Source organism: Vigna unguiculata, chromosome 10, assembly GCF_004118075.2.
Source record: "Vigna unguiculata cultivar IT97K-499-35 chromosome 10, ASM411807v1, whole genome shotgun sequence".
NCBI lineage: Eukaryota > Viridiplantae > Streptophyta > Magnoliopsida > Fabales > Fabaceae > Vigna > Vigna unguiculata.
In genome coordinates, this window is record NC_040288.1 from 35,113,227 (window position 1) to 35,185,315 (window position 72,089).

A 72,089-nucleotide genomic window follows, 5' to 3' on the forward strand; every position below is an offset into this window, starting at 1 on the left:
AGAGGATTGGGAATATGCGAGGTCTGTTCTACCATTCTTAAAGATGTTTTATGACTCTACCATGCGGATTTCTGGTTCTTCTTATGTCACTAGTCATATGTATATGAAGGAAGTGTTTGGAATTGGTAAAAAGATTCGACAATATTCTGAGAGTACTGATGTGAGCATAAGATTGATGGCAATGAGGATGAAGGGTAAGTATGACAAATATTGGGGAAATCCCAATGGAATTAATATCTTATTATTGATTGCTGTTGTGCTTGACCCAAGGAGTAAGTTGGATTTTGTTAATTACTTCATTGACTATATATTTGAACCTAGCATGGCCAGTGGATTGAAATCAAAATTATTGTCATCTTTAAAAACACTTTATGATCAATATCAAGGGGTTGAGGAGGGTTCTCAAAGTAGCCAACAAGAATCCCAACTAGATGATGAAGATGATGATCCTCATGGCATGAGCTTCTACCTAAGAGCTACAGGACGTAGATTTGATTATATATCAGAGCTTGATAAATATTTGAGAGAGGATCCTGAACCTTATACAAAGTCAGTTGAGCTTGATGTTTTACATTGGTGGAAGGTCAACTCAACTAGATTTCCTATCCTTGCAAACATGGCTCGAGAGGTGTTAGCCATTCCCATCTCTACCGTAGCATCAGAGTGTGCATTCAGTACAGGAGGAAGGGTGGTTAATCCTTATCGTAGTTGCCTAACGCCTAAAATAGTGGAAGTACTTGTTTGCACACAAGATTGGTTAAGAGGAACACCTTTCTCTATACTTTTCAATGAGGATCCTAAAGAGCTTGATGAATTTGAGCAAGGTGAGTTTATATCAAAACTTTATATACTTTTTAGTTGATACTTTATATGAAAGCCTAAAATATATTTTTTTTTTTTTGTAGATATAACTTCTCAAGACGAAGTGGGACCTTCAAGTGCAATTAATTTAGATGATTGAAAATGTATTAAGATGTATTAACATTTTGATGTTGTTTATGGGAGAACCTACTAGAGAACCTATGTATTAAGATGTATAAATATTTTGATTTTGGTGTATTGAAGTATGAGGCTTATTTCAAGTATTATTTCCTAAGCACTTTCAAATTATAAACTTTATATTATTATTGCGTATTACAATCATATATAATTAGTGCAATTCGGTTCAAAATAATGTAATTCAGTTCAAAAATAGTGCAATTCAGTTCAAAAATAATGCAATTCAGTTTAAAATCAATGCAATTCGGTTCAAAAATAGTACAATTCGGTTCAAAAATAGTGAAGTTTATTCAAAATCAGTGCAATTCGATTCAAAAACGGTTCAAAAATAGTGTAGTTAAGTTAAAAATTAGTGCAGTTCAATTCAAGAATAGTGCAGTTCAGTAAAAAATTGTGCAGTTCAGTTAAAAAATAGTGCAGTTCAGTTAAAAAATAGTGCAGTTCAGTTCTGATATAGTGCAGTTCATAAAACAGTTCAGTTTATAACAGTTCAGTACAGTTCATATTATAGTGCAGTGCAGTTCAGTACAGTGCAGTTCAGTCCAGTTTATTTTTCAGAAAAACAGTTCAGTTCAGTTCGTCTGAACTGTTTTTCAGTTCAGTGCAGTTCATACGAACTGTTTTTTAGTTCAGTGCAGTTTGTGGTAGTTCAGTACAGTGCAGTTATTTTTGCCCAGCCCTACCGGATACTACGTTTTTCATGTTCCCTTCTTTACAATAAAAAAATTAATAATTAGTGCAACTATTGTTAAAATTTTAATCTAATTTTTCACATGCGCATTGACACTAGATTTTTACATGGAGGATTAAAGAACTAGCATTGTTCGTTTTAAAAAATTAAATTTATTTTTGATATATTAAAATTAAAATTGAAATTTGTATATAAATAAAGGGCTTTTATTTATTATTTTAATAATAAAGAAAGATACTAGTTTTCTATATATTAAAAAATGATATTTGTTTCGTAAAACCAATAACAAAAACGTCCGTTAAAACTTGTTAAAAATAATTTAGGAGGTATTATTGAGATAACTTTAGTTAACGTTCTAAGTTAGTTAAAATAGCATGATATTAATTATATATAGGTTGTCATAAGAATTAGTAAAAAGATAGTCCTAATTACTCTTATATACTGGTCCATGAGTAAACATACATACTTTTTGAGACATAAAGTTTAATGTTATTTACATCATTTAAGAAAATTTAAATCTTTCATATGAATAAAATTTAGTTTGTGATGGTTTCTTGAATCGAAGAGGGATTTCTTTGAATTTTAGAGAGACCGTGTCGATGTTTATATTTTTGTCACTACCAGAAAAACGTTAATTACCGACGGTCAGAATCCGTCGATAATAGCCATAATTCGTCGATAATGATGTTTTATCGACAGACTTCCGACGGCAAAATATCTGTCGGTAAATTGCTCGTCGGTAATTATTTACCGACGGATTGTTGAAATCCGCCGATAATTACTGACGGAAATATTCGTCGTCTTTTCCGTCAGTTATTTCCGACGAATAATTCCCTCGGTAATTACCGACGGACATATCCGTCGGTAATGACATGGACTCCACGAATGGATTTACCGACGGATCTGTCTGTCGGTAATTCCGTCGGTAAGATAAAAAATTTGGTCTGGGTTAGTTTGTTTTTTAGACATTCCACAATACCTGCATATAGAAAATTCCAATACAGACAAATCTAGCAGTCCAGCATTCCACTATATCAAATATTGTATCATTATCAAACTCCTAGACAATATATATCAAATGACACAGTAAATTGTTCATAAAACAGAGAAAATAATATGTATCACAGGAAAGTTTGTCAAATATTACATAATCACGACCAGTACCAAGAAGGACTAATAGTACATAAGTTTATTAAGTAAATGAAAAGCTAATAATCTTCATAATCAGGAGAAGATTCTTCATTTAGGTTATCGTCTTCTTCATTATTTTGTTACTGAAAATGGGGTGTAGGGATTTCAAAGTTTGGTTGAGTAAGGTTTGGCTGTCGTGGTTGTGGCTGCTGAAGACGAGCTTGAGCATCAAGAGGGAGATATTGTAGGACTGGTGACTGAAAGGATTGAAACTCAGACCTTAATTGCTCATTTTCCTCTAGGCTACGTGACAGTTGCTGCCTAATATTAGTGAGGTCCTCAGTATTAGAAGAGGAAGAAGGTGGTACTTGGTTCAAGCTTTCATTTGGACCTGTATATTTTGAAAAGTTAACCAGCCCCATAAAGTCTTTCTTTCTTTTTCTCTCCTACTGTCTCAATCCAACACCTAGTCCTGATATTCTCGTCCTGTGTAGGATCAACAGAGGACTGCTCTTGTGTTCCATCAGCACATGAGGAAACCTCAGATCTAACTTGAGAAAGCCTAGTCTGAAATTCTTCCTATAAGTAAACAATGAACAATTATTATTCTGTGGTGGGATACATTTAAGAGTAAATAATATTGAACAGTAAAAGAGACTTACATTTGTCTTCCTAGACCTCTGATCCACATACTCGCCAGTACCCTTCCGGATATGTGTCTGTTGAAAGACTTCATCAAGAAACACATGGCGTCCCAACTCACGTGCCTGCAACAAAATGTTATAGAGTTAGATTTGATTTGATTTCAAACATTAAAAATGTAGTTCAAATGTGACAAATACAAATAGTTAATGTGTTTACCATACGAAGGGCATGCTCGTAAGTGGTAATGGATCCACCTGTGTGTAGGGTCCCACCTGTTTCAGAAGCCCTATTCTTTTTTGCTGCAATACATTTGCTCCGATAACTTGGAGAATTTCAATGTTCTAGCAGCCTTGTCCACACATCATTAGGAATCCATTTTGGCCTTTCTCTAGCCGTTCTAGCATCTCTAAACAACTCAGATAGACGATGGGAAGCTCTGCTGTTGAAATTTCTCTTAATGGCAATTTCATGCTCTGGTGCCCACTGAACTCTCCTCTATAACACAATTTAAACATATAAAACATTATAAGTATATTAAACATGGAATAGTAGTTAACAACTTAATTTATCTATATAATAAGTTAGAACACGTTACCTTGAAACGTTGCCAGAAAATTTCCTTGTCTTTTTCAGGTATTGATCCCCATGATGGCCAAGGATTAAGCAATTGTTGCTTGATTGTCTTTGTGATAGCCTGTGAAGCAACTCTAGATGGAACAAACCTACAATTCATGGAAAATTGTCAGAAAATGAAAGAATTACATAATATAAACAATGAGAATAATTGAATTTAAATATTATCCTCGACCGACAGGTTCAATCATCGGGCGGTCCTGCAGAGGATGGTCAGGTTCTGCATCTAAATCATTATCAACCATAGGCTGTGGGGCAACTATATCACCTGCAACTGGGGATGGTGCAGACTGCTGACCAACGGCAAAAGATGGGCCACCAATGGAGGCTGGGGATGGTACATTATGAGGTGATGGGGATGCTCCAATGTCTGTGGAAGGGGTATGTATCCCAGTGTGTGGAGCTGAGGAAGATGAGGATGGTATATGGAAGGGTGGTACAGAAGGGGGCCTGGGAGCAACAATAGGGGTATGCAACCCTGTGGGCGGAGGTTGAGAAGACGAGGATGACATATGAATCGCCGGGATAGATGTTGGGTTATGTAACCCTGTAGGTGGAGGTGGGGAAGATAAGGATGGCATATGTAAGCCCGGGGTAGGGGTGATGGGTCTGACTGGAATCCGAAGCATATAATTATTACGTCTATTTCTTGTTTTTGCAATACCTTTCCCCTTGTCAACTGGGGGTGGTCGAGGTGGATCTCCCGATGACATGGTATATAGGATCTAAGTGTCAAACAAATTAAGATGGTGTATAATAATAAACAAATACCAACTTAATATCTATTCATTAGACATATTACACAACTTGAAATACAACAACAAAAAGTTCTAATGAAATGAAAAAAAACAAACATATTAAAAAGTTAAGTACTAAAACAAAAAAGACAAAGTTAGTCATTATCATCACTTTCACCCTCATCATCGTCCTCCTCTTCCTCCACTTCTTCTTCTTCAGTTTCATCTTCTTCATCTAGATATTCCTCCTCCTCTTCTTCTTCTTCTTCTTCATCTTCTTCTTCTTCATCTTCTTCTTCTTCCTCCTCCTGTTGTTCCAACTCTTCATCATGACCTTCTATGTGATGAAATTCCGATACACGTTTTACTTCAATTACTTCGTTCACATGGGACATTTCATCAACTTGGTAAGGGACATCGTCGTCCACCTCATTTGATTCAATGCGACCTCTCGACTTTGTTTTAATTGCAACACACCAACCACGGTTGTCTTTTCGAGATGGTGGATATTGTACATAATATACTTGTCTAACATTGTATGCTAAAATAAATGGATCAAATGGTTGGTACCTTGAAGTCATGTGAATGTCCACAATGTTATATTTAGGATCTACTCTTGTACCTTTTCTTGAGGGATCAAACCATTCACACAAAAAAAAGTGCAACTTTCTTCGGTTTATTAGAAGTATTATACTCTAGTTCATATATTCTATGAATGATCCCATAAAAATCATCTTCACCTCCTTCGGTAAGGCCCTTCACATGAACACCACTATTTATAGTCTTTTTCCCTTTGCTCCATGCGTTAGTATGGAACTTGTACCCATTCACGAAGTATGTGTGCCATTCTTTGACACATTTCATTGGCCAATTTGACAAATCCCTTAGGTCTTGGTTTCTAACACTTAATGGCTCGTTATAAACCTACAAGTATAGAAAGATAGATGTAAAATTATGATACATTAAAATCCATTTGTTGCATAATTAATGGTACAATACATACTTGATATTGGAACCGTTCAGGAAACTCTGAATGAATACGAGCAGAAGCACTGCTATCAGGTATTTACAAGCCCGTAAGGAATGAGCTGGTGAAAATAGATTGCAATGGTAAATTAATTATAGGCTTACATACAATTGACCACAAATTTGTTAACAAAGGAGGATATAACTTACTCAAGATATGGTTTGACTTTAGTGCAATTAATTAACACATGAACATGAGCAGATTTGAACTCGGCATCAGTTAGCCAATGAATCGATTCTCTCCTTGCATGTCGACCTTGTTGCTGAAAAACAGACAACGTTGACACATCTCTTTGACCTTCAACTTCATTCCTCCAATTGCGTGGTGACAACATGAAGTTGTTGAAGTAATGAAAACAAAAGTATGTTGTCTCACGGTGTAAATAAGATGCATAAATAGAACCTTCAACTCTTGCTTTATTTTTTATTGATCATTTTGAATCACCCATGAATCTATACAAATAAAAAAATACATCATGATGAAAAAAATTGGTGACAAAATTAATTATAAATATGAATAGGGAGGTCCTTTAGTACTTTTCAAAATGATACATCCATCTGTATTGCACTAGTCCACCCAACAATGCTTCATGGGGGAGATGAATAGGGAGATGTTCCATGGAATCAAATAATCCATGAGGGAATATTCTCTCTAATTTGTATAGAATAATTGGAATATTTTTCTCCATTCTTCTTAGGGATTCCTCTTTTAATGTTGTAGAGCACAAATCTTTGAAAAAGTGGCTAATTTCAGTAAAAGGATTTAAAACATGAATGGGCAAAGCACTAAATGCAATAGGAAGTAATGACTCCATGAATACATGGCAATCATGACTTTTCATTCCATGGATTCTTCCCTTTTCAACATCAGCACATCTAGCCAAGTTGGAACTATAATCATCTGGCATCTTAAGTTCCTTTATCCACCGACAAACTGATTTAGCTTCATCTGGAGTTAAAGTGTAATTCGCTTTAGGCTTTAATATTTTCCCATTATCTTGAACCTTGAACTCCAAGTCTTTTCGCTTGCAATGCAATCCTAAATCCCTTCTTGCCTTCTCATTGTCTTTTGTCTTTCCCGTCACATTCATAACAGTATTGAATATGTTCTCAAAGAAATTTTTTTCTATGTGCATTACATCAAGATTATGTCTTAACAAATTATCTTTCCAATATGGAAGATCCCAAAAAATGCTTCTTTTTGTCCAATTATGCCACTCTCCATATCCATCTATCCGTGTTACACCGTTTTTAGTGACTTTTGGAAAATGTTTCACTCTTCTCCAAACTTGTAATGGTGTCAACCTAGGAGGTGGCCCATCTGTTTCAACTTGCCCTTTTCGAAAGGCTTTAATATTTCTCCTAAAAGGATGGTCATTAGGTAAGAACCTACGATGTGAGTTAAACCAACAAATTTTGCGACCATAGTTTAACGTGAATGACTTATTGTGCTCCATGCAATGCGGACAAGCTAATCTACCATGTGTGCCCCAACCAGATAACATCCCATAAGCAGGGAAGTCATTAATAGTCCACATCAAACATGCCCTCATCATAAAATTTTGTTTCCTTGAAACATCATAGGTCAAGATACCAACCCACAACTTCCTCAAATCATCAATTAAAGGCTCCAAGTAAACATCAATAGAGGCCTTTGGATTGGATGGCCTTGGTATAAGACAACTCAAAAACATATAAGGCTTTGACATGCACATTTCAGGAGGAAGATTGTATGGAGTAACAATCACGGGCCAACAAGAATATGGTGAAGATGAAGCCTGAATGTAAGGGTTAAATCCATTTGAACATAGAAAAAGTCGCACATTGCGTGGATCAGACGCAAAGGTAGGATGTTTACGATCAAAGTGCTTCCAGGCTTCACCACCATATGGGTGGCATAACATGCCTTGGCTTTGGTTTTCATGATGCCAAGTCATATGTGGCGCGGTTTGCATAGAAGCAAACATTCTTTGTAATCTTGGGATTATAGGCAAATAGAACATTGACTTAATTGCAATTGGTTTTTTGCGCCTGGATCCCTGATGAAGTAGATGATATCTTGGTTTGTGATAAAATTTACATTCAAGCAATGCTGCATCTCTTTTTCCACTATCATTGTCATAAAAGAGCATACAACCACTCACACAACAATCAATCTTCTTAGCCTCTAATCCCAACTTTGATACTAACCTCTTAGCGTCATAAAAACTCTTTGGCAAGCTCATATTTGGTGGTGTGAGATCTAACAAAAGTTTGGTGAAAGCCTCTAAGCATTGGTTGGGAATATTCCAATTAGACTTATAAGATAGAAGTCTAACACATACTGACAATTTAGAGTCTCATGCCCCTTCAATTTGTGTATATATCTCTTGCATCTGCCTTGCCTTGTCTAGTGGTTCTTGTTTTGCATGAGAAGTAGAACAAAAGCTGGAAATCTTCTATTTGATCCTGAGATAGAACGCATTGCTCGAAGGAATAATAGTAGAAAAAGAAAGCAGAACCATAAATCTAGAGAAGTTACGAAGGCAACTTCTACTTCTACTGAACAGGTTCTCTTTTCCTCATCTGATAAAGAGGATGAAGAAATGGCTGGGAACCATGATGATGGATGTGATCAGGGTCGACGCACTCTGGAAGACTATGCTTCATTTCCAGCATCGCTGAATTTCATTAGCATAGATCGACCAGTTGTGAATGCTGTAAATATGGAAATGAAGCCGGCCTTGATTCACTTAGTTCAAGGTAACCAGTTTCATGGATTGTCAAATGAGAATCCATACACTCATCTAGTTACATTTTTGGAAATCTGTAACACTGTCAAGATCCATTAAGTGCCAGATAAGGCTAGACTCAGTCTCTTCCTTTTTTCTTTGGCTGGCAATGCTAAAGTTTGGTTAAACTCATTTCCTGAAAATAGTTTAACTAATTGGGCGGATGTTGTTGCTAAATTCCTGCACAAATATTTCCCCCAGTCAAAGATTAACAAAGGGAAGCAATAAATTTCTTCTTTTCAACAAGAAGCTGATGAGTCATTGGGTCAAGTTTGGAAGAGATTTAATGGATTGTTCAGAAAAACTCCTACTCATGGTTTTGATGAGCCTGATACATTGACTATCTGAGGAGGATACATTGTCAAGTTATTTTTAGTTTTAATTTGTGAAAAGTAATTTAGGTATGATTTGTGAAAAATTAATGTAATTTAATTATTTCGGTTTAATTTTTTAATATGAATCAATGATTTTTTATCAAAACTAAAATAAATTTAAAAATTTAACGAAAAGAATAAAATTATATTAAGTTTTTAAAAATCAAAACAAAATTACATCAATTTTAAATAAATTAAGACTAAAATAAACCAAAAGACCGTAAACATTTTTTATTAAAAACAGAAATAAAAAACCAAACGAATACGTTAACCATATTTGAGATATAAAATTAAACTGTTCTAAGTCTTGGCTGTACTTGTGGAAGTTATTTTATGATGCTAATTCTTATTTCATTAAATATATATATATATATATATATATATATATATATATATATATATTAGCATAAATACATGTGAGAAGTGTCTGTAATTTAATAAATAATTATATTTTAAAAGATAAAATTGAAATTTTGAGATATGGACATAAAAGAGAATTCTCTTTATAAATTTGTGTGCGTGTGTGCATGTATGTTTGTGCGTGTGTGTGAACCTTCCTCTAGAATAGGTACTGCTAACTCCTTCAACGGTTGTTTTTATCATTTCCATACAACTACTTCGTCATTTTCAATTCTATGTCGAGTGAGTTCATGGGAAAGTGATAAGAAAGAATGATTTGACTCAATTTTCTCTTTCTAGCTTGTAACAAGTTTTAAGAATTAAGTAGAATCCAAAAGAAATTGAATTATAAATCTGCACTTGCTTTTAGAAGTTTTAGAACTTCAAAAAGCATCTTGTGACTTAGTTTTGGTTTAGAATTTTGAATAGAAAAAAAAAAACAGCCTTTCTCTTCCCAGCTTCCTTAATTCCACGGACATACACAGCGCCGACATCATGTTTGTTTGTTCTTAAAAGTACACACTCATAAGCACAATTCTTATAAATGTTGGGAAGTGCTTCAACCCGAAGAACAATTGAGTTGAGGTATAAAAATTTCACTAAAAAACGTACACTTTCCTTTTTTGTTTTATGTTTCAGTTATTATGGCTTCCGAGAAAGAGGTAACAATCCCTTTGAGATACTGTGTGGACGATGAAAAAAGGCGTGTAATTGTGGCGGAAGCAACTGGGGATTTCATAGATGTTCTCTTCAGTTTCCTCACCCTTCCATTGGGAACTATTATTCGTCTTGCCAACAAATTTGAACAACGTGTAGAGCTGGGCTGCGTCAATAAGTTGGATCAGAGTGTTGATAATTTGGACTCTGATGTTTTCTGGAACAACGTCTGCAAGAAAATGTTGCTTTCTCCGCGCAACCCATTAGAGAGCTCTTACCAGAGACTAAAAGTGAGAGTGGATGATACAGAACCGACAAGGTATTTCATGTGTCACACTTGTTCAAAGGAAAAGGATTTGTTGATGAGTACCTTTGATGGAGCAAAGTGCCAGTGTGGGAAATTGATGAAAAAAGAAACGAAGCTGCTGGTAGAATCCAAGGAAGAGCGAGCCAAGGACAATGGTGTTTTTGTTAAACCAGATGCCATGTTATTGATCTTTGATGACCTGAGAGTACTCCGAAGCTCTCCAGGTAACTCTGTTCAAACGTTTCTCAAACATCGACACAAAAACTTCAACAAGATCACATAAAACTCTGAAAATGTTGGCATGAAGGAGGTAACATTATCTTTTAAAGTTGTAGATGCACAAGAGTTTTCCTTTGCAAAAGTACATTGGTGGTGTTACGGAATTTTCTTAATCGAGAAATTTTCAAGGCTTAAAACTTGCTTTGTTTTCCGTTTTATTTTCAGATATTGAGCATACTAAAGCAAGCATAATCTCCAAATCTCCTCTAAGTGATGTATTATTGGAAAATAGAGGATCGAAGAAATACTGTTTCTCTGGAGATACCGGTCCAGTTCATTGGAAAGGTTCTGTTGAGATGAAGGTAATGGTGAGCAAATCAAAGAACAAGATTTTGTTTGCTGAAGCAGAAGGAGATTTTGTTGACTTTCTAGTCAGCTTCCTCACAATACCTATTGGATCTATTATGAAGGTTATGAAAGGCAAATTGTGCTTGGGAAGCATTGGTAACTTGTACACAAGTGTGAAGGATCTGAATCCATCATGGTTTGTGGGATCATCTAACGAGTCCTTACTCAACATAAAGATCGCTCCTCATTTTGGTTGTAAGAGCAATCCATTAGAAGAGGAGGATTCTCCTCAGTATTGGTATGGCCCTGTAGTGCAGAAACATAATGAGGGGCGTACCATGATTTCAAATAGAAAAGATATGTTACGAGATCCAAAAAAAGTGAAGCTTTTTGACCCAAGATCTATTGATGGAGCAAGAGAAGCTGGTGTGGGATTTATGAAAAGACCATGTCTATTTGTTGTGAGTGATGATCTGAAAGTGATACCAATGACAACTGCTTCTAGCATTTTATATCTGAAAGAGCTTGGGAATGGCAAGTTGAATGATTTGGAGGAACATTATGTTAAAGTAAGAAAGTCACATGAGGTAATATTCACAATCCCCTCTTGAATATTTGTTAATTTGATGAATTTATAATTGACATCCATTTTGTCTGCGATAAATTTTTAATATTTATTTATGTGATTGGGCTTTGTTTGCGATAAATTTTTTCCTTTTAAAATGGGGGTTTCTCCCATTGTAAATCCCGATCATGCTGCCGGAAAAATAATGGAAAACTGGCGGATCAATTAGCGGAGCCGTCCAATCGCGGGATGGTTTTCAATTTTCAACCCGTTTACTTCACATTGCCTGGTCTGACCCGATCATATTTTGACGGACCAGTAACAGAGCGGTCAAAACAAATCCGACTCGTTTTGATACTGCTACTCAAATTATGAATTTCATCTTGCTTTTATCTCAAATTTTCTTTATTCTTTATTTTCAAGCGTAAATTGTTAGATAAAGATGAGAACAAAAAGCAAAAGAATATGGATATAAGAGAGTATTAATTTGTTTGTTGAAAAAAAAAAACTCACTATTTTTTTAAGATATAGACTTTGTCGTTAAAGGTTTAACTGCAGAATTATTCTGATAGAAATATGATTAATATTATTTTTCGAGGAATATGTTAAAAATTTTACATTAAATATAAATAAGATAATTTTATAGTACATAAATAAATATAAATTTAAATAATATCATATCATTTAAAAAGTCTATTTTTTAGATATTTTGTTACATCCAATTAGACCGAATGTGTGTGTTCAGTCCGCATCTTATTTTGGATATATTTATTAAAAGTCCTGTTAAATTGTTTTACCAGTCTTAATAGTTTATGTGCTTTGATGGTTTACATTAGTGCCTTCATACTTCAAAAATTTTAAATAAGTTCGTGTACAATTTTCACTAAGTTTTCATTTAGATCGTCATTAATTATAATATTCTATAATTATACTCCTGAAAGGAATTCGAAATAACCTATATAAAAGGGTGTAATACATATTACAGTCATTTGTATAAATGGTTGTATCAAGGATGTAAACAAGTGTCTATAAACTATTAAGGATGTATTGAAATTTTGTATACGTATAATTTCATCACTAAAAAACTTTTTAATTCGACAAAATTTGAAACTGTTATACAACTATAGACACTAACAGCTTAATTTAACGTTGTGGAAAAAACGTTTGAATGGTTCTCATTTCATCTTTGGCGTTTTAAAAATGGGTTCAAAGTACTAAAAACAGGCTGAAGTTTGAAAGGAACCTGACAACCATGGTTTAAGCATCCATTAGTTGTGTAAGAATTTGTCAATGATAAGATTACGCAAAATTATATCACAAACTTTTACAACTTAAAATTTGAATACTGAAAAGAACTTGCTTTCACAAATTTAAGCATTTAAAATTGAAAAGCATATTATGATTCAGTTGTGGTTTAGAATTATTATGAAAGAACCAAACTATATATTTTTCTCTTGTAAGCTTCCTTAATTACAAGGACATAGAAAACGTTATGGCTCATTCCTTGAAAATGAAGGCAGAAGTGATTCCTAGAAATATCGCCTAAGTACCACAATCGACCAACAATTGATTTGAGGTATAGGGACCGAGCGTCTATCTAAAACTTGTTTAACTCTTTCTTTTTTCCGTTGTCGTTCGATTCTTTTTCTTTCCTCATGCTCAGTGTTCTTTCTCTTTCTTGTTTGGTTGTCCAGACGATCGAATTATCTGTCAATTAGGCTTCGATGCTTAAGTCAGTTCAAGTTCGGTCGGATTTAGCAGTTAATGATATAATAAATGCAAAGTAAGAGTTCGTACCAACTTACCTTGGGATCCTATTTATAGTTTTTTATATGGACTCGTGATTAATATTTCTTTAATTGAGGTCCAATTATTTTTTAAACTTGATTACTGATCTGTTTTATTTTAACTACAGATCTTATCTCTTCACTTCGCCACTCGACCAATGCTGTCGAGCGTGCGTGCTCCGACCGATCGTGTCTTTGTGCCTAAATATTTGGTCAGGCACTAAACCTATTGAGGGCTTCTTTGACATCTGACATGTTGGGCTGATGAAAATAACATGTATTGAAAAGTCCCACATCCCTTAGGACAACCAAGGGGGTGAGTGTTAGTGACTATATAATGGACTTTAAGTCTATGATGTTACTTGCCCCGAGTCAAAGACACTTCAAGCTTGTATTTGACTCTTCTTATTTCTTGTACTCTTGTAATAAGAGATTTGTGTTAAATTATTGCTTTGGAGAGTGTGAGTATTCGGGGTCAGAGTGCATGAGAGGGTATCAGAACTATGGTTCGGTAGGATTTTTTCTTAAGTATGTTATGTGGTTGCAGTAGTCTGGCATGTGCGTGGAGGAAGTGCTTTGCGATTTACAGAACTGTTTCGACAAGAATCAATGGAGGTGCTACTCTGGTAGGTGTTGTTTCTCTAGTGAGGAAGTTAGATGACATGGTGGCTGCGAAGTGTAGATGTTTGATATGTGGCTTTTCACAATGTTCTGTGGTTTTGTGTCGTGGGTTACGACATGGTTTCGACAAAGGGTGTATGGTGTTTATACGTGAGCATTAGCTAATATTTATGCAAGGTGTCTGGTGATTATACACGGACATCGGTTAGCATTGATGCAGGGTGCATGGAAATTCTTGGAATTGTTTGATTCCAAGTGGAAATTCTTGGAATGGTTTAATTCCAAGTGGAAATTCTTGGGATGGTTTGAATCCAAGTGAAAATTCTTGAGACGGTTTGATTTCAAGTGGAAATTCTTCGAATTGTTTGATTCCAAGTGAAAATTCTTAGGATGGTTTGATTCCTAGTGGAAATTCTTGGGATAGTTTGATTCCAAGTGCAAATTCTTGGGATGGTTTGATTTCAAGTGGAAGTTCTTCGAATAGTTTGATTCCAAGTGAAAATTCTTGGGATGGTTTGATTCCTAATGGAAATTCTTAGGATAGTTTGATTCCAAGTGCAAATTCTTGGGATGGTTTGATTTCAAGTGGAAATTCTTCGAATGGTTTGATTCAGAGTAAAAATTCTTGGGATTGTTTGATTCCTAGTGGAAATTCTTGGGATAGTTTGATTCCAAGTGCAAATTCTTGGGATGGTTTGATTCCAAGTGGAAATAGTTTGATTCCAACTGAAAATTCTCAGGACGATTTGATTCCAAGTGATACCCCTTATGGTGGAGTATGATTGCTGGTATAAACAATAAAGATGTGTCTATTTTAATCAGGGTGGAGAACGTTTGACCGATGAAAATAACATGCATTGAAAAGTCCCACATCGCCTAGGACAACTAAGGGGGTGAGTGTTAATAACTATATAATGGGCTTTAAGTCCATGATGTTGCTCGCCCCGAGTCAAAGACACTTCAAGCTTGTATTTAACTCTTCTTATTTCTTGTACTCTTGTAATAAGAGTTTTGTGAGGTTTGTGTTAAATTATTGCTTTGGAAAGTGTGAGTACTTGAGATCAAATGGCAAAGTCATGAGAGAGTTGTCTATATGTTTCCTTGTGTTTATGCTATTTCTCTATTAATAAAGTAATTCTCGGAGTTTTTTCCAACACGACAAAGGTGCTTTTACTCGGAGCCTATCCTTCTTATTGCTTATTGTGGAAGTGGAGACTCCAAAGACTCATTCCATTCTTGGGTTTATTGAGAATTAAGAGAAACGAAAAGCGAGAGAAAAGAAAAAGACGAAAAAATGAGAAAGATATTAAGTTAAAGGACAAGAAAGAGAAAAAAAAACAAGAAAAAAGTGTGGTAGAAACTAAGAGGGAGAAGGAAGAGATTAACAATAATTCAGTGCAAAAGACAAAGGAAGAAGTAAAAGCTTAAACTGATAAAGGTGGCGTAGAACAATCTTGCAATATACTTTGATGTATGAAATAGTTGTGTTTAAGTGGATTTGATGACCATTTAACATTTAATTTTTCTTGTTTTATGAAAGTCCTTAGAATGTTGTTCAATAATTGTACACGTATAATATTTGGTAGTGATAGTAGTATAACTAGAAATCTATGAGGTGAATTAAGACTATCTACCACTACTTCACATCAATTTGGTTAAAAGGTGGTATAAACATGCTAAGAATGTGCATTAAAAACAGTCCTAAGGAGCAAAAGCCAGTTTTCTTAGTGTATCAACGCACAACATAAGCCATCATCTAAGTAAAAATTATTGTTAGAAAGCATATCAGAGGAATTTCAAAGGATGCAGAACATTAGTATCATTCATTCATTTCTTAGGTGTGTGGCAAGTGATGTGCACTAAATTGGGCATATTGGTAGCAGATGTTACCAACATTATAATTTATTGAAAAACTTAACTGATAGAGTTCAAAACTTTTCTTTTCAAACTATTTTTAGTATACATTTAATTTCAAGACTCTGCTAACAAGGTTAAATTTGAGTTAGATTAGAATTTCATTTAATTTTCAGTAACGTTGAAAATTGTTTCGACTCTTAGTTTTTGTAAGGCCCCCTTTCTATTTTTGCTCCCTTTTAAGGGCTGCGATACAGTAATGGGTCTAAAGGCTGGCCCATAGGATAAAAGCCTTTCATGTTGTCCTAATCACATACTCACTTTCACTCCTACACAGAAACGTAGCCGTCTCCCTCCTCTGCCAAAAGAGCTCTGCTAGGGTTCGCTTCCTCATCTCGAACAAGTCCGCTCAAGCTTAGTTTTTGGGTCTTCTGCTCCATGTAAGTGATTCCCAATCCCATGCCTGTTCCATGTAAGAGCTCTTTTCTGTATTCCCTCACTTAAGGCCTCGTAATAATGCTATTCTGCTACTGTTCTGCCAGTGTCTAGTCCATCTCTCGAGCTGCAGTGCTTCGCGGCCCAGAGTCAAAGCCTCGCGTAACCCCTTTCCAAGTACGGGAAGCAAGGGTTTCGCGAAATAATTGATGTTCATGTTTTTTTTTAAGTGTATGTGTGATTTGATGATCTGTACGATATCTTGAGTGTAAGAAATGTGTTATTGAACTTTTTGGCTGTATTTTCTGGTCTGTTACGCGCCTGTGCAGTGGGCAAGGTCTGATAATCTCGCCCAGGCGACCAGCTCCATTTAATTGAGCGAGCATCTCGCCCAGGCGAGGAGGATCTCGCCTAAGCGAGATAGTGCAAGGGCCACTGTTCCAGGATTTCGAGCTCTCGCCTAGGCGATGAGGTCTCGCTTGAGCGAGACTTCTTTGCTTGAGCGAGGGACTAAGCGAGGGTGCTGTTTAATTTGGTGTTCCTTTCTGTTTTGGATGGTTGGCATGTTATTAATAAGTTTATTGCATGAAAGTATGATGGGTTGAATGTATATATATATATATATATATATATATATATATATATATATATATATATATATATATATATATATATATATATATATATGATGAGGGGGGCTCATATGTGATGACGGGTGAGAGTGGCATGATCTTACGTGAATATTACATGAGTGGTTAGATATGTATGCGATCACAAATCGGGTATGAACAACGATGAACCTTGGTGGTTGGTAATTTTGTGGCATGAAATTGACATGAGGGGAGATGTTTACTCAAGGTTGGTAATACGAGCTGGTACTGATTGACATGTGATATACGGGGGTTGTCTATGGATGTTGGTATAAATCTTCCCTGCATGGTGTATGTGATTATTTCCTTACTGATTTATGATTGTTAGTCTGTGTCAGCGTGTAATTCCTTGGGGTCTCTAGGTGAGACCTCTGGGGCTACACTTCAGTGGTCGGGACGTAATTCCATGGCCCCTGTTAGTGGGTGTCCATGGTGGTGCCCCATCTGTATAACTAGGTAAGGATTCAAGTTAAGGTTGCATCCTGACACTCTAAGGAGCCAGTTAGTCTCACTTAGAGCGGACTGACTCCTGTGGTGAGAGTAGCAGGAGGCCTGAAATTCATTAAGGGCTAACCTTGTGGTGATGGAAAATTGATCCATCGTAACACTTGTAACACATTGCTCGGGGGTGAACAGCTCAGGGGTGAGCAGAGGTATCCACCACAAGTGCGGGCATCCGCTGAATCCGACCAAGTTATACGTATCCGGATGAGTCGAGTTGAGTCGTAGTGTATTGATTAAGAGTCATAACATGTTTGGATGATGTATGGATATTGAATGGTGAGAACTATATTTTGACTGTATGATATATGCTGTTGGCACTAGCTTACCCGGTTTATTGTATGGTTGTCTTGTATGTGGTTCTTTTTTCTTGTGATGATCATCAATTTAATTGATGAGAGCAGATGGGCGAGGTTCCAGAGGTCAGCCAGGAAGTGGAGATTTCGCTGCATAGTCCGCGTGGACTAGTTTATATTTTTGTATGAGTTTATTTAGGGTTGTGACCTATGTATCTATTCGTCCTTAGAATTATGCACTCTGGTTAACTTTTCCTCTAGTTTCTTTTGGACATCATGGTGTGCCATGGGTTGTATGGGGTTGAGTTTAAAACAACTCCCAGACTGCGCTTTCATGTTATCTTTCTTGTGACATTCTTTTAATTTCACGTACTTAATTAAGGGGTGTTACAGTTTTCATTAAAAAAATATTTTTTTTCTTATGCAATTTAATCATAGCAGATAATTATAAAAATGTCTCTAAATATTTTTGTGAATAAATATTTTATTATGCGATTTTTTATTTGATTCTAAACTTTATAAAACCATAAATTATTATTTCCTAGAAATTTTGAGTCTCTCAAAACTGGTTAAGAGATTATTTTAATTTAAGAACCTAAGTACATAAATCATAATTTATAAACTTGTTTGGAAAATTTAAAATAATTCAAGAACTAGGTAAGTCATTTAACTTGAATGCTACAAAATAGTTTGATTTTGTAATGATGCTAAATTAAAAAGAAATGTAAATTGCATATTCAATTAAACTAATATATGCATTTGTTTTGTGTGTTTTTCTGCCGCAAGCTCTAAACACTGCCACTTTTCCAAGGGTTGAAACTTGAAATTGCATTTGTCAAAAAAAAGAAGAAGAAAAACTATCCACGTTGTGCACGTGAATAAAAACTTGATTTACTCATTTTTAACCTTATTAAGCAAAACCATCGAACTCCATTTTCACCCATTGATAGGCAGTAAGTTTGGTGTAGGCTACCAAGAAAAAAAGAAATCAATATCCATGAAAAAAACAATTTAAAATATAGAACCTTTCATATTGCTATGTTGCTGACTAACAAATTAAATTAAATATGAGCAAAGGGATAAATTTTTAAAAGAAAACAATTTTCTTGAAAACCGAAAACAAAAAGTAAATTGTTGAACTGCCTTATTAGTAAGGTGTAAGAGGAATACGAGAAATGACATATTTCGCATCAGTCAATAAACGAAACTAAATAGCTATTAACACCAGTTTAACATCGGCTTTGCATTTTATGACTGTGTAACATCTAGTCTAATACTTACTAATTTTTAAATTGATTTTTTCATTAAAGTAGTTTAGTGAAGACGTTTTTATTTTAAAATTTTAGCATCAATTTGACTAAAACTAATAGCAATAAATTAAAAAAAAATAAAAAAATCATAATAGATATTTTCAAATTTCTAAAATAAATAGTACAATAATCTCAACTAGTTGGTTCATACCTTAGACGGGTGTGTGAAGAATTTCACCGGATTCCATAGTGGTTGTCAAATATTTTTACCGAAAAATAGCGTATCCGAGATGACGTTGAAAGATTGATCATGCGTTGAATAAGAGAGAGTCACTTGCAAAAAATTATTCAAACGCTTAAGTCGCTAAAAGTATAAAATATATATGAATATATAAAGTGGATATACGAGATAAATTAAGTCCATAATCCTTCTGAGAACGTATTATATTTATAAATAGAGGTGACAAAAAATTGTAAAGATAGTAATTGATTGTAAAATAAAATTAATTGGCGAAATATTCACCGTCTAATTTCTTATTTCCATTTGTGCCTTTAATGGTATTCGTGATAAATATGCTCGTAATTATATTTAGGCTAAAATTCTTATTTCGTCTTACTTTTCATTTCAATTATTCAATTAGATTCATTTATTTATTTTTTAGTTCAATTAAGTTTCAATTATTTTATAAAACCATTCGATTAGATTTTTTCTGTTAGATTGACTTTAATGACATCTTCTACATGTCGGTTTAGAGTATTTTCAATTTATTTTTATTTACTTAATTTTTTTGTCATATGTAAAGTCATTGTTGTATTAGATGGTAGTAACAATATTTCATGACAATTTTGGTATCACATCTTGGTTTTAATGAACATATTGAGCTCCAATTTTTGTTTTTAAATAAAACAATCTTATTGCTTTTATAAATGAAAATAAATCAGTAATTAAGCATAATTACAACTTTTATATATATATATATATATATATATATATATATATATATATATATATATATATATATATGTTAAAATATTTTTTCAGAATTTATACATAAATTATCACAACTAAATATTTAAATTTATTTTATTTTTTAATTTAAATTTAAAAAAGATTTATTTTAAACTTATAATATTTTAAAAATATTAAAAATGTAAATCTAAAGTGAAACTTATACTTTTTATATTTTAATATTTCAAATAATTTTAAAAAAAATGTATTTTTCTTTGTTAGAAAAATTGTATGTGAAATAATTTAAAAAATTGTATTTTCCTTTGTTAAAAAAACTGTATTTTAAATAATTTAAAAATCTGTATTTTCGTTTGCTTAAAAAACTATATTTGAAATACTTTAAAATACTATATTTTCCTTTGTTTAAAAGGTGTATTTCAAATATTAAATTTTAAAAATTACAAGCACATTTACATTCTTAATATTTAGAAAAAAAATATAAGTTTAAAATAGAAATTTTTTTATTGAAATTAAAAATGTAAAAAATAAAATTAATTTCAACATTTAGGTAAATATTTAAGTAGAGTAAGTTGATGTTAATTTTAAAAATTTATTTTCAGATTTATTCATAAGTTATGATTATGTTTAATTAATAATTTTTTTTTTTTCAAATTTGGAATGCGACAACATTATTTTATTTTAAAAAAAGTTAAAATTTAATGAAGTCAATTTTAAATATGAAGACAGAATTAAATATAAAATATTATCATGTGACAATGACTTTGACAACAACAAAGTCATGTAGCATGAAAATAACTTAACACCTAACAAAAAAAATAAAAAATAAAAATAGAAATAAAATAAAAAATTTAAAATATTACAAAGTGGCAAGTATCATCATATACACATAGATATTATAGCAGATTTAATAAAAAGAACTTATTTGAATCGTTTTAACAAAAAATAAAACAATTAAAAAAATAAGAGATCAAATTGAATAATTAAAATGAAAATTAGTTGGATCAAATAAGAATTTGTGATGGGATAGTTATTACAAAAATAATATGCATATATTATAGATATCATAAAAATATTTATATTTATTTAATATTATTCTCTAGGTTGAAGGAGGATACATAAATTCGTTTTTCTCTAAGTTTTCATTTAGATACTCATTATTTATAATATTCTATGATTATGTCCCTGAAAATTATTCAAACTGACCTGTGTAAATGGCTGTAATATAAACAACCGTTAAAAGTGTCTATAAACTATTAAGGACGCATTGAAACCTGTTACAAGTACTTACAACATTTTAAGTTCCACAAAATTTGAAACTATTATACAACTATTGGCAGTATACAGACTAATTTAACGTTTGTGAAAAAAACGTTTGTATGCTTCTTATTTCAGCTTTGGTGTTCTAAAATAAAAACCTTTCTACATTTATTCTTGCACAGCTTCTACTAAAATGTTGCATGCCACATTTTCTCAAAAATTTTCATGCCCTCATCAACTTTCTTTTATAAACAATATGCATGTACATTACCTATGTGACAACAGAGAGGACTCAAAAGTTGAGTACATAGAGAATCATTATGATCACATCAAGATAAAATTAACAACAAATGAATCCAGGCACACATTTTTTTTTTTCACCAGCATAAGCACATATGCTAATAAACCACAGTCAATATTTAGTGATATAGCCTTCAATCAATATTCATGACCGTTCATCACTTTTAATCCCACACATTACATAATACAAGTAATAATGTCTTTCATCTTCAACTAGGTACAACAACACATTTTTTTATATTTTTTTTTAAAACACAATCACACCTGATAAAATAGGGACACTTTCTACTTCAACTAGGTAGAACAATACATTTTTTTTAAAACACAATCTCACTTAATAAAATAGGAACACATTCATCTTCAACTAGGTAGAACAACACATTTTTTTTTTTTCATTTTTTTTAAAACACGTAATAAAATCTGAACACATTCATCTTCATCCATTCTTGATGCCTTCAATCTCCTCTTAATTACTGCAATATTGGAGTCGGCAACAGAGGCTCAACCTAGACGAATATAAAAGCAATTACTATACTTTCATAAAAGCGATTTTAAAAAGTTATAAATTTAGTTATAGAAGAAGTAGCAATGAGTGAATTTCATGCTATTCATTAGTCTCATAAAAAATAATGAGAAAAAAATATCGACTTAAATAGATATCAATAAAACATAAGATGACACTGATATAAAAGTAATTACGTAATCATCATGTTATGCTGTGAAAAACTGCTTCTAATTAATCATCACATGAGCAAATGATAGTATCACTAACCATAAAAAAGTATTTGATGTACCTTGTTCAATATCTGAACTATTGAATAACTGAAATGATGGCGCTAGAAGCATCGGGAGCCTATTTAAAAGGAAAGCATATATACAAATTAATTTTAAGCATGATGCGACTCAAAAACACATTACGCTACAAATAATGGTCTCAATTCAAAGCATATATACACATTAGTTGAATTATAATTTTGCAAGGAAACAAGAAAATGTCTAGTATTTTTAATGAACATGATGAGTCATAGCACTTGATAGAGAGAAATTAAGAAGAATGCTACAAATTAGCAGGGTCCTATACTCCTAATTCTATGGAACAAAGATTAAGACGAAAAAGTATGCATACCTCTTCTTTGGAAGTTCTGTGTAGAGCAGAATTAAGATCGGTTTCCTTCCGGGGTCTCGCATATTCTGAATAATACCACTTTATGGAATTATCTATTTTGTTGGATGCACTGAAAGTTTTCATGGAGCTGCAGTTGATGACTTGGACTTCCTCCAGGGATGGAAAACATAAAGTAAAATTGCCAGCGTAGAAACACCTTAGCTCATCTAATTTTTCAAGATACAAATCTTGCAGCTGCTCAAATTTTATTTTTACATTCTCATCAGATTCCTCCCCCTCCTTTGATACTATCTCTTCAATTGATTTACATTCTTTTATCTTCATACTTTTGAGTTCACTCAAGCTTTTTGCTGTTGAAGATGTGAACAAATATGGCAGGCTATTGCAAGTTTCTAGCTCCAAATACATGAGTTGCGGAAATATTATCTCATCCTCCTTGGATTCCTCTGCAACAATTGCCTTCAATCCCTTACACTCTTCCACGACTAGATCTTTAAGTTTCATAAGATCTTTGGCCACTGATGCTGGAAACACACTTGTAAGGCCTTTACACTCCTTAACACGTACTTCTTTTAGATGATCCATGCTTAGAATCCCATGAGGATCTTCACTCCAAATATTCTCCAGATTCGACAAGTTGGATAAAATCAATATCTTCAGAGGCAGAGTAATTAATGTGTCTTGTGTGGCACGTTTGACATCAAATATGGTTTTTACAGAATCACAGTTTCCAACTACCAATTTCTCCAATTTGGGTAATAAAGGAAGTAAAGAGAAGGGTAACACTGCATCTGATAAAAACTGGCAGTCGTCCACAATCATTGTGACCAATTTACTGAAATACAAGTCTAGGATATGCAGTGGGTCATGCCATATCTCTGGTAGTTTTGGTCTACTTTTGAGATCAAGTTTTTCAAGTTCTGAAATCTGCACGTGCAAACAATAATTAAAAATATGAAACTAATTATTTACAAGAGTCAACGATATCTTTTAAATCAGTACTCTACAAATATGAAATGCTCACTATTTGCAAGTTTCAGACTTGCAAAAACAACTTAAGAATTGAGGTTTATAATTTTATTTAGTTGTCCTAACATCAAAATTGGTTCAACTGTTACGGTAGGTTTAAAAATGTAAATAAATAAATAAAATTTATTGTTACGAATATGAAAATTTATAGTTATCTTAAATTATGTTCTTTTTCTTTCATTTTCATACTTTATAGTGATAAATAATTCATTGCTTGAATTTTGTAACAAAAAGTTAAGCCTGCTGAGGAATGATAATCAGCAAATTCATTTTAATTGTTGACCAAAAATTGATTGTAATTCGACTTTAAATTATAGATATAGTGTGTAATAATCATAGAAAATTTTTGTAATAACCTACACTTGCAAGTAGGTTATTGTTAACAGTTTAATTATGATATTCATGAGTATTTATTTTGAAGAATGTTAAATAAATTATAATGCTTTTTCACCTTTTTTGTCCAAAGGCGTAATGCATGTTCACACACATTCTATAGATATATGTCCATAAATAACGAAATGGGTTCTACAAAGCTGTGTTTATAACAGGAATCAAACAATTTCAATAACAAAATAATACACATACCTTTCTCCCAAATTCCTTTCGCATAGTAGAGTTCAGATCAGGTTCTCCCAACTTGTCTGCGTTTAGCGTACTTGGACATAAAGTTACCATATCATCGCAATCTGTTACTGACAATTTTTCCAAGGATGGGAAACTTAAATTCCCTCTGTAGAACCTTAGCAGATTCGGTAAACTATCAAGTTCTAAACAACTGAGCTGTGGAAATATTATCTCATTCTCATCTGATTCCTCCCCACACAATATTTCTTCAATGGATTTACACTGTTTTATCTTCATTCTTTGGAGTTGACCCAAACTTTTGGCTGTTGAGGATGTGAACAAATATGACAAACCATCACAATTTTCTACTTTTAAACATATCAGATTTGAGAAAGACACTGTGCATGTTACCAAGTTTTCCAAAGTGGAACAACTAATCACTTCAAAAGTTTCTAGATTTCTGACAAAGGGCTCAGTCCATGGGTTCTCTAACCCAATGGAAACTAGCTCTCCAAGGGACTCCAACCGTAATTCTTTGAGCTGTAATAGAAGTTCACTATTATTAGGTCTTTGATGGCAGAAAATGAGCTTGAAGGAACTACTCCACACCATAAGCTTCTTTACATTTGGCAACTGTTGTAGAAATCCATACTCCGGAAATTCATCACACTCATTATCAAAGCACAGACCGAGAACTTTTAAGTTGTGTAAAAGGTTTGTCTGAAATTCTCCGTCCACAATCATCTTTAATTCATTTTTACCCACTGTCAGATCCTCTAAGTTGGATATAATTAGCTACAATGAGAAACCAATAATCATGCAAAAGCAGGTTAGCACTGTCATATATTCAGCCCTCTATATTGATTTAAAATGAATTTTAGATGAAAAATTGATAAATGAGATGAATAGTGGTTGTATGAGAAGAAAATATAATGAAAAATATTTGAGCGGTTGGTAGGAGATTGTTTATGGCGATTTAGGCAGTTTTTGACACATGATAATTTGAATGCATGTAAAAGAATTAACTTATGTAATCGATTTTGGAAAAAAATGGTCGAACCTCAGATGTTGGTGTTGCATCATGAATATTATGGTTGAAGTTGGGCAAATCGCATAGCGTCAATGACGTCAGAGTGGGGAACGTAAGGTTGGGATTGGTTCCTTCTGGATGAGCTGGATTTCCATCTGTTTCTTCATTCCAAAGGGTTTCCAGATTTGGCAGCTTCCATAAAACTAATGTCTTCAGAGGAAAAGTAATTGATATGTCTTGTGTTGTACATTTGACATCAAATATGGTTTTGAGAGAATGACAGTTTCGAACTTGCAACGTTTGCAATTGAGGTAACAAAGGAAGCACAGCGAAGGGGATTACATATGATAAAAGTTGGCACCCGTCCACAATCAAGGTTTCCAAGTAAGTGAAACAAAAGTCATGCATTTTCAGTGAGAGACTCCATATCTCTTGTAGGTCTGCCCTATCTTTGAACTCAAGACTATTTTGCCATCTCTCTTGTGTATTCTTTCGAAATCAGCACATGCAAACAGTAAATAAAAGTATGAAATTAATCTTTTGCAAGGATTAACAAGAAATCAGATTTTTTTACCAGTTTTCCTACACTTCACCAACTTTACTTATAACTAATATCCAGGAAAGAATTTTAATAACTTAATTGAAGAAATTTTTAAAAGTTATTAGAAGTGACATTTTTTATGTTGGTTTTTAACATTATATATTTATATCAATTTACCTCTTATAAAACATTTATTAAGTTTTCTTTTTACTTTCATAAGGTATTTATTATTAATTTTTATATTAGAAAAAAAGACCGTTTTTAATATATTTCTAAATAAGATATTGACAATAATAACAAATTATTATTATACTTTTATATTATTTATAGTCTTTATTTTATCATTTCTAGATTGTACTTAAAATCCAATAATATTGATTATGCTAGATGTATTTTATTGTTATCATTTCTTTTATTTTTATTTTTTTTCATTAAAGACGGTTCGTTTTATCTCTATTTTTACTTTACTTTAAATATTATATATCTGTTTAAAAATGTGTGATTTTTACATTATCTTAAATTTGAATATAAATATTATAAAACATAGTAGAAGATTAATAAGAAATATTCATTATGATAAATATACAGCAACAAAAATAAAATAAATATAATGAAAATAATTTATTAATTAAAAATTGAAATTAAAAATATATTTTATAATTAAATAAATTAAGTTTCTGGTAAAATGGCATATCAAAGTATTTGATTCTGTTCTATCTATTTATATTTATAAGTTATTTTAATTAATAAAATTACCGTTTACATTTAGTTGGTTATTTGAGTTAAATTTAATATAATTTGTCTAGGTTATTGAGACAATGTTTCAAACCATCAGTTTATTAATTTATATTAAATACGATTTTTAAAGAAAATTATTACGAAAATTAATTGAAAATAATTATGTTTAAATAATAGTGACTTTACATTTTTTTTAAATATAAATTATTTATTTTTTCTCTTTATATATATATATATATATATATATATGTTTGTTACATTTTTATAAAACAATTTGAGAAATTTGTAAGATACAATATATATTTTTTATTTTAAAATTAAAGGAAAAAAAAGTTTATTTAACAAGATTTGAGAAAAATAAATGTAACTTTCCCAGAAATAAATTATTTATTTTTTATATTATAAAACTTTAATTTATAATTTTTACTACTCTATCGTTAAATAAAAATAAAGGACAAATTACAGAAATATATAAAGCATATCATTTATTAAAAATATAATATACATTTTGTATATATATTAAAAACATTTTATTTTCTTTGTATATATATTAAAAGCATATTTTATTTTATTTTTGTGTTAATAAGTTTGACGAAGAGGCCATAAAGTGAAAGTCTTAAAATATGAATATTGAGGTATCCTAATTAAAAAGTTGTTTGATAGCGAATACAATACAAAATTTCCATCATATATTAAAGACGTACCTTTCTCACAAATTCCTTCCTCATAGTAGAGTTGAGATCAATTTCCAATTGAATAGCCTCTGAGAAGTTATTCAGTTTAACTTGAGACAACTTGTCTGCTTTCACTGTACCTGGACATAAAGTTATCATCTCGGAACAAGATGATACTGTCAATTCCTCCAAGGATGGAAAACTTAAACTCCCTTTATAGAAGCTTCTGAGCTTAGATAACCATTCAAGATTTAAACTACTGAGCTTCGCAAATATTATCTCATCCTCGTCTGATTCCTCCTTAGACACTATCTCTTCAATCGAATCACAATCTTTTATTTCCATTCTTTTCAGTTGACCCAAACTTTTGGCTGTTGAGGATGTCAACAAATATGATAAGCTACGACAACCTTCTACTTTCAAACACGTCAGATTGGAGAAAGACACTGTGCATGCTACCAAGCTTTTTAAACTCCCACATTTAATGACTTCAAAGCTTTCTAAGTTTCTGACAAATGAATCAGTCCAAGAGTTCTCTAACCCAATGGAAACCAGCTCTCCAAGAGACTCCAAGTGTAATACTTTCAGCTGATGTAACACATTATTACGACTTTCACAACAGAACATCTTCTCGAATGAACCACCACACACCACAAGTTTCTCTATGTTCGGAACCTCTTCTAGAATTTCATATCCAAATATATCTGAACTAAAGCGGAGAGTAAGAGCTTTTAAACTGTCCAAGAGGTTTCTCTCCAATTCTCCTCGCAAAATCATCTTCATTCCATTTTTCCCTAATGACAGGCACTGTAACAGCCAAGAAAAACACAAACAAAAGTTGGTTAGGACTGTTAAAGACACAAATCTTTTAATTTTTCATGCCAAAAGATACCCCTCATACTTGGTCACAAAAATTTATTCTGAGATTAAGATTTTGAGATGGAAATGCTATAAATTTAACAGTTAGTAAGTTGCAGTGCTTGCTATGTAGAAGAAAATGAGTTTACAAAAATTTTTAATCGAAAGGGACTGTTTATGTTGGATAGAGTACCATAGAAGAAATAATTATTAAAATAAAAATAAATAGTGAAAACAAGAAGAAAACGAATAATAAACAATAATATAATTTTATTAAAGAAAAAATAATTATAATACCTTTCTTTTTAACTTTAAAGAAAAAAAAAAGTGACATTTTTTTTTTCAGAATAGAAAAATTAATTATAAAAGAAACTTTAAAAGGGAAAACTATTTCTCTTCTTAATATTTTTGATAAATATTGCTGAGATAATGTATAGTTCTTTAATTACCAAATTAGATTCCGCTAATACCAGACTTCTTCCCATAGTTTACAAAGATTGTGGCAGCATGAACACATGAATCATGATAAAGTAGAATGGCGTGAGTGAGAATCTGTTGAATTGATCTGAGATGTTATTGATGAGTAATCAAATATATTCTTTTAATTATTTATATAAAACATATACAACATATTTATTGATGCTCTGCATTAGTGAATTTACTAATCCAATTATGATGCAAGAAAGGAGAAGAAAGTGCTAAAACAATGATACCTTCTCATGAGGGAGTTGATCTTGGGTAGGAGATTCCAGATGCGTATTGAGTGAGCAGTAATAAAAGTAGCTGAACTTTTGCAAACCATCTAATTTCAATGATTTGACATAGGGACAGGGAAGCGTAAGCTCTAGACTTGAATCTGTATTATCCTCTGCAACAATTGCCACCAATCTCTCACACTCTTCAATTACTAGTTCTTCAAGTTCAAGATCTTTGGCTACAGATGCTGGAAACACGCTTGTAAGCCTTTTACATTTAGTAACATGTACTTCTTTTAGATGTTGCATGCATAAAATTCCATGAGGAGGATCTTCGTTCCAAACAGCTTCCAGCTCTGGCAGGTTCGATAAAACCAAATTCTTCATAGGAGAAGTAATTAAAGTGTCTTGTGTTGAACATTTGACATCATCAAATATGACTTTGACAGAATCACAGTTTCGAACTTCCAATGTTTCCAATTTGGATAATAGGGAAAATAAATGGAAGGGTAGCACTGCATCCGATAAAAACGGACAATCATTCACCTTCAATGTGGCCAACTCTCTGAAACAGAAGTTGGGTATAGGCAGTGAGCCACGCCATATCTCTTGTAGTTCTGGTTTACTTCTGTCGAGATCAAGCCATGATATCTTATACAAAAGAAGAAATAAAATATGAAATTAATTATTTATTTCAAGAATTAATAAAAATTGAAATTTGTTTACACTATAGGTTAAATATGAAATATCCCCTAATTCTTTTAAGAATTATTTTTTATTAAAACAACTCAGTTGACTATATCATATCTAAAAGAATTTTTCTACGGAATCTCACCTTTTCTAATTTACATTACTTGACTTCAAAACCTTTCAAACAAGTTAAGAATTGAGATTTTTAATTTTTTTTTTATAAAATTTGGTTCAACCGCTACCCTGTGTTTAAGACTGCAGTTCAAATGTTTAAAAAATAAAAAATAAAACAAACGTTACTTTTATGAATTCAAAAATTTATAATTTATAATTATTTAAACAAAGTTATTTTTTCCTTTCATCTCCAAAAATAATTTTTCATACATATGTAAAATCGAATTTTTGGTTGAGTGTTATTAACCGAGACCAGTAAAAGACAATAATATTTTGACAAGTCAGATATTAACAAAAAAAAAATCATTTAAAAGATTTAGAAGATTCCAGCACACATTAAAAAAAATTCAAAAAATCAATTTCCATCACATTTAATACCTTATCATTCCACCAATCCCATGTTATACATCCTCATTCATCACAAACACTTTATTATTTTTTTTTTTATTCAACATTATTTGAGTATAATACTTTTAAGAAAATTTCAAAATTTTCATCATAATTATTAATTAAAATTGTTAATAAATTGTATAATTGTGAGTTTAAATTATAATATACAGTCTAAACTTTAATTAGAAATTATAGAGAAAATTGTTATAATTAAAAACCTTCATATATTCTTTTTTCTTTTTTCTGTCACCTAGACTTGCAGTAGGCTACTCTTAGTAGAAAGAAAAGTACGGAGAGTAATACAATCATGACTAATATTATTTTGAAGAATCGTAAAACAAGTGGTAGACTTGAATACGGATTTGTTAATAGTTCAAATATGATTCGTTTATGACTATTATTTAAAAAACAATTAATGTGCAGCATGTTTAAACAAATGCCATAGATGTCTATACATAACAAGATAGCTTGTAAAATTTTTTCAAAGTGGATAAAGTGTGTAGTTTTCACAGTGTATTAAAAAAAATTATTGTGGTTATAACATTTCATAGTTATTAAACATTAGGTATTAATATAATTTTAATAATGAATTTAAATTAAAGATTATTATTTTACATTTCATAGTATGATTCAATATGATAATATTTGAATATGTTTTAACGATAGCATATTTTATTAACGATAATAAATTATTAGAATAGTATTTTTGAATAAAAATATATAGTCACTTTTCCATCACTTATAGTTCAGTTTTAAAAAACTTTATAACAACCTTGTGTATGTACTAAATTATATACAACTAACTATTCTTTCATAGCTTCTTTTACGAAAAAATAAATAAACGAATAAATATAAAAAAATATATTTCTTTTATAGAATAAAATTAATTAACATTTGTTGAAAAAGTATAATAATTTCTTATTTTTCTACTAGTATCAAATATGATTCTTAAGATAATTATTTTATAAAAATAATTATTATAAAAATAATAATTTTACAGAATCATAAGATAATGTTAAATTAAAAGCAAACACATACCTCTCTCAGATATTTCTTCCACATAATTGAGTTGAGATCGGTTTCCAATGGAATAATAACCTCTTCGGATTCAAATTCTACTTGAGACAACTTGCCTGCGTCTAGACTTCCTACACAAAATGTTGTCATCTTTTTACAATATGTTACTGACAGTTCCTCCAAGGATGGGAAACTTAAACTCCCTCTGTAGAACCTTCCCAGCTCCCCTAACCATTCAAGATTTAAACAACTGAGGTTCGGAAATATTATCTCATCATCATCTGATTCCTCCTTACACACTATCTCTTCGATTGAAAAACACTTTTTTATCTCCATTCTTTTCAGTTGAACCAAACTTTTGGCTGTTGAGGACGTGAACAAATATAGTAAGCCACCGCAACTTTCTACTTTCAAACATGTCAGATTGGAGAAAAACACTGTGCATGCTACTAAGTTTTTTAATCTCCAACAACTAATGACTTCAAAGGTTTCTAAGTTTCTGACAAATGAATCAGTCCAAGAGTTCTCTAACCCAATGGAAACCAGCTGTCCAAGGTACTCCAACTGTAATACTTTCAGCTTCTGTAACACATTATTACCACTTTCACAACAGAACATCTCCTTGAAGGAACCATCGCACACCACAAGTTTCTCTATATTCGGAACCTCTTCTAGAATTTCATAGCGAAATACATCCGAACCAAAGCGGAGAGTAAGAACTTTTATGTTGTCTAGGAGGTTTGGCTGAAATTCTCCTTGCAAAATCATATTTACTCCATTTTCCCCCAATGACAAGCACTTTAATAACTGAGAAAAAAATACAAGCAAAAGGAGATTATTTTATGATAACCAGAGATTCACATCTCTTTTGTTTACAATCACATAAAGAACCTTTCATGCCGAAAGATTCCTAATAAAAGTTATAGTTGGTGACAAATTAACACGCCATGGCATTGTACGTGAAAGTTTCATATTTTAATTTTCACACTATTTCGTATTACTTATATATGGAACAATGACAAACAATTAAAGCTACAGATGATTCCATATTTAATTTATAGTCGAAGAGGAAGTCATAAAACAGTAGTACATACCTTTTCACTGCCGACTTTATTCTCGGTATGTGATTCTAGATACAGTGAGCTGTAGTAAAAATACTTGAAGTTGGGCAAACCCTCAAGTTCCAATGATCTCACAAAGGGACATGTAAGCTCTAGCTTTGTTCTTGGATCTATATTATCCTCTGCAAAAATAGTCATCAATCCTTTACAGTCTTTCCCTACTAGATTTTTAAGTTTCAGAAGATACTTGTCTTTTGATGCTGGAAACACACTTGTAAGGCCTTCGCATTCCTCAACACAAACTTCTTGTAAATGGTGCATGCTGAGAATTACTTGAGGATCTTCATTCCAAACATTCTTCAGATTTGACAGCTTTGATACATTCAATTTCTTCAGAGAAAAAGGAAGGGTTTGTCCCATATATGTCACATCTCTGCCTTGTGTTGTACATTTGACATCAAAAATGACTTTGACAGAATCCAAGTTTCGAACTTCTAACGTTTCCAAATTAGTTAAGAAATGAAGCATACTGAACGGTAGCAGTACATCTTCCACTACTTGATTTTCAAGTTCTATAACGTTGTTGGCTACCGATGGTGGAAACACACTTGAAAGGGCTTTACATTCCTCAACATATAATTCTTGTAGGTGGTGTAAGGTTAGAATTCCATAAGGATTATCATTCCATACATTCTCTAGATTTGGCAGCTTGGATACAACCAATTTCTTTAGAGAAAAGGGGAGGGTTTGTCCCACAGATGTCATATCTCTGTCCAGTGTTGCACATTTCACATCAAAAATGGATTTGACAGAATCACAGTTTCGAACTTCCAACGTTTCCAAATTAGTTAAGAAATGAAGCATACTGAACGGTAGCAGTACATCTTCCACTACTTGATTTTCAAGTTCTATAACGTTGTTGGCTACCGATGGTGGAAACACACTTGAAAGGGCTTTACATTCCTCAACATATAATTCTTGTAGGTGGTGTAAGGTTAGAATTCCATAAGGATTATCATTCCATACATTCTCTAGATTTGGCAGCTTGGATACAACCAATTTCTTTAGAGAAATTTGTCCCATAGATGCCACCTCTCTCTCTTGTGTTGTACATTTGACATCAAAGATGATTTTGACATAATCAAAGTTTCGAACTTCCAACGTTTCCAAATTAGTTAAGAAAGTAAGCAAATTGAATGGTAGCAGTACATCGGCTAAAAACTCGCAACCATCAAGAGTTAGAGATTCTAAGAGACAGAAGTAGGTGTTTGGAATGGACCGTGAGCCAAGACATATCTCTTGTATATCTCCCTCACTCAAATTTGTTGTACTCTCCTGCAAAAGAAATAAGATTTAGATATTCATTTTCATGACATCCAAATTATTTGAACTTTTAACTTTTGGGAATACATCTTTCATGAATATAAAAATGATTATAAAAAACATAAAAATAGGAAAAAAACAAGCAAATCATAATAATATATTAAAATAACAATGAGGAGTTACAAACTTAATATTATAGAAAGTAACATACTGTATAGAACAAAGGATATGTTGTTTTTATTGAACATACGGTAACCTTGTTATGAAAATTTTGAAGGGATAATTTCATTTCTAGGTGTGATGATAAGATTTGCAATAAAACTAAAGATGTTTAAAATGCATGATGTAGGAGAATGCTAACACCTAATTTTATTATAGGAATTTTGATAAGTGTCTAGAATATGTAAAATTTTCATACAAATTTCACACTTATCATAATTTAATTGATCATATTTTGTAAGTGACTAAAATATCTAAAATTTTCATACAAATTTGACACTTATCATGCTTTAATTAATCATATTTTGCAAGTGAAAAACTCCTTTTAGTCTATAATTATAGAGTGTGGTACTAAGAAGAAGAAAATAGAAAATTGATGATTCTTTTATGATTTTACAGCAATTTCTTTTATGATTTTACAGCAATTTCTCAAAGAATTAAAAATGATGCAATTGTGCCCAAAATTCATAGCTGAGCTCCAGTAAGGTGGTCAAGGAAGAATCCATAATGTGACTTTTGGTGCATTTATTTATGTGTAGGTGCTATTAGAGTTGTGTTGCAATATTCTATGAGCAGCTGAACTCTCTTGTGTCCAAGTTTGATGTTATCAATTATTATTCTATGTACTTCTACTTCTTGGATATTTATTTATGTTTTCATTCAATAGTTTGTGATTCGATTTATGCTTAATGATGAATTGACAACTCATCTATTTAACTGGTTTGGATGAAGCTAAAAGACTGGTCTCAATGGTCCAATCAAATTATCACACTCTTGCTAGAGGCTTCCACAAAATCTAGAGGGTGTGCTAGAGGAGAGAGTCTTGCACAATAAAGCAAGGATTCATTCAACCAAGAGTGGAGAAATCACATTGGGTTTGAAGTTTTTAGGTTCTAGGCTACAAACATGGGCCTAGACCTACATAGAAAGAGTACTCCTAAAACATTAAATAATTTGCATTTTAAGTAGACAAAATAGTAGTGGTGTAGTAGAAGAAAATGAGATGAAATCTAATCATAGTCTTTACTCCACTCAATCTATATAATTATTATTATCTATATTTACATGTACTCTTTATCAAAATCCAGAAAACCCAAAAAGTAATTATCAATATACTTTCTAAATTCCGATGGATACGATAACTTTCCTTTGACTGTTTGAGTTGGTTCACTTGCCAGTAAGTCACATAGTTGGATAACTCTTTCAAAACTTTTAAAACCCTTTTAAAATATTTTTGTAGATATATTATCTAATAATGAATATTTACATATTATATGATACCTTAAAATTAAGTTATATAATAAACTTTTCAATAATATTAAAATTTTATTTAATTGATATAATTAGTAAAAATATAATTCGGATCTATTAACCCTACATTTTATGAAATATTATAAAATATATAATTTGCCTGAGTTTATATAAAATAAACGGATTCTTTCCATATGTCATATATTTAGTTTTCGTTTATTGATGAGCGAAAGCATAAAATTGGATAATGACCAGAGCATCAATATTTGTTTATGTATTTTCATTCTTATATACTATTTACCGTGTGTGTTCACTTTTACCATATGATTATTAAAAAGAAATTATTAAATTTAGAAAAGATAAATATAAAATTTAAAGGTTAAAATTGGTAATAAAATGTAGATACCCAAAAAACGGTTACCAAAAATAATATCTTTTATATATTGTTATATATGTATATCATATTGACACTGTTATTTAGATAACTTTTTTTTTTGTCTAAATAGTATATTGTTTTTCTAAGGTATTAATATAAAGAAATATAGATTTTATAAAAGAAATGAATAAGAGTAAGAATGGATAGTGTGCATATATAAAGTAATTTTGAATGGTGTGAGAAAGAATGACCTGTTGTTTGGAGCAGTGGATAGAGTATTTGAGGGATGGCAAATTCTCCAGCGTCAATGTGGTGAGAGAAGGAAACGCAGAGTGTTGTGTTGTTCCTTCTCCAACTTTTTCATCCTTCCCAAATATCTCTCTCAATTCCTCACAATCTCTTACCTCAAGCACTTCAAGTCTGGTGAGATCTGTGGTGGCCAAGGATGCTGGAAACAAACTTTTAAGACGCCCACAATCATCAACTTTCATTTCCTCTAGCGCTTGAAGGCCCATAATTCCCTCCGGATCCTTCTCCCATACATGCTCCAGTTTTGGTAGCCAATCTATAGACAGTGTTTTCAGACGGAATATTCCGGAACGTTTTGCCATCACCCTGTTCTCATCATTGATATTAAATATCACCTCTGCATTACTGCAATTCCATACATCTAACTCTTCCAAATTGGGAAAGCAAGAAAGCAAATCAGATGGAATTACATGCTCTATACTACCACATCCCCATAGTCTCAAGCTTTTCAAATATCCAAAGCTGTTTTGCTGCACCCAACCACCGGCTTGCCATAGTTGCTCCATAATAAATTTATCAGTATCATCGTCAAGGAACAGATCCTCAGTATATGCGAAACTGACCTGTAAATCAGACAAATTATTAAATTACTTCTCTACCTTTCAAATACAACCATACTTTTTTTTATTCCCACAAACTTAAACAAAAAACAAAATTACATTTTTCAAGTTAAAAACTTTTATACTATAGCCCTCACTTTAATAATTTATTTTTAAATTATCACTTTAAAATAACTAAAAATATATGTTTTCATTCATAATATATTTTTTAGTACTAATAACAGTAGAAATGGTGTATAAATTAAAATTATCAAATTACTATGTAAATATTTTGTTGATTTTAATTAAATTTAATATACTCATTACTCTAAAATAACTATTAATATGAAATAAAATAAATAGTAATACCATTTTTCTTTTATATTTTTAGACAAGTATAATGTAATACTACAAATTCACTAAAATAGTTATATATCAAAAAATAAGTTTATTTATTTAAAAGTACTCATAGCGATAACAATGAAAATATATATAAGTAAAGTTATTAAAAGTGTTATATTACAATTATTTTTAGAATTTTTTAATTGTTTTAAATTTAAAATTAAAATTACTAACTAATTAATTAGCGTGCCAAGTTGTGTTACTTTTATTTAAAAAACATAAATTTTAATGTATAAAATCTATTAATTTATACTTATAATGAAGATTTTTTTTGTGTCATTTTTTTAACTTTTATCTTTAAAATTATTGTTTTATTTAAATTTAACTATTTTTTTTATTTTTTAAACATTTTTTATTTAATTAATTTTTTAAATTAAATAAATAAAAATTATCTATTAAATAAATAAAAAATATTTGTAACTAAATTATAAAAAGAAATATTTATTTTTATAATTATAACTTTTTTTTATTTTATTACAAGAAGGGAACACACATGATCGTAATGTGTATTTTCACTAGTTATTATAATGGAAATTTTGTAACCGTGTTGTGTGAAAATCTTAAAACAAAAAAACAGATCTAATTTAATAAATAGATAAAAGGACTTAAAAAACATAATTAAAAAAAAAAAAAAAAACTCAACATACTTCCGTTTAAAGCTTTATTGGAAAAAACATGTATTTATAATATCCAATCATATTTTTTTATTTTTTTTTCATATAAGAAAAGTTCATAAAATTAGGAGAAATGATATTAAATAAATGAAAAAGTACCTTATCGTCGAAAATTTCTTGTATGGTGTCATTCAAGTCACCTTCCCACTTCCATTTAGCATTTTTATCTCCCTCCACACCATATACATCTTTCAACTTTGGTGCTATTAATCCTCTTTCACTGAATTTCTCCATTTTCGGACAAGTTCTTACTATCAATATTTCCAGTAATGGGAATTCGAATTCACAGTTCTTGTAACCGCAAAAACTTGTCATGTTCATTAGCCCCACAAGTTCTATAGAAATCAATTTGCTGAATACAATTTTGATCCCTTTGCCTTCTTCACTTCCGTCGTTGCTTACTATTTGCTCTACTTTACGACAGTCTATTACCTTCATGGTCTTAAGTTGAACCATGGTTTTGGCCGTGGAGGATGCCACTAAATTCTTTAATCCATTACATCTCTTCAGTTTCAAACATGTCAAGTAACTTAACGATACAGAGGAAGGACCTAAAGTGGATAAATTGTAGCAGCCTTTTAATCTCAAAAGCTCCAGCCTCTCTAGAACTAGGTCTCGTTCAAATCCCAGATCACTTATATCTGAGAAACAAATAAACAATTGCTTCAACTGTAATACAACTCTCAATCTGTCATGCTGCCCAATGTTTGTACTTTGCATTTTGTAAGAGGAAGTCAATTTTAACTTTTCTAGATTTGGCATTTTGTACAAAAACGGGTACAAAAGATCTGGGCGGTGGACTGAATTCAAGATAATAAGCTCTTTTAATTTCTGCATTTTGTACTTGGATAACCAATTTTGAGCTTCCTGGAAGTCAATTTCCATGTATTCCAACTTGGGGAACACCTAAACAATAAAAGTAAATAGTAAGTAGAATGAATTAAATGTCTCCAGCACACCCCGCTTCAAATTTTTTTGATTTTACCCTTCTTTTTTTTTTTTTGGTTTTTGTAGTTTGCATTGAATTGTAACTCTATGATCAGAATTGTGTATGGTTTGTGTTTTCGTTTGGTTGTTTGTCCTTTAAAAAACTTAAATCATGAATTAAAATAAGAACTTCATTTTCAGTGTAAGGCCCCATTTTGTTTTCCAGCCCTAAAAGTTAGTGGGCTGCCCCTAGGTGGGCCTAAGGGTTGGCCCAATGTATGTAAACCCTGCTATGTTGCCCTAATCCCACCTCACATTCACTCTTTCAGAACCAGCCGTCGCTCCTCCCTCTTCGTGCCGCTAGAGCTCTGCTAGGGTTGCCCTGAGGTCCTCCCCGAGCTAGCTCAAAGCTCCAGTCTTACTTCCCGCACGACGTAAGTGACCCTTAAACCTATCGTCTTCGCTTTCCTTCTTCGTATTCCACCGTTTAATGTTGGTTGATGACTCTGTCCTTCCTTTTTGTGCCGCTGTTCCACCAGTTCCTAACCCGTCTCCCGAACTGCTGTGCTCCACTACCTTTCTTGGGTTGCTACTCTCTTCTGCTAGCATTTAACAAGGTAAGGGAAGCTAGGTTCTTTTCGCGTTTTTGAAATATGTGGTTTGTTTTCGTTTATGTTTTATGCTTAAATGATTGGAAAACGTTAGTTTTGGTATATTTCTGAGTTAGGGGTCCAAATATTCATGAAACTGTGATGTTTGACGTCTTTTTCGTATTTTGATGCGTCGCACAGTCGCTGGGCGAGTTCCTTGGCTCGCTGGGCTAGTTCCTTGGCTCGCTGGGCTAGTTCCTTGGCTCGCTGGGCTAGTTCCTTGGCTCGCTGGGCTAGTTCCTTGGCTCGCTGGGCGACTGTGTACTTTTCTGATATGTGCAGTTTTAGAAAAATTGACTTCCCCGACTCATTAACCGTTTGATTGAGCTCAAATTTTGACATGTGGTTCATAACATGCTATTTTATGTTTTGACCGGTTGGATCGTCGATTAGATATCTGTAGCTTGAGAAATGTGTCACGCATTACTGTAGTGATTTTGGTTTTGTGATAATAAATTTTCTTAGAAATTTTGGTGTAAGAATTATGGTTGTGTGTTGTGCTTGATTGTATGAGATTAAATGAAGTCTTGTTATGTTGAGTATGAAATGGAAAACATGACTTGTTTGGTTGGTTGAGAACTTGCATGAGAATTGGATGTTCAAGATAAAGGTGGTGGATATGGTATGAAGCATAAATTTGGTGCGATAGGCGTAATTCCATGAGTCTCGTGGGGAGACCTCGTGGTGGCGGCGTAATTCCATGAGTCTCGTGGGGAGACCTCGTGGTGGCGTGTAGTGTATATATTAAGATAAGGATTCAAGTAAGGATCGCATCCCGAAACTCTAAAGGGTCAGTGAGTCTCAAGTAGAGCAAACTGACCCAAGTGGTGAGAGTAGCGGGAGGCCCTAGTCTTTGGCAGGATAATGGCCTTAGACGTTTAAAGGCTAACCTTGTGTGTGGTAGGGTGAAACCCATTGGCAATGGCTCTGCAGAGCAGTAGAGGCCACCACAAGTGCAAGCGTCCAGTGAATCCGATCTTAATATATGTATCCGGATAATCGAGTCATAGTGTTTTGCTTGCTTGCCATAACATGAATTATGTGCCTCTGTGTTGTATGTCTGGGAATGTTTACGCACTTATTCCTTTATACCATGATAAGTCTTATGTTGCACTAGCTTACCCTTGCATGTTGTGTTTGTTTTCTGTTATGTTTTCTCTCTTGCGATGATCACCTTACCGGTGGGAGCAGATGAGAGGGAGGTTCGTGATGGATCCGGGAGACGCAGCGGTGCGGCCTAGACTTCCCTGTCTGGATGTCTTAGGAATAGTTTCAGGGCCATGAGGCCTTTTGTATTAGTTGCCTTAGTGGCAACCTTTTTGCAAAACTGTTGCACCCCTTTTTAAAATTTCCTTTTGCTTAGGACTATGTGGTATGCCTAAGTTTCTTTTAAGTGACTCCGGATGACTGTAATAGTTACCCTTCTTACGTTTCATGTTTATTCGATTGGCTCTCGTTATCAAAATTTTATGACGCTTTATTTGGTAGATTAATCTATTAAAATGGGACGTCACACTTTTATGGTATCAGAGCAGTTCGTCCTTAGGATGACCTGAGGTTGTGGGTTTGTCGTTCCTTGCGGGCGTAAGTAGTCATGTTAAGTCGAGTTTGTCAGTGAAACCAAAAGTTTAGGAACAGAAAACGCCTTGATAGAGTAATGAGGGTGCACACTCATGACTAGATTAAAGGTTGTTTTCCTTTCTTAATTCTGATGGTTCGAGGAAATAGGGGCGACAGACAAAAAGGGGTTCGTTGTCTGTAAGTGATAGATTGTTGCTGGGTATGATCTAGTTTGTCTTGCTGCGTCTCTGTGCTTTGTGTCTAGTGTTTACGGAGATAAGGGGATTGAGATTTAACGTCTTGGACTAATAAACTGGAGAATATGCTAGAGTTCCCAAAATAAAGATACTACAAGTTTTCTAAAGGGAGTGGAATCAAAAGGGTAATAACACTAAGGGTATCAGTGCATGCAAGTGCCACATCGTTTGAGGAAATCAAGCTGATTCTACACCCCGACGATAGTGAGGTTCCGAGTTATGAAAATGCATACGGTGTTAGATGGAGTGTCATTGAATATAGTCATATGGTCACATCTAGTGCTTCTTGGAGTGGTGTAAGAGGAACAATTGGCAAATCTGAGGTTGCTAAAAGTGGAGGAATCGCTTAGCGACAAGAAAGGTAAGAGAAGAGGAGACTGGGAAGCGCAAAAGATGACAAACCTCTAGTGAGAGGATGAGATGGATATGGGTTACTGGTCAGTCAGGAAAGATGACGTTCCTAAGTAGGGGAAGGAACAATTGATGGATAGGGAGGAAATGGCATAAGGGATTCATACCAGGATTAATAGTCAGCAGGTAATGAGGGGTATTTCCAAATTTGTGAGTGGGATGCTTCAAGGGGAAAGTAGTTCCCATGAGTAGGACATCTAACTCTGGGTATAAAGTTAAAGGTTTCACGTACTAGAAGAAGGGGCACGCCTTTAAAGGGTTATTCTCGTATGGAAGGACAACCCAACTGATGTCATAACGCAATGATGGGGGAAATGAAGAGGGAAGTTCTGAGTGGTTGGCATGGTGTCTACGATGGTTGATGCTAAAGTGGTTAGCGCGAATAAATCTCATACAGAGATGTGCCTTACGAAGAGATGCTTGGACTAAGGGCCGATTTTCTTGGGATCGTGTACTCCTTGATGTCGTCAGTATGATGGATGAGTGATGGTTGCCTTTAAGAAAGGACTGAAGTTGAGACGATGGTTTCGCCAAAATTGCGACCAAGTGGAGACCCGCTCAAGGGTATGGTGCCTTCGGGGTAATCAAAGTATTTAAATTTAAATCCGATCTGAATTATGCGATGTTGGGACGTAGTCTCACGGGTGAATCAGTTGTTTTCTCAATCCCATCCTGATGAGCTGGACAACCCACGAGGTGGTGTTCTTGGATTAAAAAGAGATGATTCAATGGTGGCGTGTGAGGTATGGACCAAGCTAAATAGTGGGGACAAAGCTTCACATGAATCAAAGACATCTGACGAGGGAAAGTGGATGATGGACGAAGGGGATCTCAGTGAAAAAGGAGTTATAGACGTACTGTGGGACAAGTACCAGAGTTTTGACCTTGGTGTGATAAAATTCCCCTTTGCATTGGTGCCTGAAGAGGAAACTTGAGACAATAGTCCCTACTGGAATGGTTCTACAGCGAGTCTGAAATAAATACGGAGGTGGAGGAGATGTCGGAGAAGTAGTGGCTTATACCGAGTATGACCACAAGGATGATAGCAAATTTGGTGAACATCAGAGGAAAGGTAGTGGTGGAATAGATTGTTCAAGAGAAAACGTTAGATAAGGGAGGATTGACTTTTCGGACCTATGGTTGTATAGAGTGGAGAACATGGTGGAGGTAAGGCAATCTCAAACATGTTAGCTGTGTCGTCAAGGTTTAACGGCAAGTATCCAAGTGCGAACAGAGTCTTTAAAATGTGCAAGAAAGGGTATTGACAAAGGATGAAGTGCCTAACAGGACGCATAGTTAGGAAGGGTGGATGCAATGTTGCGAAAATGAGACGCTAAGACTATAAAGAGGTGAGTCCAAAGAATTTTACAAGTTGCATAGAAGTTTTGAAAGAAGGTTTCTCGGTGATGATTGATTCCTTGTCACGGCAGACATGAAAGGGACATCATTTTGAGTAAACAAATGAGTGGCCTTTTGTGGTGATCAGAGTAGCGCAGCGAGATGATGGCAAGTGATACTTATGAGGGGTAAAAGGTGTGTGGAAAGAACCATCTTACTTGTGAACAACAAATGTGTCGTTCTTACGAGTATCAGTTAAGGATGTTCAGTTACCAGTTAAAGTTGGAATTATGAAGTTGCTCGAAGAAAGTTGTGCAAGAGAAGTAGGGGATGGTTTGAGTCATGATTTCAAGTTAGGGTGCCAACTTGGAAGTGAGGAAGTGAGAGTAGATGTCTAGCCAGAGAAGGGAATTGAAGATCCTTGATTTGATGAAGTAAGAGTGAGAGTTGGTTGAGAACCATAAGTGTTTGGGTTGGGAAGAGAATGTGTAAGGGATTTCATTAGTCTCGTCATCTTATTAGCACTAGTGAACCTCTCAACAAGGTTGAGAAAAACCAAATCGGAATATCTTAGTTTGAGGTGTATCGTGGAGTTGCGTGGTACGGACCAGGCTAGAAATTTGAAGTCAATGGAAGTTATGATTTTGAGGTTTTGTGGAATGTTGCCTATAAGTTAGGGGGGGATTAAAGATGAAGATGGGATGCCGATGCGATATGGTGAAGAAAGCAGTTGAAGGTTTAAATGAGAAGAAGGTGTAGGAGTCTCAATATACATAAAAGTGGTCAAAAGTGTTGATGGTGCGGCGGTAGGTCAACACTCAAGAGTGATCAAGTCAGTGGGGTGATGCATAAAGGAGTGAACAGGGTGATGTGAAGTGATAACGAGCGTGCCTTGGTTGGAGACTTAAGGACATCTGAGAAGTTGATAAAAACCTACAAGAGGTAGCGGAGAAAATATAGAAAGTGAGTAAGTATGTTAGATACAAGTTAGTGGGGCATGCATGGAGGAGCATTCGGATTTTAAGGCCGGAGGATTTGGAGTGCTTCAAGAGTAGTGACTAATTTGATCTACATAGTTGGACACATATCGCTTAGCACAGAGGCAAAGTTTCCAATGACTATAGGTGTGGGAGTCGTTGTATATGTCGTGTTTGAGTAGTGGTTCCCAGAGGAGATAAGGAGAACATAGCTCCTTCCTATCTCATCGATGAATTTTCGAGGACGAAAATTTTCTTGTTGGGGAGAATGTAAGGTCCCATTTTGTTTTCCAGCCCTAAAAGTTAGTGGGCTGCCCCTAGGTGGGCCTAAAGGTTGGCCCAATGTATGTAAACCCTGCTATGTTGCCCTAATCCCACCTCACATTCACTCTTTCAGAACCAGCCGTCGCTCCTCCCTCTTCGTGCCGCTAGAGCTCTGCTAGGGTTGCCCTGAGGTCCTCCCCGAGCTAGCTCAAAGCTCCAGTCTTACTTCCCGCACGACGTAAGTGACCCTTAAACCTATCGTCTTCGCTTTCCTTCTTCGTATTCCACCGTTTAATGTTGGTTGATGACTCTGTCCTTCCTTTTTGTGCCGCTGTTCCACCAGTTCCTAACCCGTCTCCCGAACTGCTGTGCTCCACTACCTTTCTTGGGTTGCTACTCTCTTCTGCTAGCATTTAACAAGGTAAGGGAAGCTAGGTTCTTTTCGCGTTTTTGAAATATGTGGTTTGTTTTCGTTTATGTTTTATGCTTAAATGATTGGAAAACGTTAGTTTTGGTATATTTCTGAGTTAGGGGTCCAAATATTCATGAAACTGTGATGTTTGACGTCTTTTTCGTATTCTGATGCGTCGCACAGTCGCTGGGCGAGTTCCTTGGCTCGCTGGGCTAGTTCCTTGGCTCGCTGGGCTAGTTCCTTGGCTCGCTGGGCGACTGTGTACTTTTCTGATATGTGCAGTTTTAGAAAAATTGACTTCCCCGACTCATTAACCGTTTGATTGAGCTCAAATTTTGACATGTGGTTCATAACATGCTATTTTATGTTTTGACCGGTTGGATCGTCGATTAGATATCTGTAGCTTGAGAAATGTGTCACGCATTACTGTAGTGATTTTGGTTTTGTGATAATAAATTTTCTTAGAAATTTTGGTGTAAGAATTATGGTTGTGTGTTGTGCTTGATTGTATGAGATTAAATGAAGTCTTGTTATGTTGAGTATGAAATGGAAAACATGACTTGTTTGGTTGGTTGAGAACTTGCATGAGAATTGGATGTTCAAGATAAAGGTGGTGGATATGGTATGAAGCATAAATTTGGTGCGATAGGCGTAATTCCATGAGTCTCGTGGGGAGACCTCGTGGTGGCGGCGTAATTCCATGAGTCTCGTGGGGAGACCTCGTGGTGGCGTGTAGTGTATATATTAAGATAAGGATTCAAGTAAGGATCGCATCCCGAAACTCTAAAGGGTCAGTGAGTCTCAAGTAGAGCAAACTGACCCAAGTGGTGAGAGTAGCGGGAGGCCCTAGTCTTTGGCAGGATAATGGCCTTAGACGTTTAAAGGCTAACCTTGTGTGTGGTAGGGTGAAACCCATTGGCAATGGCTCTGCAGAGCAGTAGAGGCCACCACAAGTGCAAGCGTCCAGTGAATCCGATCTTAATATATGTATCCGGATAATCGAGTCATAGTGTTTTGCTTGCTTGCCATAACATGAATTATGTGCCTCTGTGTTGTATGTCTGGGAATGTTTACGCACTTATTCCTTTATACCATGATAAGTCTTATGTTGCACTAGCTTACCCTTGCATGTTGTGTTTGTTTTCTGTTATGTTTTCTCTCTTGCGATGATCACCTTACCGGTGGGAGCAGATGAGAGGGAGGTTCGTGATGGATCCGGGAGACGCAGCGGTGCGGCCTAGACTTCCCTGTCTGGATGTCTTAGGAATAGTTTCAGGGCCATGAGGCCTTTTGTATTAGTTGCCTTAGTGGCAACCTTTTTGCAAAACTGTTGCACCCCTTTTTAAAATTTCCTTTTGCTTAGGACTATGTGGTATGCCTAAGTTTCTTTTAAGTGACTCCGGATGACTGTAATAGTTACCCTTCTTACGTTTCATGTTTATTCGATTGGCTCTCGTTATCAAAATTTTATGACGCTTTATTTGGTAGATTAATCTATTAAAATGGGACGTCACATTCAGAATTTCATTTAATTATATTAATGTCGTGGACGTATTAATGTAAGATTTTAAAAGAAAAAAAAATGTGAGTTTAGAAATCCCAAAGGTTGTTCCTGTGTGTAGAAAATAAAACAGTATTACTTAAACCTCGTTTTTAATTATGTTATAGCTTTCTCTGAAGATATGTTTAAAATATTTTCTTATAAACCAGTCAGAATTTCAACTTATATTAATTAAAAACTAATGTTGGAGAGTAAAATCAATTATGTGTGTGCATATATATGTAATAACTCTTGACTTAAAATGTAGTATGCTTCAATAAAAAAATATTATATAGGAAACACTTGTGTAAATATATAGATTTGACAATAAAGCCTTTACTACAAATCAAATATTTTTAATAACACTAAAAATGAAAACATTAATGAAAATAATAACAATAATAATATGAATAAAATTTAACAAAGTAGCATTCCTTTATTTCTTTTTAAAAATAAACAATCCTAAAAGTCATTTTTTAACTTAATTTATCTTTTATTTTTCTCAACCATACACAATTATTAATTTTATTTTGGTTCTCATATATTTTCTTTTCTTTCCAATTGTTTGCATATTTTCATTATATTTCTTTTATTATCTATCAGACATATCATAAAGGTTAGATTAAACTTTTTGTTTCTGAAACTCTGATAAAATCATGCTTACCTCTTCAGCCGAGAAAACAAACTTTTCATCACTTGTTTCTTGTAGAAATGTTTTAAGCTTCGTACACTTGCCCATACTCAATTCCTTCAACTTTGGGCACTTTATTGGATGTCTCCCCTTGTAGAATTGCTTCATGGTTGGAAGTCCGTACAATCTCACAAATGTTAGTTCAGGAAACTCTAATGGATCATTATCAGCTTCTGATGTATCTTTATTTGAAACAATTTCCATCATCCTCTCGCAATACAATACTGACATGCGTTCAAGCTTTGGTACATCTTTTGCCACAGAAGCTGGAAACAAATTCCTTAGTTCATCACAATAACTTACATCTATAGTCCGAAGTTTTTTAAAGTTGAGAATTCCATCTGGATCTTTGCTCCACAATTCCTTCAACTTTGGGAGTTCTTCTAGAAGAATAACTTGCAAATTTGTGTCTATCCCACCAGATGCATCTATTTCTTGAGAATCATTGATTTCAAAAATCTCTTCCACAGATTTGCACTTAGAAATTTGCAAGTTAATCAAGCTTTCAAACCATCCTTCCATGTGACTCGGAAAAATCTTGTCCAATTGATCACATTCTTCAATCCTTACGGAAATGAGACTAGAGAAGGAATCAATACCCACTTCAGTTTGCCACATATCTGTTAACCTCTTCATTTTGCTAAGGTGGATTTCCTCCAGCTTAGGGAAGACACAAACCTTCATTTTTAATGAAAACAAACAATTATTATATATAAAAGATAAACAAAAAAATATTTATACCAATACATACCTTGTTTGCACTAATTCCTTCAATCTCAAAAATCTTTTCCATTTTCAGACACCCACTTATGACGAGGCTTTTCAACTTCTTCATACTGCTAGCCATAGGTAATGAACATAGATGGGTTAATTTATCACAATCTTTCACAACTAACTTTATCAAGTTTTGAAAGTAGAAACTTGATAAGTGTTGGTCGCTCCATATCTTACGAATGTTGAGTGAGGATAAATTCAAGTTTTCTAAGTTTGGAACTTCAACCTGTAAACACATACACGATTAATATGTTTACAACAAATGAGTTAATAATTTAAATAGTTTGAAAAATATGTAATCTCATACTGGTTCACCAAAAAGAGGAGGCGCATTGTCACTGTGGCCATCTTCTTCAGTAGAAATTTCTGTGTGACACCTATTTGTAGTTTGAGCCTCTGTCGAATATGGCCAGCAATATCTCTCCACTTTGGTATAAAAACAAGTAAATGATGGCAATGATTGGAGTGTCAATGTTCGTAATTTGAGAAACTCAACCTTACCATAATCCTGTGGTATTTGAAGGATCTCCTTTAAAGATTCACATTCACAATCCTTAACACAATCCGGTGGTATTTGAAGGATCTCCTTTAAAGATTCACATTCACAAACCTCAATCATTTCTAAACTAGCTAGAAATTTCTTCATGTTAGAATTACATTTAAAAATCTCACTTGTTCCTGTGCTAGTAGAAATTTTAATTGCGTAGAAGGAGAAGAGATTTTCCAATTGGCAACACATCTCAACCTTGATGGTTTTTAATTTGGCAAATGATTCAAGTGTAATTGGACCACGACATATCATCTTTAACTTCATCATGTTGTAGAGGTACAGAGATTCCAAATTGGAAAAAATGTTCACACAATAAGACAAATCTGTTGAATTGAAATATTCGACATCATTGTTATTTATGATGGATAAGTGTTTCAAATTCTGAAATTCGTCTATGTTCAACTCATTAACAACATTTTGAACACATACATTTCCCAAGAACAAACTTTGTGTTGTTTTAAACAACAATTTTATGCCTTGATGAGAGTGAATATCAGTGTCGTCCTTTAGCTGCAATGCCAATACTTTGAGTTCTTCATATTTATTGGGCATCCTAAATTCTCCAACGGAAAACATTTCAAAGTCCCCAATTTCAATCTTGTAATCTTTTAACCTGTCAAAGAATAAGTGATTGGGCAAAATTGAAACACACGGGATGCTTAAGTCCACCACTTTCAACTGATGCAAATTCTTTAGCTCAGAAAGAAACGAATTATGACCTTCGTTTTCCCATTTTTCCACCAACATTTTGATCAAGCTTTTTCTTATATACAACTCTTCCAAACACGTCAAATTAGAAAAAAGATCAAGTGGAATAATCTCCAGTTTAAAACAATCGCTGATGTCTAGCATTCGCAACTTATCCAAGTATCGTAACTCAACTGGCAAATTTTTAAGTTGAGATCCAGAGAAACTGAGAATTCTTAATTTTTTAAACTTTCTCAATACCGATAAATTGCAATCCAAAGTGCACCGCTCCAAACAAAGCATTCTAAGGTTCAATAGGTCTTCAATTGAATATGGTAAGCTTGATAGGTGAAAACCAGCCAATATTAAAACTAACAAGTTTTTCATGCTGCTAAAAAATCTCTGAGGTATTTCCAAAGACGGATCAATAGTTTCTATTTGCAAAAATTGAAGTTGAGGACAATTTATGACATGAGGAAACCCATCTGTAATGTAACTATTGCATATAGAAATAGAAATGCATTTTTCAAGATCTGGCCAATAATCTAGTTTTCCATCTCTAAAAGCAAAAACATTGTGATCCATGAGTGCATTACTTAAAGCATCATCTCGAACCATATGAGACATATGGAAATGAATATTAGGATTTTCGTACGACACCAAACCCAAGTTTTTCAGCTCTTGGAGCGATTCATTTATTTTTTCACGAGCTGCACTAAGGGAAGAGACCCCTTCAAATATACCTAATCCAAAGCAATATTTGACCAAGTCATTAACCAGGGGTAGGTGACCCATTTGAGCACAAAGCAAGTAAATGAACTTGAGTTCCTTATTTTTTGGAAGGTCATATTTTTTCTTGTTAGGAGTCTCCGAAGACTTTTGCCATTCAACCAGACCTTGCTTTTTAAATTTGTCCAGTGTAGGTTTGCTTTCTGACTCAATCCAGTTTTTAAATGCCACTGCAAGTGTAACTATTCTCATGGGTAACCCTGTACAATAGTTCTGGATTTCTTCTTTAGGCATAGACATTTTATTACCTCCTCCAGTCACCTTCTCAAACAACATCAAGGCATCATTACCATCTAATTCCTTTAAACAAAAATTTGACTCAACATCAACCTCATCACGAAATACATTCTTATCACGTGAAGAAAGCAAAACTTTGCATCCCTTATAATCACCAAGGAAATTTGTTTTTTTTAGGACTTTTGCGCCAGTACCCTGTTTGTCGCCGCTAGTACCCTGTTTGTCGCTTGCAGTTTTCTGGTTACTTATGCTTAACTCGTTCTTCTTTCTTAAGTCATAATCATCATCAACCGGAATCCCTAACCTATTCAAGTCTAATCTCTCATGAAGGTTATCCAAGATTATAAGGATGCTCACATTTTCTATCTTTAACCATCTCCTCAGATAATCAGCTCTTACATTCTCACTTTCCCCCGCTAATGGCAATCCTAACACGTGTGCAATATCTGCCTGAATTGTGAGAGGATTGGGATATTCAGTTACATCTATTTCAGCCACCCTATCAAACAACCCCTCATCTTTAGCTTTATTAGCAATTTTTTTTATTAATGTGCTCTTACCCATCCCTTGTGCTCCATGGAGTCCAATAATTTTCATATTGGGATCTTTAAGTTTTGTCATTATGTCATCCACGATGGATTTTCTACTATCAAATTCAATGTAGCCAGAATAAGACGAAGTGAGATCAAAAGATGTTACTTTCTCTGCATGAGAAACTTCGTCATCCTTGGGGCACTCATCTTTTAGCCTCAAAGCCTCCGGTTCCATCTTCTTTGCTTGTCTGCCAAGTTTGTGTCTATAGTAAGGAAATAAATAATATAAACCCCTTGTCTTCTTGTGACCTGCATTATTCATGTACTTCTCAACCCTACTCTCAAATTCACCCACTTCCTCAAACCATTCTTCAACCCTATCTTCAACAATGTCACCCTTTCTTTTAGCTTCATCACGTTGACGATCTAACCTCTCTTTTTCTTCTCCAAGGCGCTTAACTCTCTTATTTAGTTCCTCAAAATATTTCGTGTAACAAAAAATGTAGGTCAACTGATTAATACCATGATCCCGCACAAACTCAATTACTGGATCAACTATTTTCAGCACAGTATCCATGCTTCGAACTTCTTTTTCTGGTACCCTCCTCGACTACATCTATTTGCCAACGAAACACATAGTAGAAATAGATCAGTCTAGTGACTAATAAAGAAAAGTAAAAGATAGGCTAATTTACCGATTTGGGTTAATTTTCTTTTGAATTTACAGATATGGGTTTCATTTTAAAATAATTAAGGAAAGGGTTAAGTCGTACCACATGTACACAACTTGGGTTGGGGAAATCGTGAAATGCTGCATGACTTCATTAATATATTGATTAGAGTTAATCAAATTGCATTAAGCTGGATTAAGCAAAATTAAACATAACTATGAAGTCGTAGCAAGAGTTGGTGACACCTGCCTAAATGCATTAGAACAGAAGCCGTGTGCACCAGCGACTTCAGAAACTAAAGTCTTGTTTCCAGTTGGCGACTTCTACCTAAATTTATTATAACTGAAGTCATGCACGCATTTTACGATTTCAATCTAAAATCGTGCTCGGCATTGATGATTTCAGCTGGAAAAATATTGAACCGAAGTTGTGGTCCATGTTGGCGACTTCAGTTTGAGGAGTCGTGGTTAAATTTGGCGACTTCAGTACCATTCTTTTTTGGTGTATGGCACACTGTTTTCATTAATTTTAACATAAGTTTTTTTTTATATATATAATTTTGGGGAGTTAAATTTGTTAATTTTGATAATTTTATAAAAATAACGAAAAACAGTTGACATGAAGCTTGATTCCACATGCCAGCTTTATGGCCTTCAAAGAAAAATGCAGAGATTCCTCGCATGTAGTTACACGTGACAGCTTTTTGGTCTTTCCTTGAAAGATATAGCTGAAACACAATCTTTGGAACAGTGACCCATGTCCGTGGAGTCATACATGAGCTGCACATAGGTGGGTTATTAAATGAAGTGTGGAATTGATGCAGCAGCACACTCCTGTATCCTTCACGGCTTCTCAAGCCGCTGCACCTACGTGATTGGCTCAAGCGACGTCAAGGTTCAACAGTTTTATTTTATCTCTATTTCTATGTTTAACTTTGTTATTATTCTAATAAACTTGGTATCCTCGTCAGTTATCTTCCAATATGAAATTGAACTGAAGTCTCCAACGACGTGGTGGAATTGTTTAGAGCTAAAGTCATCGAAATATTACACGACTCTCTTGAGGTCGCCAACCTATTATACGACTACATACTCAAGTCGCAACTTTAGCTTGTAATAGTCAAAGTCGCCAACTCCACGTATGAATTTGTTTTGAACCTTTTTAGCCAAAGTCGCCAAATCCGTCCACGAGTTTAGTTGAACATTTCTTAGAAGTCGTCAAGTAGTTCTCCGACTTTCATTTAAACAGGAGTCGTCCAACTTAAGTGGGCAGAAATCATAAATTCGTATTACAAAATCGTCAATGTATGGTACGATTTAACCCCTTTCTATAATTATTTTAAAATTAAACCCATATTGACCCATATTAGTAAATTAGCCGTAAAAAATATTTTATCAAATAAAATCCACAAGTACATTTGCATATATTCAATTAAGCAACCATGGTTTACAAAAACATAAAGGCATGTGAAATTAAACTTTGAAATACACGACAGCCAAATACAAGCTAAGACAATTGTTAGTATTTTCTTTAAGAAATACATTGGACCCTCTTTTTAATAAAATTGATAGTTTTGATAGTTATCATTGCAACCTTCCAAGAAAATTATAATCTGCAGAGCACATATTGCTATACCATCCATGGCTGCGTTGATCACCATGTCATTGGAGAGTAAATGCTTAAATTCGTCCAAGAAAATGCAAGAAACTAGTAATATATTGGCTTTAATAATATTTAAAAAAATGTTGTCATTTAAACATTTACTCTTCCATGACATTAATAAATTTAATTTAATTTAAAATATCAATTATAATAAAAATATGATTATAACATTTATAAAAAATAAATTTGGTCTGAATTTGAGTTTTTTTTTTTTTTATAAAAATAGTGTAATTTTTTGAAATTACCTATTTAAACAGATTTTAAAAATATTATTGAGGTGAAGTTGTGTTCAAAAAACAAGATTTCAAACAATAAAAAATTGTACCTAGAAATGAAACTTATAATCTTATACAAAAGTTGCATATTTTATTTTAACTATCACACTTACCATTTTATATGTATATTTTTACTTTAACTTTACAAATAGTGATTATAGCATACGATTTCTTTATTTTATTCTTTATTCCTTATATATGATGTGAAGTTTGTAGTTTTCATATTTTTAAAATTTTATATAAACATATTTTTTAATTTTATATTGCTTGTTAATAATATAGCTAATGGTTTTTAAAAGACTTCTTATCTTTTTTAATTTTAATACAATTATATATTATTTATATATTCTTCAATTTAAAAGTTATTATTAATAATTTAATTAATGAACAAAAATAATGTTTTTGATTTCTTATATAAAATATTTTTCATTTTGGATTGTTTAGATAATTTTATTATCAAAACTTATTTATTTAAATAAATAAATATGTATATTTTTAATTTCAATTTACTTATTAAATTATTAAGAAAATATTATTATACAATTTTAGTAATATATAAAATTACTAAAATTATACATCAAATTATTTAAGAATCTTAAATTAAATTTTATGTTACTAAAATTATATAATAATATTTTTTTTATTTTTATTAAGAAATTAAAACTAAAAATACATATATTTATTTGCTAAATATATAGGTAAGAAATTATTTAAAAACCATCAGGTATATTATTAACCAACGGTATAAAATTAAAAAATATGTTTATTTAAAATTTTAAAAATATAAAACTACAAATATCAAAACATATATAAACAATAAAGAACAAAATAAAGAAATCATATCCTAGAACCACAATTTGTATAAGTTAAATAAAATTTGACCTTCGGTAATATTTTTTAAATCTGCCTAGATAAGTAATTTTGAGAAATTTGGGAGGAATGAAATTGTTCTGATTTAAAAAAAAAATTAGAACTAAATTAGACATAGTAAAAAATACAGAAATTAAATTGAATTTTTTTATATCAACATTATCATGTAACACTTATATTGACACGTAACAATGTCACGTGACAATTTTTTTAAATTAAAAACTTTCAAAAATTTAAAAAATCAAAAGTTGATTGTAACAAATTTACTAAAATAGAAAACAAATTGGAACAAATAAAAAAAAAAGACCAATTTAAAATTTCTCTATAAAAATGAAAACCAATAAAATTATTTAACTTTAATAATACAACATTAGATTATAAGGAAGGAAGAATAAATATTGATTATTTATCCTATAAAAGAATATCAATAAAATATTATGTAAATATTCGACGTCTGTATAAGGTGTATTAACTACTAAATCTATTAAATTAAATATATATATATATATATATATATATATATATATATATATATATATAATTTATGTTGTTTGAATGTATTATGTTGCATTCATGACTTCCATTTATTTTTAATACAAAATTTAAAATATGTATTAGTTTAATATTTTCGTTGCATTTACGATCAAACATATTTTAAAGTTCAAGTATAAAAGATATAAAATCTATGTTACAATTTTATTATTATTAATTTAATATTTGTTGTTTGCTTAACTTTGATCAAGTGATATATTATAACTTTTTTTAGTGTATATAAAAAAGATTTATTAAAATTTTAAAAATTGAAATAAACTAATATTTAAAATACTTTTTAATTTAAATATTTATTTTCCTTTTGTATTTTTTTAAAATATTTTTAAATTTTATCAAATATATTTCATTAATATTTACAAATTTAATAAATATTTTGATTCTCATGAAATTTTTATTTGGTATTTAACTTAAAATAAATACAATTATAATTTTTTTTTCTAAATATTTAATATTAAAAAAATAATCATATCTTAATATTAATATTGAATATTTAATAATATTATGTTTCTTTTTTATAATTTTTTATTATTTTATAAGAGTTAATTAATTGATATTAAAATAATAAAAATCATGTTATATATTTGTTATTTGGTAAGAATAAGAATAGGACAAAAATTTGATACTCATTAAATTTGAATGTGGGAAGATAAAGATTTTTTTTTCCTCTATAAGATGGGTATGAAATAACAAAATTCATCTCGGTATTCATCTCATTACCATCTCTATCTTTCTATAACAAATTCAAAACCACACAAGAATCTATTGCTCAGAAAATCAAAGCATTTAAAGATTCAGATTTTCATCCATAACTATTTGTATTTTTGTAATATGTTATGAAAATGAATAGAATTCAATAAATCATTTTAGCCTTTCTCTTCTTCTTATTCAACTTTACTTATTGAGTTTTAATTACAAAAAATAATCATATTTTTCATTCGAATTAATTATAATATTATTAACTTTTTTCGAATAAACATTGACATGTTTTATTTTATCAAAGTATAAAAGTTTTAATTTAGTTAGTTTTTTCTAGATTCAGTTAATGGTTAACGCAATTAAAGACCAGAATGAGAAATTGAATTGGAAGGTACATAATTAGCTTACTTGAGGACAAATTTGAAAAAGGTGTTGAAAATAATAAGAACAAATTTGAGCAATTTGTCCAGCATGAGAAAATTGAATTGTGAAGCCACATACTTATATTGTAGAATTAGGATACTTTATACATTAACTATTGTTTTTTCTTTAATTATTATATAATAGCTGTATCAATAGCAATTCGTTTTTATTCACTAAATTAATATGCTTTACACTCATTTTCTCGATTATAAAATAGATTAAAAAAGGTTACCTCAATCCTATAAAATTATTCAATGTTATAAGGTTGCCCTTTCCTACCCCTTTTCGATCTCTCACATCAAAGATTTGTATTCTTAATATGCTTACACTCTTGTTTTTTTTTTTATGAAATAGACTTTAATGTGTGGAATGATCCATACTATTAGTTGATCTTATTTGCCGTTGAAAAATTCTAATACACCTCTTAGCTCAAAACATATAAATCTTAAGCGTGAATGATTTGATTATAAATAAAAAATATTAATAGATTAAGATATAAAATTATTATTTTACCTTTATAATAAAAATTAATAATAATATATATTATAATAATAATATTATATATACGTATAATAATAATAATATATTATATAAAACAACTATAATAATAATATTTTTACTTTTATTATAATAGAAAAATAGTAGTATTATATTTTAAACTATTAAATTTTTTATCTATTATATTAATCAAATCACAAATTTTATCCCAAAATCTACTCATTTTTATTTTCAAATTCCTTAAAAAAAAATAAGAATTCATTCGGTCAAATCCACTTATATCTATCCAAATTTATCCTCGTACTCTTCTACAAATCTATATCTTCAAATAAACAAAATCTCAATAAAGATATAATGATAAAATGATCATTTATTGTAACAAATCTTTGCACTTCTGAAGAAATGGGATTTCAATATTCTTTCGCAAATTTATCTCTGTAGATCAACTCAATTAGTGTACTTAAATAATGTTAAAGCCAATAAGAATGGTTATATTTTTAAGTAAGAATTGAATTGTATTGTGGATGGACCCATAAAAGTAGACCTCAGGTTGGTGGAAAAGTAGTAGATCTATATACTTCATAATGGATCTGTCTGTACCTATTTTTTGGTGCTTAGCAGCTGGCATAATATTTCTTTCGGGTATTCGTTTCAGCAATGTAATTGATTAAAACACTGCAAGAAACTGGGATGGGTATTAAGGATCTCATACCTTGAAACTCAGAATGAGGAAAGCTGTTGTTATTCTTCAGCACTGCAACTACTCCATTTTTTTCCTGTTCGAAGCTCCTGCGCAGTGTTAAACTTCATTATTTCATGAAAGAAGTTGTGTTTAAGAACCATCGTCGCTTAAATTAGTTTTATTGGGCTATTTTTGGTAACTTGCTAATATTTGTAAAGCCATGATGGAAACACGCAGGTTATATATATATCTATCTCTATTTGAACGATGAGCAAAATTTCTTGAAAGAGGCTATATAGGTAGACATGGATATAAGATATAGAGAAAGGAGCAAATGCAAATTATATATACCTGTCTTATTGGAATCGGATGATCGAGAATTGTGATGTGTCTTTACTTGTCACTATTCCAAATCGTAAGCAAAAAACTGAAAGTTGTCAAGAGAGGAAAAGCTGAAGGGAAAACTGAGAAGAAAAATGAATGTTGCTAAACATAGTTTAAATATATGGATCATGCTGTAGTAGTCTACCGGGAGAAAACCGAGTAAAATGACACGCACAAGAAAAAACGGGGAAACCATACAAAGAAAAATATCTTCACTACTCTCTGAAAGGGTTCAATCAGTCACCAGTATAGTATATTAAAGTAGTCTTAGAAAACAAACACAGGCTACAGTATTTCTCTTTTCTCTACTCACCATACTTATGTACTATTTACTGTTCTTTCATTATAATAAATGTTTGGATTTTTAAAATGGAGAATAAAATTTGGTTTAATTAATTTTTTTTACGATTCATAAAAAATGGTTGACATTAAAGAAATATAGATTATATTACTTATTTAAATATTTGTTTTGCTTCTGATTATCTGAGAAATGGTAATAATTAATTTCGTCCTATAGCTCCAAGTAATTGGTGGAGTGAGTGACTCATTCACCTTTTCACTGTTACAGAAAACAAAACAAGATTTTAACTCGCATTTAAAACGTGGAAAGAAAGAACAAACAATGAATAGTCGTTGGATATGGATGGGTCTTCCCTGTTTGGGTAAAAAATTCCCAATAAATCGAACAATGCTTTTGCTGTAATTGAAATGAACAGTCAGAAAAAAAAAAAAAAAAAACCTAATCTATGGTAATGGATGAAAACCGATGAATGTGTGGTCTGATGACGTCGGAAGCACGTCTTGTCAGTGTCCTATGCATAGGTGAGGCGGTGCTTCATGTATCTTTTCTCTCAGAACTAAACAAAATCCAATTCTATCTTCTTATAAATATTTAATAATTTTTCAAATATTCAGTTTTCAGATTTTTTTTTTCTCACGTAGCGCTGTTTAAAAAAAATTCAGATGACATACACTTCCTCATATTTACTTGTACAGTTCATTTTTTTTTAGATTAGAATTTGATTTCGGAAGAACCAAATTCAGACTACCATTTTGTCATCTCTACGTCTGAAAATCAGAATTTGATTTGCAGGAAATAAAAAATTATAAACTTTTATCAAATTAAAATTAACAATAAAATTAGAAATCATCAATGACTAATTTTGTAAACTTTTAACAACAAAATAATAATAAAATTAATTAATTTAACTATTTAATTAACATTTTTAATACTATTACATCAAAAAATTATAACAATTACTAAATTAACAATGACTAAATTAATTTATTATAGTTTTTACATATTTTTTGTACTTTTTTCCTTTTCTTGAAAAAGAATAAAAATTAAAAAAAATAGAAATTGTGATGTTCAAATATTGACACTACTAAAAAAATTCATATTTATAATTAATTTTGTTTTAAAAAAATTTTATAAGAAATATCTACAAATTTTGTTGTAAAAAACAATTTGCAAAAAACTATTATCAATTTTCTTACAAAATATTTTGTATAAAACAATTTTTACAATAAATTTTATAAGAAATACTTACAAATTTTATAATTTTGTAGAAAATAATTATTAACAAAAATATTATCATAAAATTATAATTTTTAAAAGAAATGACAGAAAAAAAATTTTCTTTCGAATTTTTTTAACAAATTTGTAAAAACAATTCTATATAATATAAAAATTTCCACGAAAGTCACAATTTAACTTAACACCTCAGGAATTGAATTCTGACTAAAAGAACGAACTATGTAAGTAAAATATCGTGTTATCTGAATATTTCTTTTTCTAATAAACTATTCATTATAAATCATGTAGTTATGTAAACCAAATCAAAAGAGAAGATAAAAATTGACTTTGTATAGTGAAGTGTGTTCATTTCAGTAAATGGATCCATTAAAACAGTGCAAGCAACTGGGAAGGATGTTATAAGGATCTCATACCTTAAGTGTGCCACAAACTGAGAATGAGGAAAGCTGTTCTTAGACTTCACAAGAGCAAGTACTCCATTTCTTACTTGTTGGAAGCTGCTGCAGTGTTAAACTTTATTATTGCAGGAAACTTATTTCGTCCAACAAAATTTCTTACAATCTCAAGTAAGAATAGACATGGCATGGATATAAGGTATAGAGAACGGAACAAAATATATACCTGTCTTATTGGGATTGGATGATCCAGAATTTTACTTGTCACTATTCGAAATCGTAAGCAATAAACTGAAAGTTATGATGAGAAGAAAAACTGAGAAAAAAGCTGGGAAGAAAACTAAATGTTGGTAAACTTAGTTTAAAATATGCATGATGGTGTAGTCTACCTGAAGAAAACCCAGTAAAATGGCACGGACAAGAAAATGGGGAAAGCATAACAACAAAAAATATCTTCACTTCTCTCTGAAAGGGTCATCTGTTGTCTGTAACCAAACACAAGCTAGAGTATTTTTCTTTACTCACCACACTTGCGTACTATTTACTGTTCTTTATAATAAATGCTTGGATTTTTAAAAAGGAGAATAAGATTTAATTTAATTGATCTCTTATTTTGATATCTGTTTTGCTTCTGGTTATGTGAGAAAAGGTATAATTAATTTCGTCCCATAACTCCGAGTACTTGATTGGTCGAGAGAGAGTGACTCATGCACCTTTTGACTGTCACAAATGAAAAAAAAAAAAACAAAGCAAAAATTTAACTCGCATTTAAAACGTGGAAAGAAAGAACAAACAATGAAGAGGGAGCGTAGTTGGATTTGGACGGGTCTCAGCTGTTTGGGTAAAAAATTCTGAATAAACCGAACTTGGGTGATGAAGAGGGAACAATGCTATCGCTGTAATTAATGCCATCAGAAAAAAAAAATTAAGAATAATAAGACCGAATCTAATGCTTCAGGAAATTCAATTGGAAAGGTACATAAGTGGGTGGAGCCACTGACTCGGCTTAGAATTAATTCAACCATTATGCCTTTCTTTGGAGATATAGATTTGGGTTGGAGTGTAAAGACGAATGTGAATAGATTAATATGTGTTTTTTTTTTATTAATGAAAATGGTAAAATGAATAGATTATTACATGAATTTTGTGAAAGTTTATTCGTGATGTGATAGATAAAAATTAATTATAATAAATAAAAATTAAAAGTTATTGAATTATTTTTGATGATGAAAATATAATGAAAAGATTAAAAATTTTAAATTTTAAAAAAAACACACACAACACAAATTAGCATATCTTAGTTGTGTCTAGGGATGACAACTGGTCGGGTCGAGCACGGATAGTGCTTACTCGCTACCCGACCTACAAGAAAAAGTCATATCTGTTATCCGTCCTGTTACCGGTTGGATATCCGCATAAAAAATACTTGCGGATATTTTTCAATCTGTGGGTACCCATTGGATACCCGCAGATATTTAAAAAAAATTATTAGTTTTTAAATGAGGTCCAAATTAAATTGCGAAAAAAAAAAATTAAGCATACATCCAAATAGAAGTTAATGAACAACTAAATAAAAGTTAAAACATAAATTCAAATTAATAGTACCTAAAACATACATCCCAAATATAAGAAATTTAAAAAATAATTCTTCTAAAAATAACAGTCTATAATCTATGTTTCCTCTCCAATATCTTCATGTTGACCACTTGATTCCTGAAACAAATAAAACACAAATAAAGTCATCAATAAAGGACATAGTGACACTATTAGAAAAATTAGAATAAAATATTAAAAGTAAAACTACTAACATCATCATCAATTATCTCCTCTAATATTTTATTAAGTTTCATTTTGTCCACTTTCATTTTTTAAGAACCTGAAAACGAAAATCAATTCATTTGTCATAGTCAATCATTTGAATGAATATAAATATGTTATTTGAAGTGCTAATTTAATTACCTTCTATGTCATTCCATAGCCAATCTTGAACACACATCAATGCCTCTAAAGTGTCTGGTTGTAATCTACTACGACGTGGAGTAAGAAATCGACCACCAGTACTAAAAGAAGACTCATAAGCAACTGTTGAGATAAGAATGGCTATAAAATCTCTTGCAATCATTTGCAAAATTGGATATTTTAACCCATTAGCCTTCCACCAAACTAAAATGTCAAATTCTTCATCTGAATCAGGTAGTGTCGGTTCCTCCAAGTAATAGTCAAGTTCTAACTTATAATTTGATGGTTCACTTTTCTTTGTAATCTGATGTTTTGCAAAATCTCTCCTCCAAGCATCTTTTCTTCCATCAATACTTTGGCATATATTTATGTTTTTGATTTTGACATGAAGAAACTAACTTCTTACCTTTCATGTTCATTTCATATTCTCTTACGAAATCCTTAAAAAGAATCTTCACCTTTTCAATTTCACAATCAGATTGATCACCATATATCTGAGGGAAAAAATAATCCAACAAATCAATTTTATACCTGGGGTTTAACACGATACTTATAACCATCACTCCACTGATCACACCCCAATACTTATCAAACTTTAAAACCATAGATGTAGCCATTTGATGAATAATATAATTGGAAGAGTTAAGCCATTCCATCAAAGCCAACTTAATTTGACATACCTTTGGGAAAAAAATGTGGGCAGTTGGATAAGAAGTACCAGAAAACAAGAGTGTCACATCATAAAATATTTCTAACTTTTGACAAATTTCATTTGTCATTTGCCAATCATGTGCATTGGGCAAAGCTTTATATTGACTCTCTCGTCGTGATAAACGATCAAATACTTCCTTGTATTTTATGGCTACTTGAAGCATTAAAAATGTAGAATTCCACATAGTTTTGCAATCAACAACTAATTTTCTTTTGAATTGAATATTTAATTGAGCACATGTCTCTATAAATTTCTCTTCTCTTTTAGGTGTAGCTATCCAAAAATTAGCATTAACCTTTTCAATGACATTAGCAATTATGGAAAAACCATCCTTCACAATCAAATTCAATATATATGCACAACTTCGCATGTGAAACAGTTGGCCATCCAAAATAAGAGACCTACTTGAGATCTTATATAAAATGCGATCCATCATAGCTTCATTAGTAATGCAATTATCAACTGTCAAAGTAGAAACTTTTCTATCTAGATTCCAATCCATTAAACATTCAACCAACAATTCAACAAGAACTTGACTAGTATGAGGAGCAAGCATATACATAAACTTATATTTGAAAGACAAATTTAATTAATCTAGTCAAGAAGAACAAAGTTAATATGAAAATTACAATCAAAATAGAGTAAAATGTTATTACATCACAAGTTGACTTTGTAGCCTCCATAAATCATCAATAAAATGAGTTGTTATAGCCATGTAGCCTCTATTTTGATTAGTAGCAGGTCCACATATCAGTGGTAATTTCAACTCAACTTAGAATCCTTGACAACATTAATTTCATCTTCTCTTTTTCTGCATTTTAATCCTTTATAATATTTTTTTAAGGTGTTTCAGAAATCACCTTGAATAGAGGTTGAACAGCATTACAAAATTCTTTAAAGCTTATATGATCAACCATTGACATTGGATATTCATGTAGAATTATCATCTTACAGACTGCTTCTCTAGTTGTTTGTTGATTAAACACATAATTTCCAACAACTACGGTTTCACCACCTTCTTTATGAGTTTTTAAAAAGGATTGTCTGATGTCCCATGTTGTTCGAAGCTTGCAACTCTTGAAATGGCTTATCAAATGTGATGTACCTTGCTTTGCGTCACCCAAAAGACTTTTGGCACAATAATTGCATATCACTTTCCATTTTCCATCTACCTTTTGTCTCTTAAAGTGATTCCAAACATCTGACAGTAATCTTCTTGAATTAACAGTTGGAGTTGAACTTTTGGTTTCTCCTAGAATAGAATCTATAGGAACATCATTTTGATTTGAATCTCCTACATTTGCATTTGGTTCTACAAATGTTCCTTGGTGGCCATCACCCATAGGGAAAAATGTATCTTGATTAGACATTCTATAAATATTAAAACACAACAAAAAATTAAATTTTGAATAAAAAAAAAAAGACTAAATCATGTTTAATATAATCATTCATGTGACATGATTATGGCAAAATTTAAATGCTATGGAACTAAAAATTCTAATCATTAATTACTACCACCATATATAGAAGAAAGTTTTGGAATCACTCACATTTTTTATGTTGGAGAGATCAAATATATCTTCTATTATAATAATAACTTGTATAAAAATACAAAGAACGTGTAAAATAAAATATGAATGAGTAATAAAGTATGAATTTCCACTTTACATGCTTTAAATGTGATGGAAAATGTGATTTGACATTTACTTCTAATTGAAAAAAATCATTCATGCATAAAAGATGAATGGAACTTGAATTGAAATTGTAAAAAAACTAGGTTCACGTGAATTCATAAATTTTCTTAATCATCCATATATATTTCTTATTCAATTTTTTAATCATGCCCTTTCTCTGTCATTATATATTGATATTTATTTAAGTATCATATTCTTTGGTGTGGTGTTTTAATATCTTTAGAAAGAAAGAAAATTATGTCTTAAAATTTCATTTGAAGTCAAATTTTCAAGTTTTAATGGCCTTGTTTTCGGTGGTTAATCAGTGTCAATTTCTAGCCCTTATCCCAACTTCCAATTTTAAAAAATGTATCTCTCAATTCCCCAGATCCAGAAATGACCTTAATCGGACAGTAAAAAATAATTGGATAGTTAAGTTTATTCAATAAGAAATAATCAGAGTCATGAGCAGTTCAAGTTCATCTATTAACCTAGAACTAAAATAAGAGATAGAAAACATACCCCTTTTGAAGCTTCACCCGAAATTTGAAGGATTGGAGGACAACCTTTGAAAGATTCAGCACGAGAAAACTGGGAGCAGATAATGAAAGGAAAATGGGTTAACAAAAAGGATAATACCCAAAAGGGTTGTTGAGTAAAAACGAAGTTGTATGGGGAGCAAGAACAATTTTTGGGGATGAATGTTAAGTGTGTAAGAGAGAAAATGAAAGAAGAAGCATGGGTTTACCTGTTCGAAAATCCCAGAGCACTTGGACGGCAACAATGAGCCAAAAAAAGAAATGAACTTCAGCATCAACCTAATATCTCATAACCTAACAAGGATAAGTATGTAATTTCATTTTCTTAACGGGTAGCGGATACCCGCGGGTATGGGTAGTATGATACCTGACCCCGACCCGTTAAGAAATAGGTATTAAATTACCCGCTACCCGCAAATATCTATTACCCGTGGGTACCAACTATCTATCACGAATTTTATTCGCGGATACCCGCGGGCACGAATTTTTTTTGCCATCCCTTGTGCTCTCTTACTCTCACACACTTCACACAACACACATCACAACTATACACACAACACACTCCGATATCGGTTAGCTAATTGGTGCTCTCTCACTCCACACCACACACACCAAAACCAGTTAGCTAACTAATTTTTTCACTCATATACAGTACACGCAACACAATACACTTGTTTACCCTACACAACACGTCAAAGTGAAGAAGTGAATCACGTCAAAGTTTAATGTCACATGAAGGGACAAAATCGTAAAATCATATTTCATCCATCATAATCTTCTCATCTTGGTGAGATGGGATTATCAACCTATTTTTCAAATCCACGTTTTTCCTCTCTCCCAAATCAGCTGAAAGGAACGTAAGGTAACATTTAAATTCGTCCCAAATCAGTACAATTCAAGTCACTCATCCAGCGATGATCCACTCGCCTAGTGAACTATGCACCACTTGCCCAACAAATTAAGTCGCCCAATGAGTTGTAGAAAAATTGATAGACATAGAGTTTTTATTATTCAAGTTTAGACTTGTTGGTAAGATAGTTCAGTTTGTTACAAAAGGTATGAATGCTAGAGTTGGAATGAGAAGTATATTATTCGGTGATTTTTGCTTTGAATTGAATCATGAATATCAATCCTAGTGAAGTTTATATCATATATTCTCTCAAATCAAATTAATTGTTTTTATTCGTGCGTTTTACTACCTTGTTAGTTTTAAATTTATTTTAATTTCATTCAACAAAATGTTTCCTTATTTGAAAATTCTTAACCTTCATTAATAAATAAACACATTTTTTTATTAAATCACATTAGTCTATTGGAAAACGGTACTTGAATTTTCCACTATATTACTTGTGCGATTTTGTAGACTTGTCAATCTTGTAACAGTTATATCTTTAACCATAAATTCTTTCACAATAATCATTAAGAAAGTGTGTGAGAGAAAGAAAAGAGGTTGGACAACAAAGAGATTGATGAGCATTGGTTTATAAAAGGAATTATGTTATGTTATGTCTCTAGCCATAAAGTTCATTCATAGTAAGTCATCAAGAAAGTGTGAGAGGAGAAAGAAAGGAGGTCGTGCAACAAAGAGATTGAATAACGCATCATATTAGTATTTTATTATGATTTATGTAGGTTAATGTTTAAGAATTATGAATCTTAAGATTTTATAGTAGTTTTCTGGGTTACGTAGAAAAACTACAAAGTATTTTACATATATGATACCAAATAATGTGTTGTTAGATGTGTGATTCTTTTATTATGTTTTCTTCTAAATTATATTTTTTCCAAATCCAAAGTATAAATTTAGGGATTTCTCCATAAAATTTAGAGATTTGATGTTTTTGCTCCCTATGATCAGATTGATGGATGATTTTCGCTGCATGCTACTATAGATTAGTTTGTCATTGTAAATTGGGAAAAGCAATTTCACATGTAGCAGTATGAATAAGAGTGCATTATAGAAATTAAGGAATTGGCACGAGTACATTTCTTGAATTTGAATAAGATTAATGAGGCCGAATTGAATTTCAACACCAATTCAAATTTATTTGGAACTCATGCTTTTGTTATTATTAGGATACGCATTATGAGTGTTAAAGTAAGAGTCAATATGTGTGAGTTGGGTTGACTAATCGCATGTTGGATTAAAAATGAGTGAATCTAATCCGGTTCACTTTTTTGTGAGTCGAAAATTTTACAATTTGACTCACCTCATTGTTAGTTGGTGAATTGGCTTACTAACTCTTATAAAAATAAAAATAAAATATTTTTTAATCATTTTCAAATATTAAAATTTGTAGAATGGAAACAATTTTGTCCTTTTCGAATAATGAAATTTATAGAATTTCAAAGATATAAAAAATGTAGATAAGTGCAATGAAATCAAAGTTTCTTTTTCTAGTTCAAAGATAAAAATATGAATTTTAAAAAATAAGTAAGTTGTAAGTTAAATGAATCCAACCCAACTCAAACTCACATGATCCATAGGTCAAGTGAATTCAACATATTTTCATTCATAATCGAAAAATATTTTAATTTTTCGATCGAATCTCAAACCTATGGTAGTATATTGATTAACGAATTCTAATATATTTTGACATGTGTAATATGCATGTTTTAAATCGGAAAAGTAATAGTCCTATGTCATGTGAATATATCATTGGAATTGAATGTAAAAAACATGCAGTCATATTTAATTAGCTTTTTGGACGACATGTACAATTGCAAATTGAAAGAAAAATAAAGCCTACGATAGTTAGTTTTATATCCAGGTGCATCATGTTTATTTTACGGAAGGTACCTTTTCCCACTCAGAAATAGAAACAAAATTCAATTGCATATTCTTATAAATATTCAATCATTTTTTAAAGATTCAGTTTTCAACAATTAATCAATATAATTAATAAATATCATCGTAATATAAATCTAATTAAAATATTTTTTAAGACTTTAAAATTAAATAAATGAATTTATTGTATGAGTTTAAAGTTCGCCTGGTCTATATAAATTACATGTGGAGTTCTTATAATGTTCATACGTCAAATTATAAAAATTTATGTTAAATAAAAAAAAAGTAAAATCCATATAGATTTTAATACAAAAATTTAACAAATATGCTTCAATTTTAAAAATCGTAAAAAATAAAAAAAGACTTTAAAATATGTGTTTTTTTAATGAATTTAGAAGGTAGAGTGAATGAATTTGTATTAGGTTTATAGAAGGGATATCACTGGAAGAACAAAAACCAATGACCACTCTCAACCCAAAACCTTAAGGTAATGGGTATTGTTAGGTCTATAGAGGGGGTATAATGAGACCTAATCCCAACCATATAAGGCATTGACACCACTCTCAACCCAAAATCAACCCAAAACCTTAACGCAATGAGTTTAAGGGTCTTTATTTTTATATTGTGCTCTACTTTCTTATCTCTAGCCAATGTGGGACTTAGACTCACACAATTGGATTTCTAACAATTTGGAAATAAATTTTATGGAAGTTAGTGAATGATTTGAATGAAGTGATATATTAAAAAAATGGTTTTAATAGATATAATTTGAAAATTACCAAAATACCCTTGATGATAAAAATAAAATAAAATAATTATTAAATGAGATAAAAACATTAAAATTTAACAATATTTTAATTATTATACATATTTATATATTTTAATTATTATATATATTAATAATTATTCTATATATATAAATATTACTTTTTAACAATATTTCAGTTATTATTAATTATTATAAACATATTAATTATTACTAATATTTATTTTACATGCATCGTTAATTATTATAATTTAATATATTAATTATTATATTTTTAATAATATTTTAATTATTACAAATAGTTATAGATATTTTATTTTTATATATTATTAATATTATTATATATAAATAATAAATAATAATATTAAATAATATAATAATATATATTTATATTTATATATATATATATATAATTAATAATATATATATATAATCTATATTAATATGTGCAATAAAATTTAAAGATATAATAGTAAAAAGTGAATGAATCAACGTAAATCTTTTTATTTGAAGCGAGATCGAATTTTCTTATTGTTTTGCAAATTCGCCTGCGCTTTTAATCGCTGATCTTTTGAAACGAATAATTTTGTATTACTATACGTGTCTTCAACAAATATGTTTGAATATATATATATATATATATATATATATATATATATATATATATATATATATATCAACGTAAACGAACACAACATTAGAAAACGGTTCAAAAATCAATAAAAACAGATAAAAAGTTGAAAAACTTAAAAGTACATCATTTTAAAATAAATTTATCAGAGAAATGAAAAATAACAAAATATTTATGATAATCTATATATAAAATTATTATTATTGATAAATATTATTAAAGATTTACTTTTAAAATTTCATTTTAAATATAACAAAATTTTATCTTTTATATTATATTATATTATATATATATATATTAAATTGTAAAAACTTATAAAATTATTTTTAATTGTACAATTGTGATACTTTGTTTTATTAATATATTTTCAATTTTTCATTATTATAATAAGTTTATTAATAATAACTCGTTCTTAATTCAACCATAATTAAATCAATAAATTTAAAACCGGTTTCTTGATTAGTGGAGCATTAAAACATGTTGTACTTTTATCACTGTTTCAGTTTATGTTTGTTGACTTAGAGCATGTTTTCTCCCATACCATTGCCAGCTGTTTCGTTCAACATTACTCAGAAGGCAAGACCTTACTGGTCACTACAATATAACAACATATGCTTTCATATTGAATAAGTTTTTTTATTTTATTTTTTTATTAAAGATATCTATGGTTAATTATTTTCCATTTTTTTTCTTCATAATCACTGTAGTTTCAATCATTTATAAATTATGTATATTTTCATATTTTTTATTGAAATCGTTTTAAATTTATTTTCAAATTAATATTTTATTTGTCTCATTTAAAATCATATATTCCTCAATAATTTTGGATTCATAATTTGGTAGAAATGTTTGATGAAAAGTTGGTACATATTAACTGAATTGGAAGGCAGTGTCTGAACATAAATTTAATGCTGCCGTGAATGTCACCTGTCATGAACTACCAAAAGTAAACATTGTACATTTTTTTTCCAAGTTAATAGTTGCACATTTTTTTTATGTTTACCCACTTTTTGTAAGGATACATCTTTTTCAATGATAGATGACAAAGTTTACGGTACGTTAAGAATAAATATTTTAATAATTTTAAAGATGTCAACATTACGTATAATTTAAAATGAAATTATTTTCATTTTTTAAAAATGTTTTATTTTCTTAAGTTTAGGAATTTTCTAACTGCGTTTAGGTTTTTCAAGTTTTTTTTTTTTGAAATTGAGATTAGACTAAAATAAATTTATTCTGAGTTGAAATTGAAGTAAAGAATAGTTGTTTTGAATTTAGTAAGTTTTAGTTTAATTTTTTACAACTACTGAGTTGTTATTTTCAAAGACTTAGTGAGCATTTAATATTGTAGCAGAACGTTTGGTCACTCGGTGTGATGATTTTTAAAGTTCAAATATCAATATTGTAGTTTTAGTAGAAGGAGATGGTAATAATTATTTTTTTTTCTTTTGAAAATTTGGTCGCTTAAAATGATAATAAAACATTTAAACTAAAACAACAATATTAATTCTCTATCATATAAATGAATATCAACAAAGTATTGTGTAAATGTTTATTGACTAATAAAATCAATACATAAGAAAGATATTAAAAGATTATATATATATATATATATATATATATATATATAATATTTAGGATTAAATATGTTTTTATCTTTTAATTTTCAACAAAAATTGGAATTAGTCATGTCTCAAAATTTTAATCTAATTTAGTCCTTCAATTCTAGAACTACGTGAATCTAGTCCTCTTAACCAATTTTTATTAATTTTATTTGCAATGTTAGTTAAAAGACTATCATGAAACTCATTTGAAAAGTTAAATATTAAATAAATTTAATAAAATTTGATTAAAATGACTAAAATTACATTACGGTTGGGAACTAAATTGGAGTAAAATTTTGAAGGAGAACTTATTCCAATTTTTACTTAAAGTTAAGGGACAAAAATATATTTAATCCTAAAATTTATGGTGTCTTACATAATTTGTTTTATTTATTCTTAAGATACCAAATTCAAAATATTACTTGAATGCCCACCATTGATAAATTTTTTCTCCTCATGTAGTATAGTGATCTCTTCGTCGCAAACTTTTAATTAATATTAGTGTTTGGGATAGAAATGAGTTATTTTATATTTAGTAAAAATAGTATGTATTTATATTTATATTTAGGAAGAATGATACGATCATTCAAAAAATCTTCCTATTATCAAATTTAAGGCCACATAAGAAACTATGGTTTAAATAAGGATTCGATACTCAATTTTTAAGTTTTGCATTATATCATGAAAATGAATAAAATTTAATAAATCATTTTAGCTTTTCACTTCTTCATATTTAACTTTCCTTGTTTAGTTTTATTTAGAATAAGATAATATTATTATTTATTTAAATTAATTATAATATTATTAAAACTTTATTATTAATTTTCTTAGAATAAATAGTGATAATATATTTTATCTTTAATACGATAAAAAAATAATAAATTTTTGCATAAAATTATAATTTTATTAAAATTTTTGTTAATGATTAAAGTAGTTAAACACTATTTAATTTTTATTAATTATTTTTATTATTTACAAAATTTTAAAATATGAATTCAATTTCTAACATTTTAATATTGTAATACCAAATTTTTACAACTTTTACATTACCATTTATAAAATTTTATAATTTTATTTTCATTTCTGATTTGTTTATTATATATGCTTAAATATGAATATTAAATTTTTGAATTCATCACATGCATAAATATTCTTCTTCTCAAAACAGATATTTTTAAAAATAGTAATTAAAGTTTTTCATTTTTTAGTTGGTATATTTATTATATTTAAATTAGCATATATTTCAAATTTTGTAAACTTTTGTTTATTTTAATTGTAATATTTCTTATATTTAAATAAATGCACTTGAAGTATTATTTATTTATTACATGATCTGTTTGAAAAGAAAGTAGATATTGAAAGTGGATGCATTCGGGTAGAGTAAGTAAATAATGAAAGAGGAAACAATGCTATCTCTCTAATTAAAAGAACAATGTGGCACAAGAAAGAGAACCTAATCTATGCTAAAGAAAGCTCCAATGCTTCAGAAATTCAATTCAATTAATTGCAAAGGTACATAATTGGGTGAGAAGAGCCTAATCTATGCTAAAGAAAGCACGTGACGTCACTGTCCAATGCTTCAGAAATTCAATTCAATTAATTGCAAAGGTACATAATTGGATGAGAAGAGTATTAAATTTAACATTATATCACCGTCACATCTTATATGTTTCTTTAAGGTATTGATCTTTTGAATGGATCTACCCTTAAAAAAAATAAAGAAGGCATAGAGGTGATTCTTTTATGGTTTCTATGTATCAGGTATTTGATAGCAGCATGCCTGATCTATCAAAACAGAACTGCCATGGATTCGTTCAGGATCTTTGGTCGGAGCCCGATATCATAGTTAGCCTTCTTTGACTAGTATATTTCACTAATTCAGGAGAGGAAAGAAGAGAATTCTTAAAAGAGAGGTGGTTAAAAACTCTCATCTTATTACTTTTCAAGAGATTAGAAGATAATAGAGAAAAAAATTATCATTTTATTTTTATTATATTTATATTTTACTTCTCATACCCTTATCATCTCTAAATTTATTCTAGTCTTTAAATGAAATAATTAAAAAATGATTTTAATTTATTTTAATCTTTAAATTTTGATTTTTTTAAGTGTTATGTGAAAATATAATTTATTTTAAAATTTTTAGATGATTTAATTTATTAATATTTACCAATTTTAATTTTTTTAACAAATAAATATATGTAATTTTAGTTTTAATTTATTAATAAAATTAAATAAAAAATTTATTATTAGTAAACCTCTAAAAGTTAAGAATATATAAACAATATATAATTCTATAAAATTTGAAGAGAAGAAATTTTTTTTACTAAAAACTATTGCCTATATTATTAACAAACACACTCAAATTAAAAAAAACAAATGTTCATATCAAATAAACTAAAAATTTTATACTTCAAAGACTACTATTAAAAACAAAACACAAAATGAAATGTAAATAAATTATTTCCCATGTATACATTAAATTGGTAAATGTCAAATTTAATTTCATGCCAAATAAATTTTATTATTCATTTTTTATAAATATATTTTTAAGTATTTCAGATAATCAATAAAAATTAAATAAATTATTCTAAAACATTTATATAGCATTTTATATTACTTTTAACATTAGAAATATTTTGATACTCATTTTTTTATCTATTAAAAGTTTTTTTCAATATGTCACATCACTCAATTCAATCATAAACTTTTACGAATTTCACTCTGTAATCCACTCTAAAATCACCTCCTAGTCCCTTAAAAAGAACAAATCAACTTCACCCTCTAATCCTTCCGATCTCTTCGTTTCCCTCTCCATATAATCCTTCCTCTCAAAAGAACACAGCCTAAGGGTGTGTTCTTACGTGAGTGAAGATTTGAGAGAGAGTGAGATGATTGATTTGAGTTTATTAGAAGGTGATATTTATGTTGTTCTTTTGTATGGATTTGGGAGTGACAGTGGAGTAAATTTGAGAATAATTTTTGTGAAAGTTTGTGAAGGATTTGATTGATGTGACTAAAAAAAATTAAATTTAATAGATGAAAATGTAGAATGGCCTAATTGTCCTTGGT

At 31.3% G+C, this 72,089-nt stretch overlaps 5 protein-coding genes and 2 long non-coding RNA genes across 7 annotated transcripts; 3 read left to right on the forward strand and 4 right to left on the reverse strand.

Annotated features, from left to right (window-relative positions):
* Nucleotides 1–2,961: 2,961 nt before the first annotated feature.
* Nucleotides 2,962–4,812, reverse strand: LOC114165611. The gene is made up of 6 exons (XM_028050193.1): nt 4,304–4,812; nt 4,062–4,188; nt 3,827–3,961; nt 3,484–3,588; nt 3,286–3,400; nt 2,962–3,212 (listed from the first exon to the last, which is right to left on the reverse strand). The coding sequence occupies exons 1-6, from the start codon at nt 4,810–4,812 to the stop codon at nt 2,962–2,964; spliced, it is 1,242 nt and encodes a 413-aa protein (XP_027905994.1).
* A 1,580-nt stretch (nt 4,813–6,392) lies between these two features.
* LOC114165612 lies at nt 6,393–8,087 on the reverse strand. The gene has a single exon (XM_028050194.1). It carries the CDS (start codon nt 8,085–8,087, stop codon nt 6,393–6,395), a length of 1,695 nt encoding a protein of 564 aa, XP_027905995.1.
* Nucleotides 8,088–8,270: 183 nt separating this feature from the next.
* Nucleotides 8,271–11,548, forward strand: LOC114165613. Its single transcript, XM_028050195.1, has 3 exons — nt 8,271–8,604; nt 10,046–10,594; nt 10,815–11,548. The coding sequence occupies exons 1-3, from the start codon at nt 8,271–8,273 to the stop codon at nt 11,546–11,548; spliced, it is 1,617 nt and encodes a 538-aa protein (XP_027905996.1).
* Nucleotides 11,549–21,565: 10,017 nt separating this feature from the next.
* LOC114166455 lies at nt 21,566–35,947 on the reverse strand. Its single transcript, XM_028051191.1, has 10 exons — nt 35,431–35,947; nt 32,044–33,345; nt 30,971–31,756; nt 28,697–29,329; nt 27,156–27,932; nt 25,203–25,661; nt 24,164–24,937; nt 22,550–23,476; nt 22,218–22,276; nt 21,566–21,929 (listed from the first exon to the last, which is right to left on the reverse strand). The coding sequence occupies exons 1-9, from the start codon at nt 35,788–35,790 to the stop codon at nt 22,235–22,237; spliced, it is 6,060 nt and encodes a 2,019-aa protein (XP_027906992.1). The 5' UTR covers nt 35,791–35,947; the 3' UTR covers nt 21,566–21,929; nt 22,218–22,234.
* Nucleotides 35,948–38,250: 2,303 nt separating this feature from the next.
* On the forward strand, nt 38,251–40,630 carry LOC114167408. Its single transcript, XR_003600220.1, has 3 exons — nt 38,251–38,464; nt 38,570–38,647; nt 39,872–40,630. It is a non-coding gene; the product is annotated as an uncharacterized LOC114167408 (long non-coding RNA).
* Nucleotides 40,631–42,360: 1,730 nt separating this feature from the next.
* On the forward strand, nt 42,361–45,394 carry LOC114167454. The gene is made up of 3 exons (XR_003600228.1): nt 42,361–43,725; nt 43,831–43,908; nt 45,091–45,394. It is a non-coding gene; the product is annotated as an uncharacterized LOC114167454 (long non-coding RNA).
* Nucleotides 45,395–46,031: 637 nt separating this feature from the next.
* Nucleotides 46,032–58,822, reverse strand: LOC114166353 (disease resistance protein SUMM2-like). The gene is made up of 8 exons (XM_028051071.1): nt 58,735–58,822; nt 58,572–58,636; nt 58,364–58,450; nt 56,381–56,456; nt 56,060–56,136; nt 47,212–50,316; nt 46,882–47,130; nt 46,032–46,808 (listed from the first exon to the last, which is right to left on the reverse strand). Exons 6-8 carry the CDS (start codon nt 50,275–50,277, stop codon nt 46,062–46,064), a joined length of 4,062 nt encoding a protein of 1,353 aa, XP_027906872.1. The 5' UTR covers nt 50,278–50,316; nt 56,060–56,136; nt 56,381–56,456; nt 58,364–58,450; nt 58,572–58,636; nt 58,735–58,822; the 3' UTR covers nt 46,032–46,061.
* Between the last annotated feature and the right edge of the window lie 13,267 nt (nt 58,823–72,089).

Excerpts from the sequence above, each read along its gene's own strand:
- LOC114165611 (XM_028050193.1), bottom strand. The coding sequence starts at position 4,812 with ATGTCATCGGGAGATCCACCTCGACCACCCCCAGTTGACAAGGGGAAA. Across the intron at positions 3,962-4,061 it reads TTTTCTGGCAACGTTTCAAG|AGGAGAGTTCAGTGGGCACC; the intron begins GTAACGTGTTCT and ends ATTGTGTTATAG. Across the intron at positions 3,401-3,483 it reads AGAGGTCTAGGAAGACAAAT|GAAGAATTTCAGACTAGGCT; the intron begins GTAAGTCTCTTT and ends GTTTACTTATAG.
- LOC114165612 (XM_028050194.1), bottom strand. The coding sequence starts at position 8,087 with ATGAGCTTGCCAAAGAGTTTTTATGACGCTAAGAGGTTAGTATCAAAG.
- LOC114165613 (XM_028050195.1), top strand. The coding sequence starts at position 8,271 with ATGAGAAGTAGAACAAAAGCTGGAAATCTTCTATTTGATCCTGAGATA. Across the intron at positions 8,605-10,045 it reads CTTGATTCACTTAGTTCAAG|TTATTATGGCTTCCGAGAAA; the intron begins GTAACCAGTTTC and ends TTTATGTTTCAG. Across the intron at positions 10,595-10,814 it reads AGTACTCCGAAGCTCTCCAG|ATATTGAGCATACTAAAGCA; the intron begins GTAACTCTGTTC and ends TTTTATTTTCAG.
- LOC114166455 (XM_028051191.1), bottom strand. The coding sequence starts at position 35,790 with ATGGCAAAACGTTCCGGAATATTCCGTCTGAAAACACTGTCTATAGAT. Across the intron at positions 27,933-28,696 it reads ATCAACTCCCTCATGAGAAG|TGCCTGTCATTAGGGAAAAA; the intron begins GTATCATTGTTT and ends TGGCTGTTACAG. Across the intron at positions 25,662-27,155 it reads GGAAGGAATTTGTGAGAAAG|AATACACAAGAGAGATGGCA; the intron begins GTACGTCTTTAA and ends TGATTTCGAAAG.
- LOC114166353 (XM_028051071.1), bottom strand. The coding sequence starts at position 50,277 with ATGGATACTGTGCTGAAAATAGTTGATCCAGTAATTGAGTTTGTGCGG. Across the intron at positions 47,131-47,211 it reads CTCCTCTTTTTGGTGAACCA|GTTGAAGTTCCAAACTTAGA; the intron begins GTATGAGATTAC and ends ATGTGTTTACAG. Across the intron at positions 46,809-46,881 it reads AAGGAATTAGTGCAAACAAG|GTTTGTGTCTTCCCTAAGCT; the intron begins GTATGTATTGGT and ends TTAAAAATGAAG.